Consider the following 72,089-nt stretch of genomic DNA (forward strand, 5'->3'; position numbering starts at 1 on the left):
CTCTCTGGTACAAAAGTGGTTAAAAGACATCCTCATACTTAAGAATGAGGTATGCCTCCTAAGTAGTGGTTTACCCTGCTGCACCACAATGCTCATCCTTGGCATTTTATCTGATGTTTCCCTGGCATTTGGACTTGTTTACCTAAGTTCATTTGTTGGAGCCAGTGTTGTGATGCATTAGGATAATCTGTTGCCACTGATGCTGGCATCCCATATGGCCACTGTTTGTGTCTCAACTGCTGTACTTCCCATCCAGCTCTCTGCCAATGCATCTGAGAAAGCAGCAGACAACCCAAGTTCTTGAGTCCCTGCCACCCATGAGGGAGACTTGGGTGGAGTTCCAGATCCTGGCTTTGATCTGACCCAGTCCCAGCCATTGTGAGTATTTGGTGGGTTGACCTGCAGATGGAAGCTCTCTCTCTCCCCCTCCCTGTCTCTCCTTCTTTATAACTCCATCTTCCAGATAAATAAATCCTTTTCACATATTTATTTTTCAACATTTTTTCTCCTTACTTGCTAGTATAGCATTCTCCCTTGGTGCTGCTGCTCTCTGTGGACTTGTCCTCCTCAGCCTCTGACTAGAGCACAGCCACCTCTCCAATGCTGACATCCTCTGACACATGTTTCACTCTTCTGTTCTCTCTAAACTGCAGACTCTTGGGCAACCTAAGTAACTCTCATGCATAAACTTACATAGACACACACACTTGAGGACTACTTAGTCTTGGATTTCAGGTTGTAATTAACTTTAATTTTCAGAGGACTGGTGAAAAAACAAGTCTGGAAGCCAGGGTGCAGCCTTATGGTTCAGATGTCTGTGTCCCACATTGGACTTTTTGGGTTTGATTCCCGGTTCCAGCCCCTGACTCCAACTTTCAGATAATGTAGACCCTGGTAGCTAGCAAGTGATGGTTCAGATGATTAGGTTCCCTGCTCCTGGGCCAGCCCTGACCGCTGTGGACATTTCAGCAGTTAACTAGAGGGTGAATACCACTTCTCTGTCTACTTGTTCATTTCTTTGCATCTCAAAGTAAAAAACAAAACAAGCATGTTTGCATCATCCATTAAAATAACTTCCTCAATGGAAAAAGTAGTGTCATTGTTATTTTTGGGGAAAAATAATGCTTCTTGGTTGTAAATGATATTTGAATAATGCATAAGTGTACATCAAACTTCCATTGTGGACGAGGAAGAGAAAGATGGAAGCAATAATTTTTACTTCTGGCTTTGGTACTTGTCATGTAACCTTGAAAAATTCATTTAAACTCATGGGACCTGAGCATCCTTAAAATTACAGGCTCGTCTAGTTGAGGCAGGTGGTGTAAGGGGAGGTGGCAGGAAGCTGAGAGCTTTCCTTGTTTCTGTGCCAACAGAGCTAAGTGACATTAGCAAGTCATTTGACCCCTCTGGATCTTCCTCCCTTGTGAGATAAGATTGTCTTTGTAGTTAAAGGATTTATTCTACACAGTCCTATCTTATGGTAAGGTTCACATGACTGTGAAGTGTTTTATAAACTGGCAGTGTAATAATCAAGTTGGCACTGAAGATGAAATGTTAAACAGCATAGAACTTCTAAGGCTTGTAGTTCTATTAGGAGCTACACAGAAACATTGAAGTTCATGGGCATTTTTAAATTTAAAAACAGAAACATTGAATCACTGTTCAGAATCAGTATAGTTGCTAAAATTCTTATTTATAATCACTGAGATTGGTAGTGTAATTACTGATAGCATACTCCTAGTGTTGTATATTTTAGTTTATACAATACTTAGACTATATAAAATATAGGTAGCATGGGAAGTGCGATACACAGCAGTCTCGTAGAATGGCAGATGTCCTAAACAGCACTCTGGCCTCAGAATCAGCCCTTAAGGCACTCAGATCTGGCTGAAGAGCCCATGAGAGTATTTTAGGTATGGAAAGCTGTGGGGAGCAACTCGGACTATACTGTTACTGGAATTAAGACTTATTCTATGCATCTGCTCTCCCACAATGTGGCGCTGGGAGAGGAGCGTACAGCTTCTACCCAGCTGCCCCTTACCAACTTGATAAGCTGCAAGAGCCGCTCCTGATTGGAGGAGAGCGGCAGGCTCAGCATGTGAGTAGCAGAGCATGGATTGGTGGAGAGGACTATATAGGAGGAGAGAGATGGCATGGTGGTGTGGGTTGGTTGGAGAGTGTGTTGGAGAGTTCGCGGGGAAGTTCGTTACTTCATTCTTTCTCACTTTTCTCTACTCATTCTTGCTTTGGGAGTTTGCTGTTTACTTATTCTTACTTTACTATAGAAAGGACTTGTAAAAAAAGGGAACAACAAGCGTCCGGTCTGGTGCGGCTCCTCCGCGTGCAGAGGAGCAGCAAATGGTGCCGTGACTCAGATAGGAAACCTAGGAGGGAAAAAATGGGAAGAAGTGGGAAATTACTGGAGAGAGAGACTAGCAAAGAGCCTAGGGGAAGGCCAGATGGAAAGAGTGCCGGTGAAAAGCTAGTTAGAACCCAGGAAAAAAGCCGTGGGGGAAGAAAATTAGAAGCTAGGAAAGAGGTATTAACTGGGAACGTCTGGGAGATTCAGTCTTCCATTACGCCCACCGCTCCAACATGTCACAGACGGTACAGACAATGGAGTTCTTTGGCTACTCTTTGCCCACTGGCTACCTCTTCCTCCTGCTAGGCACCATTCTCTATTTCTCCCTAAAGATCATCCATTGTGGGCTGAATGTGGTTTCTCTCTCTTCCTACTCCCCACCTCCTCGCAGCTTTTCTTCTAAGCGAGGGAAACGAGGGGGGAGGAAAATTCATGCATTCGTAAGAGCAGTTGTGGAGATGTCCCCCTGGTTTCTACAGCAGTGGAGGCAGGTGGGATGGAAATTACGCGAGGCTGGGGAATCGATAGAAGTGCTGAAGCTGTGGCAACTCGTTGATCAGGTGCTTCAGGACCCCACGGAAGGGATCGAGTTGTTGCTTAATGAGGGGAGTGAATTGCAGGAAGAATTATGGCAGGGCAGCCAGGCGAGCAGCTATTGTAACGAACAGGTGAGAAGAAAATCAAAGAAGGATTTAGAGAGCCAGGAAGCTTACGTGGGGGAGAAGGAAGCTGAAGAGGGAACCTCGCCCCCGAGAGAGATGCCAAGAATATATCCTGGCCCTACAAGGCTGGCAAATTCAACCATAAAGGATGAATCACCACCCCGGTATCGCCCATTAGTACTACCAAAGTTTCCTCCTGTAAAGAAAAGCCCCTTTTTTCCACATGAGATTGAAGAAGAGTGGGAGGAGGAAAAAGGAGTGATGGAGGGAGTAGGTATGCAGGAGGAGATAGAAAGGCCGAGAACCGAAAGCAAGCAAAGGGGAGCTGTTTATAGAAAACCTGCTTGGGAGCAGTACCAGGAACCAGGCCAGGTGTTTCCTGTAATTCAGGATCAACAGGGAAACAGGGGTTGGACGCCTCTTGACCATAAATTACTTAAAGAGTTGCAACAATCAGTACAATTGTATGGGCCCCATGCAAGTTACACTCAGGCAATCCTTGATAACATTGGGCAGCAAGGCCTAATACCCGAGGATTGGAGAAACTTAGTAAAGGCGGTGTTGGGCGGGGGTGACTTCCTCTTATGGTTAGCTGCTTATAAAGAATTCACGCGAGAATATTCAAAGCAGAACTATCAAGCAGGGAATCAAGCATGGGATGAGGAAATGTTAAATGGAGAAGGGCGATTTGCCAATCCCGATGAGCAGGCCCGATTACCAACAGCTGTCCTCTTACACATGAGAGAGATAGCAAGAAGAGCCTGGAAGGTGATACCCAGAAAAGGAGAAATAAGACACAGCCTAACTAAGATAGTACAGGGCCCTACTGAACCTTACACTGACTTCGTGAACAGATTAATGGAAGCAGCAGGAAACATTTTTGAAACTGTGGAAGAAGCAATGCCCTTAGTCAGAAGATTGGCATATGAACAGGCCAATAAAACATGTCGTGAAGCTCTTAGACCATGGCAGCATAAAGACATCCCTACCTTTTTGAAAATCTGTAGGGATGTCATGGATGATGTAGCTTCTGGATCACATGCTGCAGTAGCTGTAACCCGACAATTTAGACAGAACATGAGGGGACGAATATGCTTTAGATGTGGTCGAGAAGGGCATCTAATGAGGGAATGTAGGGCGAAATTTCCAGCCCGAGATCGGCAGGGCATAGAGAACTCGAGAAGACCAGGCCTTTGCCCACGCTGTAGAAGAGGGAATCATTGGGTCAGTGAATGTTACTTTAAAATGAATAGCGCAGGCAATCCCCTGAGGATGCCAAATGAGCCGGGCCCCATAAGAAGATCAGGTGTATATGGACAACAGCAAAAAAACGGAATGTGGGCCCCTGCACCCTGGGGCCAAAACAATCGGTGGGTGCCACGGTCCCAACAATACAAAAACCAAATATTTACTGCGCAGAGTTACGAGCCACCGAATATTCGGTACTAACACCTCAAATGGGGCCACAAGCCATAGAGGTGAGGGCAGAAACAATTTCAGCGGAGCATAAGGGACTTGGAATAATCATAGGAAAAGAAACAAATGCTTTAAGAGGCCTAATGGTCATTACCAGAGTCATTCAATTACCTTTTGATAAGTTAAAAGTGCTAATACAATCTACAAAGGGTATTATTCAAATCAAGCCAGAAGAACCTGTGGCTCAAATGCTGATCATGATTGGAGCGCAGGATGTTCATGGACCCCAAGGGGAGAAATTTGCAGCCTTGTCCCTATCTTTAGCAGATCGACCTCTGTGGACCTTAACCATTAGAGGAAAGTCGATTCAGGGCCTGCTAGATACAGGTGCAGATGTAAGTATAATTTCAGAAAATGATTGGCCGAAGTCATGGCCCCTTCAGCCAGGAGATAATACTTTAGTAGGCCTAGGTGCGGCCATGACACCATCAAGAAGTGCTCAGGTGCTTCATTGGCAGGATCAAGAAGGGAACAAGGGAAATGTGCAACCTTATGTTAGTGCACTCCCCATCACATTATGGGGAAGAGACATTTTAGAACAATTGGGACTGACATTAACAAATGAGGACCAATTGGAGAGTTCTACAGGACGGCGTATTATGTATAAAAAGGGATATCAGGAGAGAGGATTAGGCTCCAGAGAAGGCAGAAGGGACCTAGCCCAGCCCAAAGGCAATTTTAAAAGACAGGACACGGGTTTTTCGTGGGGGCCACTGAGATGCAGCCGCTACCATTGTCATGGCTGGACAACAAGCCAAAGTGGATACCACAGTGGCCCCTTACCCAGGAAAAGTTGGCTGCGGTAAATGATATAGTGTTACAACAATTAGAGGCAGGCCATTTGCAACCATCAACCTCCCCATGGAATACGCCAATATTCGTGATAAAGAAAAAATCGGGGAAATACCGGTTGTTGCATGATTTACGGGCTGTTAATCAGCAGATGCAACCCATGGGGGCATTACAACCCGGACTCCCGGTTCCTACTATGATCCCAAAGCATTGGCCATTAATAGTACTCGATCTGAAGGACTGCTTTTTTAGCATACCTCTACATGAACAAGACATTCAGAGGTTTGCTTTCACCGTACCTTCCATTAATCATCAAGGTCCCGACAAAAGATATGAATGGAAGGTGCTTCCCCAAGGAATGACTAACAGTCCTGCCATATGCCAGCTATATGTTGACCAGGCAGTAGAGCTGGTTCGACAACAGTGCCCAAAAGTACAAATTTTACACTACATGGATGACTTGTTAATAACGGCTGAAAGTGAAAGTCACCTTATGGAAGCATATAAGCTGCTGCTATTATATTTGGAAAAAGTTGGGTTACAAGTAGCGCCAGAGAAGATACAAAAAGGGGAAGTAGTACAGTACTTAGGGCTTAAAGTAACTTCTGAAAAGGTGACCCCATTAGAATTTGAAATTGCAATAGATGGGTTGCAGACCCTTAATGACTTCCAAAAATTATGTGGCAATTTAAATTGGTTGAGGCCCTATTGTAAATTAACCACCGAAGATATGATGCCATTATTCAATATTTTAGAAGGAGATGCCCAGCTTGATTCCCCTCGTAGATTGACAAAAGAAGCCCGCTTGGCATTACAGAAAATCAAAAAACAAATTAAAGCAATGTAGATGGAAAGATGTGATCCACAACAAGCTCTAGGAATATTAATTTTTATGGAACAGCTGTATCCCTTCGCAGTCATTTGGCAAGGAGGACCCTTGTTGTTTGTATACCCACATTCACATGCACCGCGTGTACTATACACCCAAGGCATAGCGGTGGCTGATTTGATATTAACAGCAATAAAAAAGGCGACAGAAATGGCGGGGAAGACTCCAAAGTGATGTGTAGTTCCCTTTGCTCAAGAGGCAGTAGAAGCCTTTACAAGGGAATGCTGGCAATGGGCATACATAGTTCTCATTCTACAAATAGAGATTGACAATCACTACCCTCACCATCCATTTGTTAACTTCTGCACACAGGTTTCAATAAAACGGGTGCAGAAGGTGCGAAGGGATCCAATTCAAGGGGCAGTTACCATATTTACGGATGGAGCTAAAGGCGGAACAGGAGCAGCTATATTTAACAATCAACGATATTTTGTCTTAACAGCATCCCCTTCTCCACAACATGCAGAATTAGCTATTATCGCAACAGTATTACGCAGAGAGAGAGCGCACCCATGAATATTTTGTCTGATAGTGCATATGTGGTGAATGCAGTTCAGATGCTTGCTACACAGTGCCTTATTCTTAAATCCTCCTCAGTCTATTCTTATTTAAGTGAAATTCAGGGGTTATTAAATCAAAGAGAGCATGCTATTTACATAGGCCACATAAGAGCTCATTCTAATTTACCTGGCCCACTTACTCGAGGAAACATGATGGCAGATCATTATTCAAGATTCTTGCTTGCATGCACCGCTTTGGAACAAGCTAAAGAATATCACTCTAAATGGCATGTTAACACCCACACTTTAAGTTTTAAATTTAATATTCCCCGCAAGCAAGCAGAAGATATTATTAGATCCTGTGAAAAGTGCATTGTTACCATAGTTCCAAAGATTCCTGCGGGAGCCAATCCCCGTGGCCTTAAACCAGGACATATCTGGCAGATGGACGTTACACATATCCCCTCTTTTGGGCGACAAAGCTGTGTTCACGTCACTGTAGATACATATTCAGGTGTAGTTATGGCCACAGCCATGAATAAAGAAGGAGTACAACAAGTAATCCAACACTGCTTGCAGGCTTTTGCAGCCTGGGGAGTTCCTCATGTGATCAAAATGGATAACAGCCCAGCGTATACATCAACTCGTTTTGCTGCATTTTTGAAAGAATTCGGAATCTCCCATATTACCAGTATTCCATACAATCCACAAGGGCAAGCTGTGGTAGAACGCACTCACTTATATTTAAAAAATTTAATAATTAAACAAAAAGGGGGAATAGGGGAAATGGCCACATCCAACAAGGATGCCTTGGCCCTAGCTCTTTATACAATTAATTTTTTGAACAAGAAAAAGAATGGTAAAACACCTGCAGAAATGCATGCTCAATCAGCTGATAAGGAATCAATACAGTGGGTAATGTGGAAGGATTTACAGGACAACCAATGGGAAGGCCCGTTCCCCTTACTCAGAAGAATACGAGGCGCCGTTTGTTTTTTTCCACAGGGTGCGGCACAACCAATATGGACCCCTGAGAGAAGAATTCGGTTGGTAAACCTACCAGCAGAAGAGCTAGAAGAAAAAAACTCTATTTGAGGAAGAAAAACAATGAATAACCAATCCCTGGGATCTTGAATATGGGACATTTTTCAACGAACTCTGAAGTAGCACGACAAACAAGACAGTCAATAGCATGAAGATCACGCTGAACTTTACACAGGCGCGTATCAACGCCAAAATATTTAAAAAGAAAGGGGGATCTGTGGGGAGCAACTCGGACTATACTGTTACTGGAATTAAGACTTATTCTATGCATCTGCTCTCCCACAATGTGGCGCTGGGAGAGGAGCGTACAGCTTCTACCCAGCTGCCCCTTACCAACTTGATAAGCTGCAAGAGCCGCTCCTGATTGGAGGAGAGCGGCGCGCTCGGCGTGTGGGTAGCAGAGCACGGATTGGTGGAGAGGACTATATAGGAGGAGAGAGATGGCATGGTGGTGTGGGTTGGTTGGAGAGTGCGTTGGAGAGTTCGCGGGGAAGTTCGTTACTTCATTCTTTCTCACTTCTCTCTACTCATTCTTGCTTTGGGAGTTTGCTGTTTACTTATTCTTACTTTACTATAGAAAGGACTTGTAAAAAAAGGGAACAACAAGCGTCCGGTCCGGTGTGGCTCCTCCGCGTGCGGAGGAGCAGCAGAAAGCCACTCTGGCAAAAAAGAAAAAAAAAAGGACCTAAAAAAAAGATCTCTGTGAGTGAGATCCCAGTGGAAAGAACAGGCCATCAAAGAAGGAGGTACCTTTCTCTGAAGGGAGGAGAGAACTTCCACTTTGACTATGACCTTGTCTAAGTAAGATCGAACTCAGTGAACTCAAGAGGCTTCCATAGCCTTGGCAACTCATGACTAGAGCCCAGGGAGATTTCTGATGCCATAAACAAGAGGGTCAGATTGTTAAGTCAACAACAGGAATAACTGTGTGCTTACTCCTTATGTGGGATCTCTGTCCTTAATGTGTTGTCCAATGTGAAGTAATGCTATAACTAGTACTCAAACAGTATTTTACACTTTATGTTCTGTGTTCTGCAAACTGATGAAATCTTAACTGAATATAAACTAAATCGATCTTCTGTGTATAAAGATAATTGAAAATTAATCTTGATTTGAATGGAATGGGAGAGGGAGTGGGAGATGGGAGGGGTGCTGTTGGGAGGGAAGTTATGGGGGAGAAGCCTTTGTAATCCATAAACTGTACTTTGGAAAATTATATTTACTAAATAAAAGTTTAAAAAATTAAAAAAATAAAAAATAAATAAAAATATAGGTAGCAATATTTAATGCTTCTCTTACTGTTCCTGGATTGGATTATAGTATATGTTAATAAACCCTTTTTAAAGATTTATTTATTAATTTGAAAGACAGAATTATAGAGAGAGACACAGAAATAGACAGAGATGTTCTGTCTGCTGTTTTACTCCCCACGTGGCTGCAAGCAGCTGGAGCTGGGCTAATCCAAAGCCAGGTGCTTCTTCCAGGTCTCCCACATGGATTCAGGGGCCCAAGTATTTGGGCCATCTCCTGCTGCTTTCCCAGGCACATTAGCAGGGAGCTAGATTAGAAGCAGAGCAGCTGGGATATGAACCAGTGCCCATAGGGGATGCCAGCACTGCAGGTGGTGGCTTCACCTTATATGCCACAGCACCAGCTACAGCCTATTCATTTTAAATTAATAACTAAAGATTATCTGCTGTTCAGCCTCCAGGCTTTGGCTTGGCCCAGCCTCTGCTGTTGTGGACATTTGCGGAGTGAACCAGAGGTTGAAAGATCTCTTTTCTTATGTCTCTCCCTCTCTAACCTTGCCTTTCAAATAAATAAATGAGTCTTTGAAATAAAAATACATACACACACACAAACACACACAGTACCAACACAGTGGGTAAAGCCATGGCCTGCTGTGCCAGCATCCCATATGGGTGCTGATTCAAGTCCCAGCTGCTCCACTTACAATCTAGCTCCCTGCTAATGTGCCTGGGAAAGCATCAGAAGGTGGCCCAAGTGCTTGAACTACTGCATTCATGTGGGAGGCCTGGAAGAAGCACCTGGCTTTAGATTGGCTCAGCTGAGGTCAATTTGGGAAGTGAACCAGCAGATGGAAGATCTGTCTCTACCCCTTCTCTGTAACTCTGCCTTTCAAATAAATAATAGATTTTAACAATGGGGGAAAAGGGCAGTTGTGTTGCCTTCCCTTTCCTTAGAGTAACATAATCAAAATCTGTTAGGCAAATGAATAAGGGAAATTCTGAGATCATGTATTGACCACAGAAGAGAATGGATTCCTTGTGCATTTTCTGGAAGCCCATGCTAGTTAGAACCAAGGGAAGCATAACAAAAAAGGGGAGGCCTATATCCCTCTTATTTGTCTTCTTTGTTCATTGGAGCAGTGGAGAGTTGAGTAATGTAATATTGGTGTTTGTCTCCATACAGTTCACTTCTATTTAGCTGGTTCTTTTTTATTTTTGCATTTCTTTTTTATTTATTTTAAGAGATTTATTTGAAAGGCATAGAGACAGGGGTCTTCCATCTGCTGGTTTGATCCCCCAATGTTTGGGTGAGGCTGAAGGCCGATGAGCCCCCTTCCAGTTCTCCCATGTGGTGTGGGGTCCAAGCACCTGTCCATCACCACTGCACCTGTTGGCTGGAGTGGGACAGGAATTTGGGCAGCAGGGACTTGAATCAGCAACTGTGATGCAGGCCCTGCAGTTCTGGTTGCACCCCCAAACCATGGTGCCAGCCTTGATAAACTTTTCTTTAAAGTGGAATTAGGGGTAAAAACGATCTGAGGTGCATGTGCGGTTCCATTGTGAGAGGGGCTGAGGCCCCACGGGTGACCAGGGGCCAATAGGAACACCTGCAGCCTTGGCCCTCAGGTCCCAGGCATCTCCCCTCTCCTTCTGCCCCACCCACAGCAGCCCGGCCCAGGCCCAGTCGTGCCTTAGGGATTTCCACCCCAAACTGGTCAATTCAGGTCACTTTGTGATCCCTGAACAGATTCAGTAATGCATGCTTCTTCTCTACTACAAAGATCTTATGTTGGTCATATTTCCAGTTACCAAAATCAAATCAACTCACACCTGGACTCTGAGTATTCAATGACATTAGTTATCAAAATAAATGTATTCAAATATTCAAAGACCACTTCAAAGCTTAACTGCCTTCAAGAGTTTTTGGCACTGGAACAGCCACTGTGGTTTTCTACACATGAGCACTCACTATTTTATATACCATTTAACAATTCAAACATCACTTCAGCTTCAGCAATACACAACAATAGAATGGATGATTCTACATAATAAACATGTTACATTAGTTTGGACTTAAAACCTAGAACTAAAACCATGTGGTGACATGGATGGATTTAAGGAAAGATGTAGAGCTAGGTAGCTAAGGCCACAGAATCCCAGACCTATTGATTTTAAGTGAGTCTAGAACAACAGCATTCCATTGCATTATCTTCCATCTCAGAGTCCTGCTTTTCCAGTGAGACCCACCCCACTCAGACCACGTATTTCCTGCCTGTGTCTTCACGGTGGTGGAAGCTGTTCTCATACAGGCATCTCCTGGATAGTCACCAGCTTCCTGATTTACTACCTGAACTGGAATCAACAGTTGTGAGGGATGTTTCCCAAACACCCAGGCTGAATTGAATGTTCGTCTCTGGCAGTCAAAAACTTCTGCCTTAGGAAACAGAACATGTCCTCTACTCTGCGGCTCCTTTTTCTTCTCATGGGGTTCTGTGGTGATCTGTGGTTTTGAACACAAATCCTGGTAGCATTCTGACTCAAAAGAAAGACCAGGGATAAGAGTTACTACTGGGGGCTGCTGTTGTGGCATAGCAAGTTACACTGCTGCCTGCAGCACTAACATCCCACGTGGATGCCAGTTTGACTCCCAGCTGCTCTTCTTCTTCCACAACAACTTGCTGGGTAAAGCAGCAGAGAATGGCCCAAGCACTTGGTCCTCTGCCCCCACATGGGAGACCTGGAGGAAGCTGCTGGCTTCAGCCTGGCCCAGCCCTGGCCATTGTGGCCATTTAGGGAGTGAGTCAGCAGATGGACCTCTGTCTTTCCCTCTCTTTTTCTCTCTGTAACTATGCCTTGCAAATAAATACAACTTCAAAAAGTTATTCTCCATCAAGTAATACACCCTTTTCCAGGCAGTTGTAAAGCTGGGAGTCATAGCTTCTTTTATATTTTGGATAATAAGAGTTTTGGTTTGAAAGCATGTTCATCTGAAACAAAGATCACTCATTATCCTTTGTTAGAGAAGGGGGCTCTGCTCTTTGAAAGTGAAAATTAGAAGCGGTAATGTGTGATGAGCTCCACCTGCCAGGTCTGGGGAGACTTATTTGAAATACAGGACACCAGGAGAGGAAGCTTTTCTGATTCCCTGGCCCTTGCTTTAGTCTTATGTCTTTACTTCTTTTGTTGCATCTTGATGTCAATAGTGTACTCTTTATGCTGAAATGAGGAATTGTGTCTTACCTCTTTTGGGCCTTTTTCTAAGAAGAGTGTATATATTTTTCTTGCATATAAGGATGGCTTCTGGGGTGGGTGGATCTTTCTTGGAAGTTTTCACAAGCCAGCCAGTAGCCTATATTTTCTTCACAGAATTCAGTTTTTAGAAAAGCCTCCAATACAGCCAGACCATCTATATGTAGGGAAGAGCAGGTAGAAAAATAAAAAGAAACATGAGGAATATGAGGAAGCTAATGATCAAATAATCCCTTGTACTTTTCTAGTACTAGGATTAGCTATTCTCGTTTTTACTCAATCCTGTAATCCTGCGGATTTAGCTCTTTAAAGACAAAGATGCCTGTAGGCAAAATACTTCATTGGTTCCATACTACTAAAACAGAAATACTTCAGTTTGTTTTAGTGCCAAAAATGTATTTACAGGAGAGGCATAAATCCTCAGGGAACTAAGTCTCTTGCAAACACTGCATGCAATGAAAAGCATCCTCAGCCTCAACCAAGAGCACTGCCATTGCAGAGCTGAAGGCTGATTTATCTTCCCCACCTGGTGTGAATATGCTGTGAAATAAACGGAGATAAACAGACCTTCTACTAGGTTAAGTCGAATTCTCCTTGGTGAGCTGCTCATTTGAGGACACAGCCTTTCTGCACTCTTGTGATGCTTGCAATGGATTCAATTCAAGCCTAATTCACAATTGCTGGCCAGCAGCTCCTGGAATGCTTCTGACCACAACAGTGCTTCCTTCGGGGAAGGTCTGCAAGAGCAGTTCTCTAATGAGTTGTGCTCAGAGCAGTTCCCCTCCCAGCTCAGCAGTGAGCTCTTCAGATTGCAAACACAGGAATCTCAACTTACTTGATGAAAGCTTGCTACCTGCTTTTCTTGCCAATTGTGGCCTTCCCAGGAATGGTGGAGTTTTGCCATAGGTAGCTCAACCCAGTCTTCAATACTCTTATTCTTAAAAAAAAGACAATTCACTAAGTGGTCATCCTTGAATACACTACTGAGCCTGAATGCATTTTTACCAAATAAAGTCACCCAATAGCTATAAACCAAAAGCCAACAACAGGCTTACCCACCTAATATTACACTCAGCCCCGAAGTACTGAGCAGTTTCATCAGTTCCTCAGAATGTAACTACGCTGTGAGGACTAAAGATAGGACTGCCCAAATTTTAATTATCAATACACTGCACAGCTAATAAAGCAGATGCTGTCTCTGGCCCACAAAAGGAGACAATTTCCCTGCAAGGTTAACCACAATCGGGAGACATTTTGCACCTGATGGAACCCACAGCAGAACTGCCTTGAGCCAGCTCCTCTCCTTTCCTTTCCACCTTCGGTCCTGGATGGGCCAAAGACCATGCACAGGAGGTGCCATTGGTCACCCGTGGCCCCCTGTCTACCTGCAATGCTCCTGGTAGGAAGATGCTGCAGAACAGTGATTTGTCCCATCATTGTCACTGTGTGAGATCATCCCATCATGAGAAAATGACCATGGATTCAAATGAGATATCAACCGCAGAAGCACTTCCCCCAGCATCAGTGCAGGAGGGTGGATGATGGAAGGCACAGCATGGCCAGGACTCTAGGGACCCTGCAGGACTCTGCTGCCCTGGATGCCTATAGCAGGCAGCTGCATGCGGCCCAGTGTGCCAACAGCGCCCTCCTATGAAACCCTTCCCCCTGTCTGCCCATGCAGACCACACAGATGCTGTGTCAGTGAGTAAATCAGCACCGCGCACTTGGTTTTCCTGATGAGACTTGGCCTTCATTACTTCCCCAAGCGCAGCACGTGCTGCAAGCCTCAGCCAGCAGGGCCAGCGGGAGAGGTGGCAACTACCAGCTGCCCAACAATGACCACTGCCTTTATAGCCAGTCTACATGGGGCGGGTCTGGCAGCACTGGTCCTGCCCCAGGGCAGGAAGGATTGGCCCGAGGTTCCCCGCTGGGTGGAGCCTGAGCTGTCCTGCAGCAGATTCTGGAAGCAAGAGAGCTGCTGATGGCTGAGGCCCTGGCTCAGAGCACACTTAGTGAGACCCCATGCCCGGCAAGGGCGCTGGGGCCCTGGACTTTCCCAGGCTGCAGTCCTAGGGTGGAGGCTTACTCGGCCCTCCTTCCCCAGCCCTGCCCACAGGTGGAGCGGGGTTCCCACGGGGGCATCTTCCTTCATGGGAGCATGGGTGAACCCCAAATGCCGCGACTCCCAGTTCTGAGTGCTGGCCCGCAGCCTTCCGGGAGTGAGTAGGATACAGAGACTTTGTGGGGAGGTGACACTTGAGCTGGGCCTGTATTTTGGGTTTGCTCTGGATGCACAACCCAGTGTGCCTGGACCTGCGGGTCTGCTGCAGGCCTCCTGGAGGCTCTGGGAGCTGGGCGTCCTGGTGGCAAGGGCAGGAGGGCGGGAGGTCGAGGCGCTGAGCTCCCGCTGGGTGCACCAGGCACTTTGGAGCTGTTCAGAGTAAGGAGTTGAGGTCACCTCCTGAACCACTGCTGGTCCCAAACTCCTGGTTTGGGATTTGCCAGAACCCTGAAGTAGGGGTGTGGTGGGGATGGTAGTGGTTGGCTTCAATGCACTGTATTTGTGAATTCTTCAAACACAGCTTCTCCCTACTCCTGCAGGCTTTCAGGTGATTGACGAGGACAGAGTCCCTCCACTGCAAAGTGACTGAAGTTTGGAAACTACGTCCAGAACATCACAGTGTGTATTCAGCTGATCATCCTTCAGGCCCGCAGGTGGACAGCAAGAGCAACAGTAAGATATTAACTACTGTAGATACTCTCCTTTCTTTCCGGTAGACCCACCAAAAGAGAATGGGAGATGAGTACTTGAACATTGGAACCAGTCAGCATGCTAGGGTGAGCTGCCAGTACTTGGAGCTCAGGAGTGGACATGGAGAGCAAAACATGCATTGTAACTAAAGAGGACAGTTAGGCATTTTACTGTGAAAAGGGAAATCATTTAAAAGTGAGCAAGACACCTTAAGTAAATGTCTGTATATTTATTTTTGTTTATTTGCAAGGCAGAGAGAGCCCTTCCATTTATTGCTCATTCCTCAAATGTCTGCACCAACCAGAGCTGGGTCAGGCTGAAGCCAGGAACTCAGTGTGGGTCTCCCACACAGGTGGCAGGGACTCAAGTACTTGAGCCATCAGCTGCTGCCTCCCAGGGTTCTGTTAGCAGGAAGCCAGAAGCAGAAGCAGGGCTAGGGCTTGAGCCCTGAGCATTCTGACTGCGATGTGGAAGGCTTTACCACTATGCCAAACACATGCTCCAGTAAGCTGTTTCAACACATTTGCAAAATGTAAGAATGTGGTTTTAAATATATGCTCTTCATCTTAAAAATTTGCATAATCTTATATTCAGTTTCATGATTCAATACTTATTATTAAATACAAGTAACATTTAGATACATGCTTTCCTCACCAATACAAACCTCAGTAATTTTTTCACTTAGAACCTTGAATATTAGCATTCATTCAGACTGAAGTTCACTCATAAGCTGGGAATTCTGACAAAGAGACAGTAGGGAAAAAATCTAGATGTGTATCTGATACATAATAAGGTTCTGAATCTGATTGACAGAATCTGAGTAACTGTTCAGAGAGTGACTTCATACCTCTCCCCTCTGTAATGAGAAGACTGTGTCCTTTGGCCACTTTCACATGATGTTATGTAAATTTTACCTGAAAAGCCTTTTATAAATTCTGAAGTACCATACAGAAGCATATTATGCATTTCCATATGTGTGAAAAAAGGCAATGTCAAAGGCATAGCTATTCCAGAGAGAAGTTAGGAGGATTAGCTCAGTTTTTAAGTGTGTAAGTACCATTAAATATCAACATATTTGAAATAGATTTATATATAGAGTGTGGAGTTCATGATAGATATTGAATAAATGCACTCTGGATAATAAGCAAATATCAGAAATAATGCCACACCCATCAGTGTTTAAACTCTTCAGACAGCTCCGTGCCAGGGAAGTGCAGTGATCCCTGTAAATTAACAAAAATCAATCTGTGTATACCCATGGAAGCCACTGGTTTATATGCAGCCTATACTAGAGGTTTTTGTGTTTAGTTAAATTACTTGATTTTTTTTTTATTTTTATTTTTATTTTTTTTTAAACTTTTATTTAATGCATATAAATTTCCAAAGTACGACTTATGGATTACAATGGCTTTCCCCCCGTACCATCCCTCCCACCCACAACCCTCCCCTTTCCCACTCCCTCTCCCCTTCCATTCACATCAAGATTCATTTTCGATTATCTTAATATACAGAAGATCAGCTTAGTATACATTAAGTATGGATTTCAACAGTTTGCTCCCACACAGAAACATAAAGTGAAAAATAATAGATGATTTTTTTAAATGATGATGAAATCAGAGCAGACCTATTGTCATGTTTAATCCCAGTGAGAGTCAAGTTGGGAATTGATAATTTCTTTTTTTTTTTTTTTTTTTACAGAGGATCAGTTTAGTATGCATTAAGTAAAGCTTTCAACAGTTTGCACCCCCATAGAAACACAAAGTGAAATATATTGTTTGAGTACTCGTTATAGCATTAAATCTCAATGTACAGCACATTAAGGATAGAGATCCTACATGAGGAGTAAGTGCACAGTGACTCCTGTTGTTGACTTTACCAATTGACACTCCTGTCTATGGCATCAGTAATCTCCCTATGCTCCAGTCATGAGTTTCCAAGGCTATGGAAGCCCTCTGAGTTCTCTGATTCTTATCTTGTTTAGACAAGCTCATAGTCAAAGTGGAGGTTCTCTCCTCCCTTCAGAGAAAGGTACCTCCTTCTTTGATGGCCTGTTCTTTCCACTGGGATCTCACTCGCAGAGATCTTTTGCCAGAGTGTCTTGGCTTTCCATGCCTGAAATACTCTCATGAGCTTTTCAGCCAGCTCCGAATGCCTTTAGGGCTGATTCTGAGGCCAGAGTGCTATTTAGGACATCTGCCATTCTATGAGTCTGCTGAGTATCTCACTTCCCATGTTGGATCACTCTCCCCTTTATTTACTCCATCAGTTAGCGTTAGCAGGTACTAGACTTGTCTATGTGCTCCCTTTGACTCCCAGTCCCTTCACCATGACCAACTGTGAACTGAAACTGATCACCTGGAACAGTGAGATGGCATTGGTACATGCCACCTCGATGGGATTGAATTGGAATCCCCTGGTATGCTTCCAACTCCACCACTTGGGGCAAGTCAGCCTGAGCATGTCCCAAATTATACATCTCTTCCCTCTCCCATTCCCACCACCATGTTCAACAGGGATCACATTTCAGTTAATTTTCAACACTTAAGAATAACTGTGCATCAATTACAGATCTAAACCAGTCATATTATCTGTTCTACTTAATAAAATTACTTGATTTTTTAATGAATGCTTTCAGACTGATACCTGATGCTGAGTGGCAGACAATTTTTTCTGAAAAGTATGTGGTTGAGAAATATAAATATAAATCAGTTTATAATTTTTGTGTCTGATATTTTTATGCATTGAGACAGTACCTGCAATAATCAGAAACTTTTCCACAAAAAGTTGCTACATTGATGCATCTTCATTTATGTATGTAATGTATGTTTAGGTAAAAGGAAGGAGAGAGAGAGAGAGAGAGATCTATCTTTCATCTGCTGGCTCACTTCCAGATGGCCACAATAGCTGGGGTGAGCCAGGCCGAAGCCAGGACCCTGGAAGTCTGCCCCAGTCCCCCATGGGGGTGCAGGAACCCAAACTCTTGGGCAATCTTTGCTGCTTTCCCAAGCAAAGAGCTGGACGAGAAGTGAAGGAGGTGAGTCTCAAAGCAGTGCCATAAGGCATGCTGCTGTTGCAGTTGGCAACTTACTCCTTTGTGCCACAATGCTGGCCCTGGATTGATGACATATTGAAGTGCTGCCACTGGCTTTTGGCTAAATAGGATGACTTAACATGTTTTCCACTCTGTGGAAGAGGAACAAATAAGGCAGTTGGTTGTAAAAGTTGCCCATGGAAACCACAGCCTGAGAAAGATGAATCAACTCACCTTGCATTTTCCACATTGCATCTACACCACCCTTTTCTGGACAAACATCTGATTGTATGCCCTTGTGATGGAGGTTCTCAGGGTGCTGGAACTTTTTCTAATTTTTTTAAAAATATAGATTAAGAAGAAGGCAAATAAACAAAAAATTACAAACTGCTGCCAATACCAAGAAGAGATTATTGAGCGTAAAAGGTCACCTGTTGGAGCCAGCACTGTGGCACATCAGGTTAAAGCCCTGGCCTGAAATACAGGCATCCCATATGAGTGCTGGTAGAGTCCCAGCTGCTCCACTTCCAGTCCAGCCTCCTGCTAATGCACCTGGGAAAACAGTAGAGGATGGCCCAAGTCGTTGGGCCCTTTTGCTCATGTGGAGACCCAGAAAAAGCTCCTGGCTCCTGGCTTCTGATCAGCTCACTCTCTACCTCTCCATATAACTTTTTCAAATGAATAAAATATTTTTTTTAAAAAAGGTATCCTGCCATACTTCTTTCTTCCCTGTTAATTCCTAGGAATTAAAAATTGTTACGGGGCCAGCACTGTGGCAAAATGGGTTATAGCAACACCTGCAGCACTAGCATCCTCAATGGGCACCAATTGCATGTTCTACTTCTGATCCAGCTCCCTGCTAACATACCTGGGAAAGCAGCAGAATATGGTACAAATCCTTGGGTCCTGCACCCAAGCGAGGGACCTGGATGAAATTTCCCTGACCCCTGGCTTTTTTTTTTTTTAAAGATTTGTTTATTTATTTGAAAGAGTTACAAACACCCACACACACAGAGAGAGAGAGAGAGAGAGAGAGAGAGAGGTCTTCCATCTGATGGTTTACTCCCTAGCTGGTTGCAATGGCTGGAGCTGCGCTGATCTGAAGCCAGGAGCTAAGAGCTTCAAGTTCTCCCATGCATGTGCATGGGCCCAAGCACTTGGGACATTTTCTACTGCTTTCCCAGGACATAGCCAGGAGCTAGATCAGAAGTGGAGCAGCAAGGACTCAAACCAGTGCCCATATGGGATGCCCATAATGTTTTCTTTAATTGGAGAAATGTTCCTTTGATAGAATGAGTGTATGACCCCACAATATTCTCTACTTACTCATAATAGGGTCTGAGATGTAAAAGTCATGATTAATTTCTTAGAAGAAAATTTACATACCCAGAAGCAAAGAGTGAAAATTAACCTTTTGTTTTTCTCATGAATGAATCAGAGTTTCAAAACTAATACTTAACTTGTATTTTAGAGGAGTTAATGACTTAACCATCTCTTCTATTAGAAATACTACGTTGTGGCCAGTGCTGTGGCACAGCAGGTTAAAGCACTGGCCTGAAGTGCCAGCATCCCATATGGGCTCCGGTTCTAGTCCTAGCTGCTCCTCTTCTGATCCAGCTCTCTGCTATGGCCTGGGAAAGCTGTAGAAGATGGCCCAAGTCTTTGGGCTGTTCTGAGGCTCTTAACGTAGTGAAGATATCTTAGATTCTCATTAGTGAAATCTTTAGAAATGTCAGAAAGCATGTAACTTTCTTTAATGATCTGAAACAGAGATGAGATCCATAAGGGCAGAACTGCTCAGCAGCCACACTGCAGGAATATGTATCTTTCTGATGATATCTTCATCTGCTTCTTGCAGTTGCAGCTAGTCTATGAGCTCTTGGTCTGTTTTCTGCCCTTGGGAGGGCCTAGGGTGCTGTATATTGTCTGTAAGGATTCAAAATTTGTTGTATATTAGTGTCTAATTATAAAATTTCCAAAGTGACAAGCTGGATGTAATAAACTATTCCAGACTGAAAAAAAAAAAAACAAGAAAATACAAACATGGTGTACTGTCTATAAAGTACAGTGGTAAATCTCTATTATAGAGATACACATCTCTACACAATTCTCTGTTTCTTTCCCTCTGAAAGTCTACATTCAGCTCTCGATGGTGTGATTACTTAGGAATAGATTTCATATACTTACTTTCATAGTCAGTGAACTCGGAATTATTATTGTAGTATTGAGGATTGTACTGACTAAAACACTATGTTTATTCCATGTTAAATAATATCATCGTATCTTTGGATTCCATTTATCCTGCTACTGATGTATTCACAGGAGAGGGGAGGTGGGAGGAAAACCCAAGATCCATCAGGGTGGAGGAGGAATGTCAGAGGCTGTGGTTCTATTGTACTGCAGCTTGGGTTCTGGAAGAACACATTAATGGACCCAGATGGTTTGAAGCTAACTGAAGGGCTATGTTCTGTACAATTGTCTGTGGTGCTGCATTTTCATTTATGTAAAATTTATTTCCTTCAAGTAATATATTAATTTGGATGGAAATGAAGATGTTAAGGAATTTTCAGAATGGGTCTGTTTAACCCTCATTGGCTTTGTTTTTAGGCACTTAACTCAGAAAAGAAAAGATAGAAAAATACATTTTGGGTTCTCTTCATCTGTACCACGGCACTCTTTGGTTAAGATTTGTCATTTTGTCATATTTGATTCTCTAGACTCCCTGAAAAATCCCCTACTTCATTAGATGGAGTCCGTGTCTCACCATGGCAGTGAAATATTCCAGCTTTGCATTTAGCTAGGCCGTGGACACATGCCATGGCACTTGCCAGCCAATTGTGTCAGGGGCATCATCTGAATCAGAATTACTTGCATGAAAACAAGGAGTTGCAGATTCTTCCAGTGAAAGTGGAGAGGAGCAAGAGATGCAGAACATTGCCAGGGTTGAATGTGCCATGGGATGCCATGTGGTGGCTGGTGTCTGGGGTGCTGGTTCTGCAGAAGATAGGGCTTATGGGGGCTGGTGCTGTGGTATAGCAGGTAAGGCTGCCTCCTGCAGTGCCAGCATCCCATATGGTCGCCGGTTGGAGTCCAGCCTGCTCCACTTCCAATCCAGGTGTGCTGTGGCCTGAGAAAGCAGTAGAAAATGCCCCATGTCCTTGGACCCCTGAACCCACATGGGAGACCTGGAAGAAGCTCCTAGCTCCTGGCTTTGGATCAGCTCAGCTCTGGCCATTGCATCCAATTGGGGAGTAAACCAGCAGATGGACGATTCTCTCTCTCTCTCTCTCTGCCTCTCCTCTCTCTGTAATTCTGACTTTCAAATAAATAAATCTTTTTTTTTAAAAAAAGCTTATGCTTAAGGTTAGTGTTCATGGAAAATGTGTGGGACATTTTTCAGCAAGATTTTAGATGAATTTTCCAACCCCTGAACCTCCTAGAAATTAGAATAGACTTCTAACGCACAACTTCCACTTATGCTTAATTAGGTTTTTGTTTTGAATTGTTTTTGATGAAACAGCAAGGAATTCTGAGTTATAGACTTCCTATTTCAGAGACAGAAGAACACTGATGCCTGCATTATAATTAAATAATGCCTATCACCCTTTCTTAAGCAACAAATGATCACAGATTCTCTCTTTGCTGCTAAGTAATGAGCATGGTGATTCTTCCCACCGTAACCACCTTCCCACCTACACTCCCTCCCCTCTTCCTCCTTCCTCTCCTGTTGACATGGAATGCCTTACATAGCTAGGCTGAACTTTTAATCCACTTGGCCCTAGGTGTTCATACACTTCAACTCTGTGTGGTTATTCATATGCCCTTTTTATGACAAGGCTTATGTCAGAATGACAAATTATATATTCACCTAATACTGAGAGTCATCAAATTGATTTCTATTTTCTTCTCTCTTAGGCAGTTCTTGAGGGGCAGAAATATTTATTTTGTATATCATGTATTTATTCAACTAAAAGACTGACTGTCAAGGTGCTGAGTTTTAGTGTCAAAGCAAATATGTTTCTAGACCCCATGAAGTTTACAGTCTGACAAGAAAGAGCCATCTACCCAAAGAATATTGTTTAACATAGTAAATGCTGGTGTGAAGTCAGTGGATAAAGATTGAAGCATTCTTAATCTAGCACTAACTCTAATCCCATGATCTCTAATTGAGAGAAGTAATCAGAAACACAGAACTCCATGTTACCCAGTTATCTCTTTGAATTTCTGATTAAAAAATAAAACATATCAAACAACACACAAATACCTAGGAGTGCATAATATTTATATACTATCTTGATATTAAAAATAAGAACAAATAACCATGAAAAATAGCAACTTTGAATCTCCTTTGTTTTCTAGACAAGTTATAATCCTATGTGGTTGTTTACAGTAAATTATTACAGTAAATTACAGTACATCATTACAGTAAATTATTACAGTAAATAATTACAGTAAATTATTTTTGTAGGTACTCTTCATCTCTCACATTTTTCCATTTGATAAATCAGATTTTAAAAACTGAGACACAAGACAAAAGAAATATCTTTAAGCTAGTATTATATATTGATTGACATTCTAAAAAACAGTTATTTATTTATTTGAAAGTCACAGTTACACAGAGAGGAAGGGGAGAGAGAGAGAGAGAGAGAGAAGCATCTTCCATCTTTTGGTTCACTCACCAATTGGTCACAATGGCTGGAGCTGTACAGCTCCAATGCCAGCAGCCAGGAGCTTCTTCTGGGTCTCCCACACAGATGCAGCTGCCCAAGGACTTGGGCCATCTTCCACCGCTTTCCCTGGCCATAGCAGAGAGTTGGATCAAATGAAGAGTAGCCGGGTTCAACCTCCACCCATATGGAAAGTCAATGCTTTACATGCTATGCCACAGTGCTGGCCCCTTGATTGGCCTTTAATTTAGACTTTTTTATGATATTAAAAAACACCATGCTTTTCTAAGCTCTTTCCATTCAGTTTCTATTTTGTAAACTCCAGATAATACTGTCCCCAGAATTAATCTAAGGTATAAATGCTATGATATAAGGCATTTAAACCCTTAACCTGTCTCTTTGAATACACAGCTATGTTAGCTCTGTGTCCATTCTTCTGTCTCTGTACTAGATGAATAAAAAGACAGTTTAAAATGATTTGAAAAGAACTATAAGGGGTCGGTGCTGTGCTGCTGCTGCCAATTGGGGAGTGAACCAGCAGATGGTAAACCTCTCTCTCTCTCTCTGTCTCTGCCTCTCCTTCTCTGTAACTCTGACTTCCAAATAAATCAATAAATCTTAAAAGAACTATAAACATCAATAAAACACAAATGAAAATTGTATTCTCAAAACTGGATATTAAACCATGCCTTCTACACCTCTGTTAAAAGCTAAATTCTATCATAGTCATTTATGATTTCTAGGGCCAAAGTAGTAAATAAGATTTTTCTGGAAGAGACAGAGGTTATGAGGGAGCCAGGATTTGGGGTCAGTTAGCAGCAGTGAGTGTCATTCTTTCAGATTTGATTCAGGAAAGGAAGAAAGCAACTGATCCCTGAGATTTTGGTGGGGGGAAGGAAAGGAAGGAGGGACTGAATAAAAGCAAAGGCCCTCTGGTTGTGGGCACCCACCCCTGACTACAGCCTTTGGGAGGGTCAGCTGGTGTCTCTAGGGATGCTGCGGCCTGTACTCCATTTCCGAGTTCCCAGGAGCTGGGATGTATTATGCCTTCTGAATGCCTGTGCACATGCGCATGCTGCTGCCATTCCCTGGGGCCTGAACAGAGGGAGTTCATTCCCTGATCAGGGTCAGCCCTGGGGGCTGTGCTTCTCCTTCTCTGTCATTTACTGCATCTCCTGCTCTGCACGTGCGATCCCAGGGAGTTTCCAAGTGCTCACCCCAAGCCTGCCTCCTGCTGCATCTTCCCTCTTCATCCTCCACCTGTGGGTCCCACTTACCAGGGAGTCTCTTCCCGCCACTCCCCGAATCACTCCCTGTGTGTCCAGAAGAAAGGGTACCTGCTCCAGGGACTTTCTGCTGCAGGTTTGGCATGCAGGAAGGGGCGGGGACACGTGTGGGAGAAGGGTGGGTGCCAGGGAGCCATAGATCATGGCAGCTTCCCCCGAGGTCAGGACTGGGACCCGGGCTGTTCTGTCTCCCACCTCCACTTCCCAGGCTCCCAGTGCCTGGAATCTCTCCTGCAGGACCTCACCCAAACTGTCCCTAATGTGCTTTATTTAGTGGTTACAGGAGAGAGGGGGCAGCATTCTGGGAACATGCACATGCAGGGAAGGAAGGCAGAAAGACTCCAGCTCTCCACAGTTAAATAAGCTGGGTTCCCACTGTGGGTGGTCTCAGAATGCAGTCTGGCCAGGCCTCTTGATGTTTCCTGGGCTGGTTCCTGCAGGGTGGGGCTGGGTGGCCTTCAGCAGGGAGCCTGGGGCAGCAGAGGGGTGGGCAGGAGGATCTGACTAGGATCTGCCCCACTGCTCTCATCCTGCACCTCATCTTCCTGGTGGGGAGCAGTGTGAAGTGTGCATTGATCCCTCTCATATTAATTATCAGATTTTTCCAATGTGGAATTTGAAGCTGTTCCAGAAACCTGGGGTGGGAAAACTCCCTTCTTTCAAACAGGCACAGAGACAGTGGAGGATCCAAGGAGTTTCTATTAATGGCCCTAGGCTCAGCTGGAATGATTTCCTGAGAATTGTGCATCAAATTCAAGTTTCTTAGCTGTTACAGCATTGGTGGGTTTAAATGGCAGCCTTCATGACTTAGGTCCACATTTCCAATGGTCAGTGGGTCCAGTATGTTTGTAAAAGAGATGCCGGGGACAGATTTATTAGGATAGATTTATGACTGGAGTTTACAGAAGCAGAACATAGGACATCTTCCCTCCCTAGATAAGATTTCAGTGGGCAGCTGTTTCACTCGTTAATTGTGAGCATCCACTTTTAAAGGTTTGTGTTGGATGGGGTCCACTTCTCTTTCTTTGATGATGTATTTGGCTGCTTTTCATTTTCTGTCTTCAGCTATTTCTTCTCCTGTTAGCAAGGCTATCAACTGTTTTGACCTGCCACTGATCCCTTTGCAAAATAAGAAGGGAACTAAAATTAATGCAAGTCTACTGTGTTTTCAATAACTGGAGCTACTTTTTAAAAGATTTATTTATTCATTTGAAAGAGTTACACAGAGAGAGGAGAGAGAGAGAAAGAAAGAGAGACGTCTTCTGTCCGATGGTTCACTCCCCAATTGGCAGCAACAGCTGGAGCTGTGCCAGTCTGAAGCCAGGAGCTTCTTCTGGGATGAAGCTGTTTTTTTAAATAATTATTTATTTATTTGAAAGGCAGAGTTACAGAGTGGTAGAAACAGAAATCAATGGCTGGAGCTGTTTGGATCCAAAACCAGAAGACAGGAGCTTTGTCCAGGTCTCATAGGTGGGTGCAGGAGATGAGGGATTTGGGCCATCTTCTACTGTTTTCCCAGGCCACAGCAGAGAGCTGGATGGGAAGTGCAGCAGCCAGGATCCCAACCGGCACCCATATAGGATGCTGACACTGCAGGCAGTAGCTTTACCCACTATGCAACAGTGTTGCCCACTAACTGGAGCCCTTTTAATCTGAGTTTGCATAAAGTGGAGAATTACAACATCATAAATACAGATAAGTAACATCTTTTTCTCTGCCCAGTACTTTACAGTTACCCAGTGATCCACTGAGAATCTTACTTTCCACACTGTGTAATTAAGAAGGCCAGTTATTTGTCTTATTTTGGGTTCTGTGGTTAAACCCATGACATTTTTGAAATGGGAGGATATTAGTTCTACAATTTCATAAAGACTGCTCTGTGGAAGCATCGATAGAAGTTATAACTGTGAGAGTGGTAAGAAAGAAGAGGGGAAGAAATAAGTGCCCCTTACTCCACACAGAGATGTCCACAAATGGAGTAGAAGATGTGCCCTTGAAAACTATGGCTGACTTTCTGGGACAAACTGTGTTTGAGTGCTTCACATGTTCTGATAGAAAGGTGTTGCCACCAGGTTATTAGTATATTTATTTAGTTAGTTTTTAAAAATTTATTTATTTATTTGAAAATCAGAGCTACACAGAGAGAGAAGGAGAGACAGAGAGAGAGAGAGAGAGAGAGAGAGAGAGAGAGATGTCTTCCATCAGGTTCATTTCCCCAGATAATACTACATAATTGTGAACTTTGCTCAGTTCCTGACCTATACCTTTCCTTTAACCTAGTACTTTGCCATGTAGTAGCCCATGAAAACTGCAGACTGCATAAATGAATGAATATTTGGAGGGTTGTGATTTCTTAGAGGAACATCATGAGACAGAAGGAATAAAACAAAACAAAAGTATCCTCCGTATATAGAAGATATACTGTTTTTGCAAGCTATAGAGAAGAGGAAGAAGAAGGAAAGTAGTGAGACTGGAAAGGTTGTGGCAAAGGTAATAGGCACTAGTCAAGAATTCAAGAAGCCCATTAGGAAATATTAAGGTTTCCTTACTTCCATGTAGACTCTGCCCTCTAATGGTGAACAGGGTCCTCTAAACCCACTTGTTGCACAAATGAAAACCCAAGCATTGTCTTCTCCCACAGATGGAGTCTGCTATTGGTTTTGATTTACATTTCCCTAATGGCTAGTGATATTGGGCATGTTCATCTATGTCTTGACAATTGAGATTTCTTCTTCTGAGAAACATCTATTCTGATCATTGCCCATTTCTTACGTGTACATTTTGCTTCTTGTTTGGAGTTTTTCCAGTTCTATATATGTATGTTCTGGCTATCAATCTTTTGTCATAGTCAGAGTTTTCAATGTTTCCTGCCATTCCGTCCATTGTATCTTCACTCTGTTGATTACTTTGTTGTGAAGATGTATCTTAATTTGATATGCTCAAATTTGTATATTTTATTTTTGTTACTTGTGCTTTTGGAATCTTACGCAAACTGTTGTCTCTGCTAATGTTTTACAGTTTCTCATATGTTTACTTAGGTTTTGGTTTTTTTTTAACATACATAATTTTATTACAAAATTTTTTTAAAAAAACAACACAGAATGCAACATCCTAACAAAAAATCCAAATTTACAAATGATACTAATTCCTACAACTTTGCTGTGCTACCATACACAAGTCAAGAAATTAAAGAAACCATTAAATATTTAGGAACATTCAACATCAGAAGCTTTAAAATCTAACTGTATGTAGTAGCCCCTCAAAAAGCTACAACCTGCATTTTTTTAAAAAAGTATTTTCTCTACAAAGAATCTTATCAGCTATACAAAAATCTGTACAGTTTTTTTATACTGAAGCTAATATTGAGCTGCACTTGAATTCACATTCTTAGCAAAACAACTGCCTGAGCACACACGCACACTCCACACTCATCATTACAGGATAGCCATTTATTCTTCATCTTCATCCTCTTCCTCATCATCTTCTTCTTCTTCTTCTTCCTCTTCTTCCTCCACATCTTCAGGTTCATTCTTCTTCTTTGAGCCTGTGGGCCTACCAGGGCCCTTCTTTCCCGCTTCACTTTTGCCCTTGGCACGGTATGCAGCAATATCCTTTTCATATTTCTCCTTTAGCTTAGCTGCTTTCTGTTCATATGGTTGTTTATCTTTGGCTGAGTGTTCAGACCACATCTCACCCAATTTTTTTGCAGTGTCCCCAATGGACAGGCCAGGGTGTTCACTTTTGATCTTTGGGCGATGTTCAGAGCAAAAGAGAAAGAAGGCAGATGGTGGTCTTTTAGGAGCATTGGGATCCTTTTTCTTTCCCTTCTTATCACCCTTGGGAGGAACGTAATTTTTCATCTCCCTGTCATAACGAGCTTTATCACTTTTTGCCATATCTTCAAACTTGGACTTTTCCTTTGCAGACATGGTCTTCCATCTCTCCGAGCATTTCTTAGAGAATTCTGCGAAATTGACCGAAGAGTCAGGGTGTTTCTTCTTGTGCTCTTCCCGGCACGTCTGCACGAAGAAGGCATAGGAGGACATTTTGCCCCTCGGCTTGTTGGGGTCTCCTTTACCCATGACGACAGAACGGCGGCCACCTGGTGTGAGTTGTTCCTCAGACTCCCGCAGAGCAGCCAGATCCGACGGCATTGCTTCCTTTCCTCAGCTCCGGCGTGAACTCAGGATGTGAGGGCGATCTGGCTGCGACATCTGTCACCCCATTGATCGCCAGGGTTGCTTCGGCTGATCTGGCTGGCTAGGCGGGTGTCCCCTTCCTCCCTCACCACTCCATGTGCGTCCCTCCCGAAGCTGCGTGCTGGGTCGAAGAGGACGACCTTCCCCGCTAGAGGAGGACCGGTCTTCGGTCAAGGGTATACGAGTAGCTGCACTCCCCTGCTAGAACCTCAAAACAAGCTCTCAAGGTTTTGGTTTTATATTTAGACTTTTAATTAACCTTGAGTTGCTTTTACATAGTGTATGAGGTGTTGGGGTATCTTTTCAGGCTTCTACATATGGATAATCACTTTCCTTTAAACCATTTGCTAAGGGGATTCTTCTTTCTCCTGTTTGTTTTCTTTCCTTTATTAAATAGGGGTTGGCTGTAGAAAAGTCAGTTTATTTCAGCTGCCTATTTTTTCCATTGAACTATGTGTCTGTTTTTCCAACAGTGCTAACACTGCTTCTATTTTTTTTAAGATTTCTTTATTTGAAAGGCCAGATGCTTCTTCCAAGTCTCTCATGTGGGTGCCAGCACCCAAGAACATGGTCCATCTTCCACCAATTTCCCAGGTGCATTAGTAGGGAGCTGGATTGGAAGTGGAGAACCTGGTCTTCTAGCAACAACATATGGGATGCATGCACAGCAGGACAAGGCATTAACCTACTACACCACAGCATCAAACCCTTCCTTATTTACTTCTGCTGTGATCTTTCATTATTCACTTTTTTCTACTGCCCCACAACTTGACTCATTCCTGTTTTTTTTTTTTTTTCTGGGTCCTGGAGGATGGTAGTGGGTTGCTTCTGGGATATCTTTTTTATGTTAGTAGATACTTGGTAATCTAAAATCATAGTTTTTACTTTCTATATTTCTCTGCTAATCACGAGGACCTTCTAGATGACAGCAGAAAATGCTAGCAGAAATGAGGATATATTAATTCGCTAAGAAAATACCACAGAGAATATGATTTAAATCAGGGAATTTTACTTCTCAGAGTTGTAGAGCTTGAAAATATTAGATCAAGGTGCTAATAGGCTCGATTTTTCCAGAAGCCCTTCTCTGATGTGACAGACACATCTATCATTTGATCTGCTTAAAAGCACTTTCTTCAGGTAGAGTTATGTTGGTGGTTAGCACTTCAGTGTTTGAGTTTTAGGGAGGCACATTTCAGTCCACAACAGCAAAGGGGCCCTGTGGTCTACTTCAATGACAGCCATCTCTGCGGAGGATAGAAAGTTTGAAATCAGCATTAGGATTTCTCACATTATTACTGTCAGTGCTATCTCCATCAAATGTGCATTCATGTACACACAAACAAAACTACCTGTACACATAAACAAATTCAACAGTGGAAATGCCTGATGGTTGTGTACAGGTAACATCAATATAATAATCCATAAGATGGCCTATTAGCAGACATTAAAAGAGAATTAGAAAGAATGACAACAAAATCTGCAGTTACCTATATTTATGTCTATATGTATGATATTCAGTATTTATAGTTGCTAAAAGATGAAAACTGATGTGTGGAAATAAAAGCTAAACCTTACCTTGCAATATTGCAGCCTAGTCTACATGAAAGATGTCTTCCTAAAACCTTTCCCTGGGCCCACCCTGTGGCATAGTAGATTAAGCATCCACCTGCAGCACCAGCATCCCACATGGGCACCAGTTTGAGTCCCTGCTCCTGCATTTCCAATTCAGCTCTTTGCTAATGGCCTAGGAAAGCTGTGGAATATGCCCTGAGTGCTTGGGCCCCTGCACCCATGTGAGAGACCTGGAGGAAGCTGCTGACTCCTGGCTTCTGGCACCTGGCTTCAGATTGGCCCAGCTCCAGCCATTCTGGCCATTTAGGGGTGAACCAGTGGATAGCAGACCTCTCTTTCTCTTCCTCTCTATATCTGTCACTCTGCCTCACAATAAATAAATACATTTTTTAAAAACCTTTCCCTTTTTAAATTTCTTAATTGTTTTAAAGATTTATTTATTTATTTATTTACAAGTCGAGTTACAGACAGAGAGGAGAGCCAGAGAGAAAGAGAGAGGTCTTCCATCTGATGTTCACTCCCTAATTGATTGCAACTGTCAGAGCTGTGCTGATCCGAAGCCAGGAGCCAGGAGCTAGTTCCAGGTCTCCCAGATCGGTACAGGGGCCCAAGGACTTGGGCCATCTTCTACTACTTTGCCAGGCCATAGCAGAGAGCAGGATCAGAAGTGGAGCAGCTGAGTATTGAACCGGCCCCCATATGGGATGCTGGAGCTTCAGGCCAGGGTGTTAACCTGCTCCACCACAGCACCAGTCCAACATTTTAAATTTCTGATACTCTAAAGTAGCAAAGGACTGCATTACATCTAGGAAAGATGTATTTAAAAATTATAAATCTAGTGCATTTTAGCAGAAGTCCTAACAAATACTTCTGATTTTCTCAACATTATGTATAAATAAATGATAGAATGAGTCATTGTCAGATTAATAGAAGGAGTTTGAGAGGATTGTCTCTCTTTCAATTGTGTTGAATAGTTTGAGAAGCATTAGTTCTTTAAAAGACTTGTAGAATTCAATAGTGAGGCTGTCTGATCCTGGATTTTCTTTCTTGGGAGGGTCTTTATTACTCATCCAGTCTCTGTCTTGGTTTTTGATTTGTTTAGCTTTTCTATGTGTCTTCATGACTTAATTTTGGTATATTGTGTATGTCCAGGAATCTGTTGATTTTTCCTCTAGGTTTTCCAATTTGTTAACCATCACAACAGATGCCCGCATCATATATTGCAGTGCTAATCTGAGTTTTGGGTACTCCACTTCCAAATCAGTTTCATGTTAATATCCCTGGGAAGAAATGGATAATAGCTCAAATTCTTTCCTTCTTGTCATCTAATTTGGAGAACTGTAACCTCAATGGGGACTTGAAACCTGGTCTTGCACAGTTGTAGCCATATAGAAAGTGAACCAGCAGATGGGATATCTCTCTGCTTCTCTTTCCTTCTCTCTTTGTCTCTGTGTCTCTCTGCCTTTTTTATCATATTAAAATATTTAATTACTTATTTGAAAGAGTTACAGAGAGAGGGAGAGACAGAAATCTTCCACCACCTAATTCATTTTTGAGATGACTTTAATAGCCAGAGTGTGGCCAGGTTGAAGCCAGGAGCTTTTCCTCCGATGTGCGTGGCAGCATCCCAGCACTTGGGCCAACTTTCCCTGCTTTTTCAGTCCATTGGTAAGGACCTGGATCAGAAATGGAATAGCTGGTACTTGAACTGGTGCACATACAGGATGCCAATGTAACAGATTGCGGATTTGTCCACTGCACCACAACCACCAGCTCCTCTTTCTGCCTTTCCAATAAATAAATCTTTTGAAAAAGAATTTAAGGTAGTAAAAGTCATCATGAGTGAGCAATGACAAATTTATTGAAGTGATCGACTTTCTTAAAGGTCTATTTATGAATTTGAAAGGCAGCACTAGAAAGAGAGAGTGGGAGAGATGGATCTTCCTCCTGGTTTGTTCACTCCTCAAATGGCTGCAGTGACTGTGGCTAGGCCAGACTGATATCAGGAGCCAGGGGCTTCTTCCAGGTCTCTCACATGGGTGCAGGAGCCCCAATATTTGAGTCACCCTGTGCTGCTTTTCCAGACACATTAGCAGGGAACTGGATCCGTTTGGAGCTTTAATGTCTATGATACTCTCCTTGCAGTTGAAGGATTTAGAATCCATTTCAATTATGGGTGGGCCAAGTACAACAGCTCCCAATTGTCCAAGGTTTGGATTAGATGGGTTCTGAGAAATTTTGTTAAAATAGTTATTAATCATAACTCTCAGTTTAAGCTTTTCTTACCAAATTTTCATGTTTGCTGATGTTTATATCTATGGGAAAATTGGGTCTCTGGATTGCAACCAATGAAAGCATCCAAACTAACAGTAATAAGGTCAACAGTCAGCAGAATGATGTCCAGCTGAACTGAAATAGCTTTTCTTATTTGGTAGAGGGGTTACCTCCTGCATTATACTGACATACTGACATAGACAGTAGATATTGGAGCCTGTCTCTTCTGCCAAATGGAGAATGCCGCATTTTGATCCATCATATATATATTTATATATTATAATATATATTATATATTTCTATACATAATATAGAATTACATATAATTATCATAAATATATAATATATAATTATATATACATATTATATATGAATTTATTTATATATAAATATATAATTATTTCTGATCCAGCTCCATACCAATGGATTGAAAAAGCAGTGAAAGATGGTCCAAGTGCCTGGGTTGCTGCCACACACATTGGAGGAGGAGCTCCTGGCTTCAACCTGGCCACACTCTGGCTATTGAAGTCATTTCAATAATATATATATATGTATAATATATATAATAGTTATAATAAATTATATAATATTATCTGTTTATAATTATTATATAATATATTATATGATAAAGCATAATATATTTTATATATGAATATATTTATATACATAAATATATATAAATAAATGTAAATATATATATAGAATTTATTTACATATTTGACAGGTGTACTTACAGACAGTGAGAGGAAGAGACAGAGAGAAAGGTCTTCCATATGCTCATTTACTCCCCTAATGACTGCAATGTCTGCAGCTGGGCCAATCTGAGCTAGGAGCTTCCAGGTCTCCCACATTTTGGCAGGGACCAAAGCACTTGGAACAGCTTCTACTGCTTTCCCAGGCTATTGCAGAGAGCTGGATGGGAAAAGGAGAAATGGGGACTAGAACTGGTGCTCATATGGGGTGCCAGCACTGCAGGTAAAGGATTACACCACTGCACCACAGTGCTGGCCCCAGTCTATCCTTTATTAAGGAGATCTCAGTAATCATGTTCAGGTATTGCTATCCTATATTCATGGCCAAAGTCCTAGCAGGCAACATGGTTTGGAGAATCGTAAGCACAAGGTGTGTAGGAGACTTCATTTCTCATACAGCACAGTTAATAACAAGGTTCCAAGAGGGGAAATTACTTGCATCATAGTCTTTGAGAACTAATGGACATCACAGGTGATCTAAAGAATTTAGAAGGTTTGTGAGCCCCTAGAGTGAAAAAGTCACTGGGAGCACAAGGACAGTGCCTAGAGTTTATTTTGATGGATTTTAGCCCCTTTCATTGGAGGGAGGCCCAAAGAAGCTGGACTGATTAGTAAACCTCAGAAGTGTCTTTTCAATGTGAAGGCAAACTGAGAATGAGGGGTTTTTGGAAAAACGTTGAACAAAAGACATTTCCCACACTTGGTTAAGACACATCATTTATCTACTGATTTTCATCAGATCTGTTAACATTAGGTATAAGGTACAGTGGACATGGTGGATGGCATATAGCAATATGATTTTAGTAATATATCATGAGATGCTTTTTTTAAATGGATTTAGCAGGTAAAATTGGGCTACCTAATGGGATGTAGCTGGAATAATCACCTTTTTGTTAAATAAATCTGAGGTAATAAATGTTAGTGTATGAAGACATTGAGTTTTCTTTTATTGGGCCTTCTTGGTTATTTTAATCTGGGATCTGCGAATTCTCATTTTCTTTATTTTATTCCTCATCATGTCGGACCAACTCTGCTGCTTTGGGGATTTTTTTAGTACATCTGACATTTGGAAATTTAGACAATAGTATAGTTAAAATGAGATGTACCAAGTAAAGTATTTATTTTTATTCTGATACATATTTTGGAATTCTTCTAAAATTCCTATTGAGTATCCTTGTTAAATTTAGTTGCATCCCAGGTTAAGACTTATTGGAGACAGGTGCCATGGCTCAATAGGCTAATCCTCCACCAGCGGTGCAGGCACACCGAGTTCTAGTCCTGCTGGGAGAGCCAGATTCTGTCCCAGTTGCTCCTCTTCCAGTCCAGCTCTCTGCTATGGCCCAGGTGTGCAATGGAGGATGGCCAAAGTGCTTGGGCCCCGTACCTGCATGGGAGACCAGGAGGAAGCACTTGGCTCCTGGCTTTGGATCAGCACCATGTGCCAGCCGCAGCACACTGGTGGCAGCGGTCACTAGGGGGTAAACCAACAGAAAAAGGAAGACCTTTCTCTCTGTCTCTCTCACTGTCCACTCTGCCTGTCAAAATAAAAAATAATTTTTATAAAAAGACTTATTGGAGCCACTTTAGTGATTATACCCATGAAACTTTGTTAATAAATGCAAATAGAACCTGGGAAAATTGATGTATATCTTATGCTGTAGAGACTTAAGATTGAACATCTTTTTTAAATCTTTTTTAATTATATAATTTAAAAACAAATTTTAGATTTTTTTTTACTTTACTAAGTCACAGCTCTGGCCCCATTAATATGACTTAACAATGTTTTTTCCTCTCAGACTTATCTCTATTGTTTCAGTTAACTGCATGCCTTTTCTTTACATTCAGATTCCCTCAGCTGTCAAAGCTTATTCATCTTAATTCTGTTGTTCCTATTTCCCTCCCTTTTATTCTGTCCCTAGGCTAATTGAGATCATGATTCTCCATTCCTTCTGTGTGGTGTCACAGTAGGCTTGAAGTGTTCTTTTTCTCTTCTGATTTCTAAAGAAAGAAATTATGTATTCCCCCAGTTTAGATATTTTAATAATGCACTCTAAAACAAAGGTTAAATGTTCTTAATTTGACAAGAATTTTCGGGGCCAGTGGTGTGGCATAGTGGGTAGAGCCACCACTTGCAGTGCTGGCAGCTCATATGGATCCAGATCTCTGCTATAGCCTGGGAAAGCAGTAGAAGATGGCCCAAGTCCTGGGCCCCTGCACCCATGTGGGAGACCTGGAAGAAGCTCCTTGCTCCTGGCTTTGGATTGGCACAACTCTGGCCATTGCAGCCAACTGGGGAGTGAACCAGTGGATGGAAGACCCCTCTCTCTTCTCTGCCTCTCTCTGTGTAATTCTGACTTTAAAATAAATAAATAAATCTTTTAAAAAAAGAATTTTTTCTAATTTTAGATTTGTTCTACTTCATTGCCACTTCAGGGTGTGTGTAAGGAGTGCATATCCAGTTTTTCTATTTTGGAATTTTGGGATTTTGTATTAGCTCTGCTGTGTATTCATTTTTCTTGAGCATTGGTGATATCTTCTCCTTAGTTGTATTAAGAGAGAGAGCAATAGCCCTCATGTCTTTTTAGGTAAGTAAGACATATGAAAAACAGAGCATTCAGTATACATTCATAGTATTTTGACTTGTTCAATTGATTTTCCTGACCTCCCTTGGATATTCTTGGTCTTTGCTGTACAACTTTCTATACTCATTAATTCTTTGATATTCCCAAATCCAGAAAATGAATGACTCAACAGCTGTGTTCCTGTATTTGCTGGGACTCAGGGTAAGAAGCAAAGTGGAGGTGTTCAGGAATCTAAAGGTACATGCTACATAGCAAAGCACATCATTTCCTATACAAAGTGACTGGGAAATCCAGAATCTTTTGCACACATATTGGATCCTGAACTATTACTGGACTATTCAGTAAGATTTTAATGTATTTATTTTCTGTGTGTGTGTTTGTATTTCTAAATAAACTCTGCTGGGCTACTTAACATTAACATGTATTGCAGAATTCTTTCATCAGTTTTTACTTTTAAAAAATTTCTCTTTCAGTTTTATGGGAGAGGGTAGAAGCTTTCTGCTATGTAACTGAAAATTCATTCATTCATTAAAGTTAAAAATATTTGTTGCAAATTGGTAGAATACTATTAATTCTCATGTGATTTACATGAAACTAAATACATTCTCTATTTCGTTTTGCTTAAAATTTCTGCATGTGTGGACTTCTTTTTTCCTTCTTGCCCCAAATCCCTTTGTGTATTGGGATGGCAAATGGGTTTTACACTGGAGAAAACATGTTATTTTGGCAAAGAAGTACTTAGCCTTCCTGCTTCAAGTATTCAAATATTGCATTGGAAATCAGTATATTTGTTTACTGTACAAATGTCCTTCATACAATTTTGTAATCTTCTCGGATGGGAGAGGAAGCAGGAAATAGGAGGATTATGGGTGGGAGGGATGTTTTGGGGGAGGGGAAGCCACTGTAATCCAAAAGCTGTACTTTGGAAATTTATATTTATTAAAAAAATTAAACAATTTTGTAATCTTCATCTTCCTTTTTATTTCATCCTTTTAAAAAAAAGATTCATTTATTTTACTTGAAAATCAGAGTTACACAGAGAAGGAGAGAGAGAGAGAGAGAGCAGTCTTCCAACCGCTGGTTCACTCCCCATTTGGCCACAATGGCTGGAGCTCTGCCAATCCAAAGCCAGGAGCCAGCAGCTTCTTTTGGGTCTCCTATGCAGGTGCAGGAACCCAAGGGCCTGGGCCATCCTCTACTGCTGGATAGTAAGTCTTACTTGCCTAAAAAGATGGATAGTAATTTGAGTAGCCAGGACTTGAACTGGCACCCAATTGGAATGTCAGCACTGCAAGCCACAGCTCTACTTGCTACTCCACATCATCGGCCCCCTAAATTCTTATGAGTATTGCTACACGATTGGAATTTATAATTGATAATGCTGAACAATTGAAACTGTCTTATTTACAATTGTAGGACTGGATATGGCAGTTTTACTTGAAGTAAAGTATGTAGCCTGCTTATTGTATGATTTTCGGAAAAGCATGTATTTATATATAACAGCAGATCTGTTAATCATTTAAAAGTGAATTGTCATGATTACCCAGATGTAAGGAATGCAATATGTGCTAATGAGTTAGCAGTCACAGAGATTTAGAATTAGAGGGATTTTAGAACTTTTTCAATACTGCAGTTTTTATGAAAAACTAATATTTTTTTTTATTTGACAGGTAGAGTTATATACAGTGAGAAATCAGAAAGGTCTTCCTTCCATTGGTTCAGTCCCCAAATGGCTGCCACAGTTGGAGCTGTGCCCATCCAAAGCCAGGAGTCAGGTGCTTTCTCCTGGTCTCCCATCCGGGTGCAGGGCCCAAGCACTTGGGCCATCCTCCACTGCCTTCCCGGGCCATAGCAGAAAGCTGGACTGAAAGAGGAGCAACCAGGACTAGAACACTTTGCCCATAAAGGATACCAGCACCACAGGTGGAGAATTAACCAAGTGAGCCACGGCGCTGGCCCCCGATAAATTTACTCTTAACAAAATATCAAAATATCTTATTCAGTATAAAGTTAGTAGTGAAAAGAGACTACCTTGTTGAACACAGAAATTTGAGATTATATTTCTTGGTATTAATTTGCATCTTAAGGCTTATTGCCTAGTTTATTTCAATATTTCAATCTAATATTACTAATAATATCTTGTACTTAGTGGTTCACTGTGTGCCAGACAATATTCTTTTGATTTTTTAAAAGATTTATTTATTTATTTATTTGGAAGTCAGAGTTACACAGATATTGAACAAGAGGAAGAGAGAGAGAGAGAGAGGTCCTCCATCTGCTGGTTCACTCCCCAGATGGCCTAAAAGGTCAGAGATATGCCAATCTGAAACCAGGAGCCAGGACCTCTTCAGGGTCTCCCATGCAGATTCAGGGGCCCAAGGACTTGGGCCAACTTCCTACTGCTCTCCCAGGCTATAGCAGACAGCTGAATGGAAAGTGGAGCAGCCTGGACTTGAACCGGCCTCCATATGGGATGCCCACACTGCATGCAGTGGCTTTACTAGCTACACCACAGCACTGGCCTCAAGACAATGCTCTAAAATGATGCATTAATTATTCCCAAATATTGAAAAGTGGCAGGGTACACATTTGAATGTGTTGTTTTGTACTAGTTGTAGAAACAGTTTAAAATATATTTATATTTAAAAATGTAAGCTTTGATCTAAAGGTTTACTTTCCCTTAAGGTGCCTGTTTGGAAACTGAGAGATCATTGAAGTCTCAAGATAGAGTACAACTGATCTTATCCAAGCCTCCTTTATCACATGAGGATGCTAAATGCCAAGCCCAGAGAAGTAAAGTGAATTCTTCAAGGCCACATGGGTAAGTTGTAGCAGGGATAATTCTATATTAGCATTAGGTATCCTGATACATAGGCCACTGTTCTGTCAATTTTGTACTCCTTCTGGAGTTAAAGATTCTAAGTTGTGGAAAATTGAATTTGGAAATTTAGTGGTTGCTATGTTGTTATGGTGAGAAATTTCTGTGTATAGCTATGAGTTGCTTAAATTTTATTCAATATATTTTTCTAGTATGTTTGCTATTTATTTGAAATGTATAACAAGTAGCTTCATCTATTTGCCAAAAGAATTTTTTAAAGATTTATTTATATTATTTGAAAGTCAGAATTACACAGAGAGAGAAGGACAGGCAGAGAGAGTGGTCTTCCATTCACTGGTTCACTCCACAGTTGGCCTCCATGGCTGGAGCTGTGCTGACTGGAAGGCAGGAGCCAGGAGCCTCTTCCTGGTCTCCTATGCAGGTGCAGGGGCCCAAGGACTTGCACCATTTTATAATGCTTTCCCAGGCCCTAGCAGAGAGCTGGATAGGAAGTGGAGCAGCCAGGTCTTGAACTGATGCCCCTATGGAATACCAGCACTGCAGGTGGCAGCCTCACCCACTATGCCACAGTGCCAGCCCTTGCCAAAAGAATTTATAGAAGCTATTCCATATATACACTTAACAATTATTTAGTTACTTGACACGAACTATCCCTGCATATTTGAAAATTTTGAATGGTATCACTTGGGTTTTAAGAATGTTATATTTTAGGTCTCTTAATATTTTTAGTGATGATGTTTTAAAGGCCCTTTCTGCTTTATGAAAAATGATAAGGATTTTGTTTTACAATGGCCATAGTATTACTACTTAAAGCAATAGATTAAATAACACTTTTAAACAAAGTCATTTAATACTGAATTCTAACACACTGGTATATTTTAAAGTGAGAAACCGGATTTCTTTCAGATATTCTAAAGAAGAATGATAATCAAAATTGAAGACATCTACAGTTTTTAATCACTTGTTTTAAATATTGGTCATAATGGTCCAATTTTGAGTTTAATTTTAATTAGCTTTTAAATGATTCAATATGTTTTATAGAAAAAATTCGGAGAACATAATTATATACTCAACCTCCCTCCCTTCTTTTTCCTTCTTTGTCATTTTTTTTAGCTTATGAAATGACATTTTCAGTTTACATTACATTAAAAAGGGTTGTTGAATCAAGGGACAAGTTTAACAGGCAAAAAGCAAAAAGATCCTAATTTAGAGGGAATACAGACAATGGCTCTAAACAATATTTGAATATCACATCTAAACAATATTTGAATAAATTGATAAATATTTTAATTTTTCCTACTAAAATGCTCAAAGTCTTTAATTATTTATCAAATATTAGTGCAAAATTATGGATTTAAATGATCCCAAAAAGTGATGAATTTTTGTGTAATAAAGTCCAATTTTTGTCAAGGCTTTTTGACAGTCTCACAGAAAACTTATGTTTGTGAATGGGAAGAATAATACCAAAATATCCATACTACCAAAAGCAATTTGCAAATTCAATGCAATTCCAATCAACATACCAACGATGTTCTTCTCAGAGCTAGAAAAAATGATGCTAAAATTCACATAGAAACATGAGAGATGCTTAACATCTAAAGCAATATTATAAAGCAAAAAAAAGCTGGAGACATCACACCATATTTTAAGACATATTACAGGGGTCAGCACTATGACAAAGCAGGTAAAGTCACCGTCTGCAGTGCCGGCATCTCATATGGGTGCCAGTATGTTTCCCAGCTGCTCCACTTCTTATACCCCTCTCTGGTATAGCCTGAGAAAAAAGTAGAAAATGGCCAAAGTGTTTGGGCCCCTGCACCTGCATAGAGACCTGGAAGAAGCTCCTGACACTTGGATTCAGATCAACAGAGCTCCGGCCATTGTGGCCATTTGGGGAGTAAACCAGTGGATGGAAGACCTCTCTCTCTCTCTGCCTCTACCTCTCTGTAACTCTGCCTTTCAAATAAATATACTGCAAAAAAAAAAGAAGAAGTGTTAGCACTGATATAATAACAGACACATAGTTCAATGGAAAAGACTTGGTAGCATAGAAATAAACCCAAATTTCTACCAGCAACTCATATTTACCAAAGGAACTAAAATGAACTGGAGAAAGAAGAATCTCTTTCACAAGTGGTGCAGAGGAACTTGATTAGCCATATGTAGAAGCCTGAAAAGAGACTCCAACATCTCTTACACTATGTGAAAGTGAACTCACAGTGAATTAAAATGTAATCATAAGACCCAAACCCAAGTAAACATAGGGAAACTCTAAATATTGTCAACACACAATAGCTTTTGGGTAAGATTCCAATAGCAATAGTCACAAAAATAAAAACAGAGACATTTGAGTATATCCAACTAAGATACTTCTTCACAACAAAGTAAACATCAGAGTGTAGATACAATGAACAGATGGCAGGAAAAATTAAAACTCTGAATGTTTACAGATTTCCAGAACATTTACATGAATTGGAAAAACTCCAAAAAATACAGTGAAGAAACAGGCAAGGATCTGAATAGACATTTCTCAGAAGATATGTAAATGGTCAAAACATGTGAATATGCCTGATGTCACTAGCCATTATGTAAATATAAATCAGAACACCATATCAGTCTCCAACACCTGTGGGAGAATACAACACTCAGGTGTTTGTGTGTGCAGCAAGTGGGTTTAGAGGACCCTGTTCACCTCTGGAGAGCAGAGTCTACAGGGAGGTAAAGAAACCTTACTGTGCAGGGGCATGCTAATCTTCTCTGTATCGTTCCAATTTTAGTATATGTGCTGCCGAAGCGAGCACATGTGCTGCCGAAGTGAGAAAGAGATGAAAAGAATTTATCTCAGCTAGCCACTAATATTCAAGAAACAAGGTCTTCAGGAAAGCCAACTCAACTGACATTTTCATGTCATTGTTAAATAAAGGAAAAATTATCTAGGTTCAGCAATACGTAGTTTATAAGAGAAAGACTACAGAGTAATTTCCTTGGCATAGAAATAACTTCGTCTTTTTTTTTTATCTATGAGGGCTTGCTATCACCACCACACACCCACATCCCATATACAAATGCCTGGCTTGAGTGGTAGCTTCTCTGCTTTGAGGCAAGTTTCTGCTAGTGTGCACCCTGGGAGGAGACGGAGGATGGCAGAAGTGCTTGGGTCCCTGCACCCAAATGGGACATCCAGAATGAATTCCCAGTTCCTGGTTTTGGCTTGGTCAAGCTTTGGCTAGTGCAAGTGTCTGGGAAGTGAAACAGTGGTTCCCTCTTCCTGTCACTCTGCCTTTCAAATCAATAACTGTTGTTGGTAATGACTAATAATGATATTCACTGATTGTCAAATTTTGAATCTATTAATTATAGACAATTTCTCTTTGTATTTTTAAACTTTCATAATGTTCTGTAGCCAATTTCATCACTAGAAATAAAAACTTTTCCTCAAAAAAAAAAAGAAACCTTACTGCTTTCCTAATGTGCTTATTAAGTTCTTGACCAGCGCCTGTTAGTCTTGCCACAAACTTTCTAGTCTTACTACTTTCCTTCTTCTTCCTCTTCTCTGTGACTTGTAAAATAGTATACATTCTATATACTGTGGATACTTTTGATTTATTTTATTCCTTCGGTCTCCTATGAAGTTCCTCCACAAAAGCACAGCCCTCAAAATATTCATTCATTTATGCAGTCTGCAGATTTCATGAGCTACTAAATTCCAAGTAGTATGTTAAAGGCAAGATCTGGGCCTAAGAGAAAAGTGGTCTAAATTCTGTGCCTAGAAGAGGATTTGGGACATAGTAGAACCTCAGTGAAGTGCTATGTGAATGACATGCACTCATTAAATGAGTAATCTAAAGCATACACTTCATTTAAGCAACACAGCAGCCCTACTCACCTCAGGTAGAGCAATTGAGAGGAATAATGTGAACAAAAATAAGACATCAATAAGTTGAATAATAACAGAGAAAAAACAAAATGAGATAGATGCCAACATTACTGAGCTATTTTTGAGGAATTAAATTGATAGAGGGGCTGGCATTGTGGCCAAGTGGGGAAAGCTGCAATCTGTGAGGCCAGCATAACATCTGAGTTCCACTTTGAGTTTAGGAATCTCCACTTACAATTTAGCTCACTGCTAAACACCTGGGAAACCAGCAGAAGATGGACGAAGGACTCAGGTCCTTGCCACTCATGTGGGAGACTTGGATGAAGCTCCTGACTCCAGCATGCCCCAGGCTCAACTGTTGAAACTCTCTGGGGTGTGAGCCAGCAGATGAAAGCTATCTATGTCTTTCCCTCTCTCTCTAAATCCACCTTTCAAATAATAAAGATTTAATAAACCAATTAACTGATTTCAAAATACACAAAAACATGAACAATACTATATCATTTTTATGCCAAACTGATAAAAAATAACAAATGCTAGAGAGCACATGGGAAAAGAAAACCATCATATATGGTGGGTGAAAACACAAGTTAGTACAGATGTTATGCAGAACAGTATGGTCATTCCTTAAAAAGGATAAAAATTGGGGCTGGCGCTGTTGTACAGTGAGTTAAAGCCCTGGCCTGAAGGGCCAGCATCCCATTTGGGTGCCAGTTCTAGTTCCAGCTGCTCTTCTTCCAATACAGCTCTCTGCTATCTCCTGGGATAGCAGTAGAAGATGGCCCAAGTCCTTGGGCCCATGCACCCATGTGGGAGACCCAGAGGAAGCTCCTGTCTCCAGGTTTCAGAATGGCATAACTCTGGCCTTTGTAGTCATCTGTAGAGTGAACCAGCTAATGGAGGACCTCTCTGTGTCTCTACCTCTATTGTAACTCTTTCAAATAAATAACAAAAATTAAACTAAGATAAAAATTGACCTACCATGTGAGAGTTATCTTGCTCTTGGCTATATAGAATAAGGAAATTTTATTAGAAGGAAAGGAGAAGAGCATATCAAAGATACAGCAATTTTCCCATAACACAGCCACTATAACACAGTTCACTGCAGTCAGGATTTGAAACCAATCTAGCTGTCCATCAGTGAAAAACAATGGAAAGGGCAACCTCTTTTAGATTCAAAAAAAGAACAAAATATTATTAAATTAATTGAAATAAGCCAGAAGCAGGAACACAAATGTCACCTGGTCCTTGTCACATGTGGAAGTGAAAGAAAATAATGGATCTGAACACAGAACTGTGATTACTAGAGGCTGAGAAGGGAAGCAGCTAGGGATAGAGGGGGATTGGATAATAGGTATCAAAAATCAAAGAGGCAGAAAGAACTTCTGGTGTTCCATAATATAATGAGATGACTACATTCAACCATATTAGGTTCTGTGTAAAGAACTGAAGGAGAGGAGCTGGTAGTCTCAAATCATGGAGAAGAATTAGAAACTGTAGTTGCTTGGGGGCCAGCATTGTGGCACAGTGGGCTAACACCCTGGCCTGAAGCACCAGCATCCCATGTGGGTACCAGTTCTAGTCCTGGCTGCTCCTCTTCTGATACAACTCTCTGCTATGGCCTGGGAAAGCAGTAGAAGATGGCCCAAGTCCTTGGGTCCCTGCACCCAAGTGGGAGATCTGGAAGAAGCTCCTGGTTCCTGGAATCAGATTGGCAGAGCTCCGGCCATTGTGGCCATCTGGGGAGTGAACCTGCAGAGGAAGACCTCTCTCTCTCTCTGCTGCTACTTCTCTCTGTAACTCTGTCTTTCAAATAAATAACTCTTTAAAAACTTAATAAAACTGTAGTTGCTTAGCTTGATCACTTTTTACTGCATAAATGTGTGCAAATATTGCACTACACCCTGTAATAATGCATGACTAGGACACATTAATCACAAATTATTTCAATGAAATTTTAAAAATTAGAAGCATTTCTTTATATTAACAATGAACTATTTGAAAATGAAATTAGAGAAACATTTCCATGCATAGCAGCATAAGAACCAGGAACCAATGTCTTCAATGTTATCAGTGATGAATCAGATTCACAGCCCCCAGCACTCAGTTTTTGCCATAGACCTTACCATGGCAATTGTGGGCATATAGTAGTAAATCAATGGACAGGAATCCTTTGTCTCTAAATCTGCTAAATAAATAAACAAGGGATTCATCAAAGAAAAAGAGATATCAATTTGGATGCCAGGCACAAAAACACATGCACTTGAGCTATCCTCCAGTTTGTGATGCCAACAAATCTTTCAGACATGTTACATTTTCAGAGACTTTTCTGTAATCTTGCTAAGCTTTCTGGAAATCTGCCTTATAGCAAAGGGTTTCCCAATTCCATTACACTCATGATTTTTCTTTTGTGTGAGTTATTAGTTTACCATCTAGAGATAATTTATGGTACAAAACTTTTCTATGCATGCATGTTTTCTCATTTGTGAGTCTATTCATGGGAATTAAAGACTGATTTATAGCAGAAATACATTTTCCAAATTCATTGCATAGACTTTTGTTCCTTATGAATTCTCTGAAGTCTGTTGATGTCTAATTTCTGGCTAAAGGTTTTATTGTATTTACAGCATGCAAAGACTATCACCTTTTGTGAATTCTGTATCTATACAAGCCTGAAATAAAGAAAATGTTTTTGCACAATCAGTATATGCCTAAGAAACCACCTGTGTCAATTCTCTGATGTACCATTGACTTCTGACTCCAATAATATTTATAAGCTTTCTCCTTTACATGAGTCTCTGTTGGATAGGATGTGATTTCCAGCAAAAGGTTTTGTCACAATACTTACATGAATTTTGGAGAAAAGCTCTTCCACATTCATTATATTGTTAAGGTCTCTCCCTTCTTCAAATTCCATGATGGATTATGAGGCATTACCTATGTGAAATGACTTTCTCACATTTATTTCATTCATTAGATATATATGTTGTGCATTCTGATATAAGGAGAGATTTGGGCAGAGCTTTCCAACACTCATTACACCCATAAGGTTTCTCTCCCACGTGAATTCCCTGTTGTCTTATGAGGTATGGCTTCTAATTAAAGGAATTTTACTTTCAAAGGAGTTTTTCCCTATATGAATTTGATGATGTACAATGAGGGCTGAATTATGGTAAAAGGCTCTGAGTCATTACATTCATAAAATTGCTCCCCATGAGAATTCTTTTATGTTTGATGAGGTCTGATTTGCACCACAAAGGCTATTCACATGTATTACATTCATGCATTTCTCCCCTTGGTGAATTCTCTAATATTTCATGAGATATAACTTGCACAAAAAGGTCAAGTAGAAAATTCCCTGTGTGGATACTCTGATATCTTATGAGTTATGAAGTACAGCAAAGAGGCTTTCCACCATCCTTCCATCCATAAAACCTACCTAAATTGAGCAACAAAGATATAGAAAACGTAAACACACACATAACCAGATGGAAATGATACCAGTAATAAAGACCCTCACTACCAAGAAAACCCCAAAACTGGAAGGCTTCACTGCTGAATTCTAACAGACATTTAAAGCACTAACTGCAATTCTTCTCAAGTTATTCAAAACAATTGAGAGAGAGGTGATTCTCCCAAATTCTTTCTATGAAGCCAACATCACCTTCATTCCTAAACTTGAAAAAAGTGCAACAAAGAAAGTAATTATAGAACAATTTCCCTGATGAACATACATGCAAAGATCTGCAACAGAATTCTGGCCAATTGAATCCAACAATGCATCAGAAAGATCATCCACCCAGACCAAGTGGGATTTATCCTTGGTATGCAAGGATGGAACCAAAGGCTTTTCCACAGTCATTTCATTTATAAGCTTTCTCCATGGTGTGAAGGCTCTGATACTTTCTGAGGTTTGACTTCTCAGCAAAGGTTTTTCCACAGTCGTTGCAATCATAAGGTTTCCCCCAGTACAAATTGTCTGATGCTTTGTGAGCTTTGATTTCTCAGCAAAGGCTTTTCCACAATGATTGCATTCATAAGGTTTCTCCCCTCTGTGAATTCTCTGATGATTTATGAGGTTTGCCTTCTGGCCAAAGGATTTTCCATAGTCATTGCATTCATAAGGTTTCTCACCTGTGTGAATTCTCTGATGATTTATGAAGTTTGCCTTCTGGCCAAAGGATTTTCCACAGTCATTACATTCAAAAGGTTTCTCACCTGTGTGAATTCTCTGATGATTTATGAGGTGTTTCTTCTGGCCAAAGAACTTCCCAAAGAACTTACAAATCATTAGATTTGTAAGATTTCAACCCTGTGTGAATTCTCTGATGTCTAATGAGATCTGACTTCTGGTGAGTGGTTTCCACACAATCATTACACACATGAGGGTTTTCCACAATATGAGTGCTGTGATGGAAGGTATGGCAGAATTTAATACTGAATGAATTCCCACAAGGTTTACATGCATAGGATTTCTTCCCTATATTTGGTCTATGATTCAGTCTAACATGTGATTGGTAAATGACAGGTTCCACAGTCCCAATATACTTATAAATGTTCTCTCTTTTCAGGTGAATACAATCAGAATTCCACAGTCAGTCAGCTGGGAGGGGTGGATGAATCCGGAAACAGCTGGTTTCCTTGTACTAAAACAAGCGCCATATCACAAAGGACTCTTGCATTTCTTTTTCTTTTTTGCATTTTTCACATTTTCTTATTTATGGTGGTTTGTAATAAATTTTCTGATGTGGGTTGTGGTTTTGAGGCTGGCTTAAGGAGTTCAGGGAACCAGAGGAATGGTCTTTTTCAATTAGGGCACAGCTGTTGGCTCTCTCCAATTCTGGCTTTCTGTAATTGCTTTGGGTGCCTCAGCCAATTTTTCGTTTTGAGCGACTTTTTCCTAAATGTTTTGTTGGTCTGAGTTGGTTTTGCCTTTTTCCTTTTCAAATTGTGTATTCTGATGCAATACAAACAAGGGTTTAGAACGAGGATCCATTATGAAATTGAAAAACAGAACATATTGGGTTTTGATGATTAGAAATCATAGGCAACATGACCAAGATGAGTTTTTGGGTTTTGGAAAATGACATAGAACCCTTCCACTGAGGGCAGATATTAATTTCCTCCAAATCGAGAGTGAGTGCGATTTTCAGGTGAATTCAATCAGAATTCCACAGCCAGTCAGCTAGGAGGGGTGGATGAATCTGGAAACAGCTGGTTTCCGTGTGTCTAAATCCAGCCAAATATCACAAAGGACTCTTGAATTTCTTTGACTTTTTTCTCTTTTTTCTTTTTTTCATGGTTTGTAATGAATTTTCTGATGTGAGCTTTGGTTTTGAGGCTGCAATATAGAGTTCAGGGCACCGGAGGAATGGTCTTTTTGAAACATGGCACAGCTGTTGGCTTGCTCCAATTCTGGCTTTTGTCATTGTTTTGGGTGCCTCAGCTGACTTTTGGTTTCTTGAGTGGCAATTTCCTAAATGTTTACTGGGTCTGAGTCGGTTTTGCCTTGTTATTCCCAAATTTTGTATTCTGATGCAATACAAGCAAGATTTTGGACAGAGTAGCCATTATGAAAGAAAAAAAAAAAAACACAGCAAATTGCCCATTCAGGAATAGAAATCTATAGGCAACATGACCAAGATGAGTTTCTGTGTTTTGGAAAATGGCATGGAAAGCTTCTGCTGAGGGGACAGATTCTAATTCCCTCCAAATTGAGTGTGAGTGCGATTTTGAGGTGAATTCAAACAGAATTCCAAAGTCAGTCTGTGGAAGGGGGGGATGAATATGGTAACAGCCAGTTTCCTTGTGTCTAAATCCAGCCAAATATCAAAAAGGACTCTTGCATTTCTTTGGCTTTTTCACATTTCCCTTATTTATCATGGTTTGTAATGAATTTTATGATGTTAGGTTTGGTTTTGTGGCTGCAATATGCAGTTCAGGGCACTGGAGGAATGGTCTTTTTCAAACAGGGCACAGCTGTTGGCTTGCTCCAATTCTGGCTTGCTGTCATTGTTTTGGGTGCCTCAGCTGAAATTTGGTTTCTTGAGTTTCACTGCGATTGTCAGGTTAATTCAGTCAGAATTCCACAGGCAGTCAGCTGGAGGGGTGGATGAATCTGGGAACAGCCGGTTTCCTTGCAACTAAATCAAGCCCAATATCATTATGGATTCTTGCAAATCTTTGCATTTTTCTCTTTTTTCTTCTTTATCATGGTTTGTAATGAATTTTCTGATGTGAGCATTGGTTTTGAGGCTGCAATATGGAGTTCAGGGCACAAGAGGAAGGTTCTTTTTCAATCAGGGCACAGCTGTTGGCTTGCTCCAATTCTGGCTTGCTGTTATTGTTTTGGGTGCCTCAGCCGATTTGTGGTTTCTTGTGTGGCAATTTCCTAAATGTTTTCTGGGTCTGAGTTGGTTTTGCCTTCTTCCTTCCCAATTTTGTATTCTGATGCAATGCAAAGAAGAGTTTGGACAGAGTAGCCATTATGAAATAAAAAACAGAGCAAATAGTCATTTGATTCTTATAAATCTATAGGTAACATGACCAAGGTGAGTTTTTGTGTTTTGGAAAATACAGTGGAACACTTTGGCTGAGGTGACAGATATTAATTGCCTCCAAACTGAGTTTCACTGTGATTTTCAGGTTAATTCAGTCAGAATTCCACAGGCAGTCAGCTGGAGGGGTGGATGAATCTGGGAACAGCTGGTTTCCTAGCGACTAAATCAAGCCAAATATCATTATGGATTCTTGCATTTTTTTGGCTTTTTTCTCTTTTTTCTTATTTATCATCGTTTGTAATGAATTTTCTGATGTGAGCTTTGGTTTTGAGGCTGGCATATTGAGTTCAGGGCACAAGAGGAAGGTTCTTTTTCAATCAGGGCACAGCTGATGGCGTGCTCCAATTCTGGCTTGCTGTCATTGTTTTGGGTGCTTCAGCTGACTTTTGGTTTCCTGAGCAGCAATTTCCAAAATGTTTTCTGGGTCTGAGTCGGTTTTGCCTTCTTATTCCCAAATTTTGTATTCTGATGGAATACAAGCAAGAATTTGGACAGAGTAGCCATTATGAAAGAAAATAAAACACAGAAAATTGCCCTTTCACAATTAGAAATATATAGACAACAGAACCAAGATTATTTTCTGTGTTTTTAAAAACGACATGGAACGCTTCTGCTGTGGTGACAGATTCTAATTCCCTCCATATTGAGTGTGAGTGCGATTTTGAGGTGAATTCAATCAGAATTCCAAAGTCAGTCTGTGGAATGGGGGGATGAATCTGGAAACAGCCAGTTTCCTTGTGTCTAAATCCTGCCAAATATCACAAAGGACTCTTGCATTCCTTTGGCTTTTTCACATTTCCCTTATTTATCATGGTTTGTAATGAATTTTCTGATGTGAGCTTTGGTTTTGAGGCTGCAATATGGAGTACAGGGCACAAGAGGATGGTTCTTTTTCAATCAGGGCACAGCTGTTGGCTTGCTCCACTTCTGGCTTGCTGTCATTGTTTTGAGTGCCTCAGCCGATTTGTGGTTTCTTGTGTGGCAATTTCCTAAATGTTTTCAGGGTCTGAGTTGGCTTTGCCTTCTTCCTTCCCAAATTTTGTATTCTGATGCAATGCAAAGAAGAGTTTGTACAGAATAGCCATTATGAAATAAAAAGCACAACAAATAGGCATTTGAAGCTTAGAAATCTACAGGTAACATGACCAAGGTGAGTTTTTGTGTTTATGAAAATAAAATGGAACACTTTGGCTGAGGTGACAGATATTAATTGCCTCCAAACTGAGTTTCACTGTGATTTTCAGGATAATTCAGTCAGAATTCCACAGGCAGTCAGCTGGAGGGGTGGATGAATCCGGGAACAGCCGGTTTCCTAGCGACTAAATCAAGCCCTATATCATTATGGATTCTTGCATTGTTTTGGCTTTTTTCCCTTTTTTCTTATTTATCATGGTTTGTAATGAATTTTCTGATGTGAGCTTTGGTTTTGAGGCTGGCATATTGAGTTCAGGGCACAAGAGGAAGGTTCTTTTTCAATCAGGGCACAGCTGTTGGCTTGCTCCAATTCTGGCTTGCTGTCATTGTTTTGGGTGCCTCAGCTGATTTGTGGTTTCTTGTGTGGCAATTTCCTAAATGTTTTCGGGGTCTGAGTTGGTGTTGCCTTCTTCCTTCCCAAATTTTGTATTCTGATGCAATACAAGCAAGATTTTGGACAGAGTAGCCATTATGAAAGAAAAAAAAAACACAGCAAATTGCCCTTTCAGGATTAGAAATCCATAGGCAACACAACCAAGATGAGATTCTGTGTTTTGGAAAATGACATGGAACGCTTCTGCTGAGGTGACAGATTCTAATTCCCTCCAAATGGAGTGTGAGAGGGATTTTGAGGTGAATTCAATCAGAATTCCAAAGTCAGTCTGTGGAAGGGGGGGATGAATCTGGAAACAGACAGCTTCTTTGTGCCTAAATCCTGCCAAATATCACAAAGGACTCTTGCATTTCTTTGGCTTTTTCACATTTCCCTTATTTATCATGGTTTGTAATGAATTTTCTGATGTGAGCTTTGGTTTTGAGGCTGGCATATTGAGTTCAGGGCACAAGAGGAAGGTTCTTTTTCAATCAGGGCACAGCTGTTGGCTTGCTCCACTTCTGGCTTGCTGTCCTTGTTTTGAGTGCCTCAGCCGATTTGTGGTTTCTTGTGTGGCAATTTCCCAAATGGTTTCAGGGTCTGAGTTGGCTTTGCCTTCTTCCTTCCCAAATTTTGTATTCTGATGCAATGCAAAGAAGAGTTTGTACAGAATAGCCATTATGAAATAAAAAACACAACAAATAGGCATTTGAAGCTTAGAAATCTACAGGTAACATGACCAAGGTGAGTTTTTGTGTTTATGAAAATAAAATGGAACACTTTGGCTGAGGTGACAGATATTAATTGCCTCCAAACTGAGTTTCACTGCGATTTTGAGGTGAATTCAATCAGAATTCCAAAGTCAGTCTGTGGAAGGGGGGGATGAATCTGGAAACAGCCAGTTTCTTTGTGTCTAAATCCAGCCAAATATCACAAAGGACTCTTGCATTTCTTTGGCTTTTTCACATTTCCCTTATTTATCATGGTTTGTAATGAATTTTCTGATGTGAGCTTTGGTTTTGAGGCTGCAATATAGAGTTCAGGGCACCGGAGGAATGGTCTTTTTCAAACAGGGCACAGCTGTTGGTGTGCTCCAATTCTGGCTATTGTCTTTGTTTTGGGTGCCTCAGCTGAAATTTGGTTTCTTGAGTTTCACTGCAATTGTCAGGTTAATTCAGTCAGAATTCCACAGGCAGTCAGCTTTAGTGGTGGATGAATCTGGGTACAGCCGGTTTCCTTGCAACTAAATCAAACCCAATATCATTATGGATTCTTGCATTTCTTTGGCTTTTTTCTCATTTTTTTATTTATCATGGTTTGTAATGAATTTTCTGATGTGAGCTTTGGTTTTGAGGCTGCAATATGGAGTTCAGGGCGCAAGAGGATGGTTCTTTTTCAATCAGGGCACAGCTGTTGGCTTGCTCCACTTCTGGCTTGCTGTCCTTGTTTTGAGTGCCTCAGCCGATTTGTGGTTTCTTGTGTGGCAATTTCCCAAATGGTTTCAGGGTCTGAGTTGGCTTTGCCTTCTTCCTTCCCAAATTTTGTATTCTGATGCAATGCAAAGAAGAGTTTGTACAGAATAGCCATTATGAAATAAAAAACACAACAAATAGGCGTTTGAAGCTTAGAAATCTACAGGTAACATGACCAAGGTGAGTTTTTGTGTTTATGAAAATAAAATGGAACACTTTGGCTGAGGTGACAGATATTAATTGCCTCCAAACTGAGTTTCACTGCGATTTTCAGGTTAATTCAGTCAGAATTCCACAGGCAGTCAGCTTTAGTGGTGGATGAATCTGGGAACAGCCGGTTTCCTTGCAACTAAATCAAACCCAATATCATTATGGATTCTTGCCTTTCTTTGGCTTTTTTCTCTTTTTTCTTCTTTATCATGGTTTGCAATGAATTTTCTGATGTTAGCTTTGGTTTTGAGGCTGGCATATTGAGTTCAGGGCACAGGAGGAAGGTTCATTTTCAATCAGGGCACAGCTGTTGGCTTGCTCCACTTCTGGCTTGCTGTCATTGTTTTGGGTGCCTCAGCCGATTTGTTGTTTCTTGAGTGGCAATTTCCTGTTTTCGAGGTCTGAGTTGGTGTTGCCTTCTTCCTTCCCAAATTTTGTATTCTGATGCAATACAAGCAAGAATTTGGACAGAGTAGCCATTATGAAAGAAAAAAAAAACACAGCAAATTGCCCTTTCAGGATTAGAAATCCATAGGCAACACAACCAAGATGAGATTCTGTGTTTTGGAAAATGACATGGAACGCTTCTGCTGAGGTGACAGATTCTAATTCCCTCCAAATGGAGTGTGAGAGGGATTTTGAGGTGAATTCAATCAGAATTCCAAAGTCAGTCTGTGGAAGGGGGGGATGAATCTGGAAACAGCCAGTTTCTTTGTGTCTAAATCCTGCCAATTATCACAAAGGTCTCTTGCATTTCTTTGGCTTTTTCACATTTCCCTTATTTATCATGGTTTGTAATGAATTTTCTGATGTGAGCTTTGGTTTTGAGGCTGCAATATAGAGTTCAGGGCACCGGAGGAATGGTCTTTTTCAATCAGGGCACAGCTGTTGGCTTGCTCCAATTCTGGCTTGCTGTCATTGTTTTGGTTGCCTCAGCCGATTTGTGGTTTCTTGAGTGGCAATTTCCTAAATGTTTTCTGGGTCTGAGTCGGTTTTGCCTTCTTATTCCCAAATTTTGTATTCTGATGCAATACAAGCAAGATTTTGGAGAGTAGCCATTATGAAAGAAAAAAAAAAAAAACACAGCGCATTGCCCTTTCAAGATTAGAAATCTACAGGCAACGCGACCAAGATGAGTTTCTGTGTTTTGGAAAATGACATAGAACGCTTCTGCTGAGGGGACAGATTCTAATTCCCTCCAAAATGAGTGTGAGTGCGATTTTGAAGTGAATTCAATCAGAATTCCAAAGTCAGTCTGTGGAAGGGGGGGATGAATCTGGAAACAGCCAGTTTCTTTGTGTCTGAATCCAGCCAAATTTCACAAAGGACTCTTGCATTTCTTTGGCTTTTTCACATTTCCCTTATTTATCATGGTTTGTAATGAATTTTCTGATGTGAGCTTTGGTTTTGAGGCTGTAATATAGAGTTCAGGGCACCGGAGGAATGGTCTTTTTCAAACAGGGCACAGCTGTTGGTGTGCTCCAATTCTGGCTATTGTCTTTGTTTTGGGTGCCTCAGCTGAAATTTGGTTTCTTGAGTTTCACTGCAATTGTCAGGTTAATTCAGTCAGAATTCCACAGGCAGTCAGCTTTAGTGGTGGATGAATCTGGGAACAGCCGGTTTCCTTGCAACTAAATCAAACCCAATATCATTATGGATTCTTGCCTTTCTTTGGCTTTTTTCTCTTTTTTCTTCTTTATCATGGTTTGCAATGAATTTTCTGATGTTAGCATTGGTTTTGAGGCTGGCATATTGAGTTCAGGGCACAAGAGGAAGGTTCTTTTTCAATCAGGGCACAGCTGTTGGCTTGCTCCACTTCTGGCTTGCTGTCCTTGTTTTGAGTGCCTCAGCCGATTTATGGTTTCTTGTGTGGCAATTTCCCAAATGTTTTCAGGGTCTGAGTTGGCTTTGCCTTCTTCCTTCCCAAATTTTGTATTCTGATGCAATGCAAAGAAGAGTTTGTACAGAATAGCCATTATAAAATAAAAAACACAACAAATAGGCGTTTGAAGCTTAGAAATCTACAGGTAACATGACCAAGGTGAGTTTTTGTGTTTATGAAAATAAAATGGAACACTTTGGCTGAGGTGACAGATATTAATTGCCTCCAAACTGAGTTTCACTGCGATTTTGAGGTGAATTCAATCAGAATTCCAAAGTCAGTCTGTGGAAGGGGGGGATGAATCTGGAAACAGCCAGTTTCTTTGTGTCTAAATCCAGCCAAATATCACAAAGGACTCTTGCATTTCTTTGGCTTTTTCACATTTCCCTTATTTATCATGGTTTGTAATGAATTTTCTGATGTGAGCTTTGCTTTTGAGGCTGGCATATGGAGTTCAGGGCACAAGAGGATGGTTCTTTTTCAATCAGGGCACAGCTGTTGGCTTGCTCCACTTCTGGCTTGCTGTCCTTGTTTTGAGTGCCTCAGCCGATTTGTGGTTTCTTGTGTGGCAATTTCCCAAATGGTTTCAGGGTCTGAGTTGGCTTTGCCTTCTTCCTTCCCAAATTTTGTATTCTGATGCAATGCAAAGAAGAGTTTGTGCAGAATAGCCATTATGAAATGAAAAACACAACAAATAGGCATTTGAAGCTTAGAAATCTACAGGTAACATGACCAAGGTGAGTTTTTGTGTTTATGAAAATAAAATGGAACACTTTGGCTGAGGTGACAGATATTAATTGCCTCCAAACTGAGTTTCACTGCGATTTTGAGGTGAATTCAGTCAGAATTCCACAGGCAGTCAGCTGGAGGGGTGGATGAATCCGGGAACAGCCGGTTTCCTAGGGACTAAATCAAGCCCTATATCATTATGGATTCTTGCATTGTTTTGGCTTTTTTCTCTTTTTTCTTATTTATCATGGTTTGTAATGAATTTTGTGATGTGAGCTTTGGTTTTGAGGCTGGCATATTGAGTTCAGGGCACAAGAGGAAGGTTATTTTTCAATCAGGGCACAGCTGTTGGCTTGCTCCAATTCTGGCTTGCTGTCATTGTTTTGGGTGCCTCAGCCGATTTGTGGTTTCTTGAGTGGCAATTTCCTAAATGTTTTCTGGGTCTGAGTCGGTTTTGCCTTCTTATTCCCAAATTTTGTATTCTGATGCAATACAAGCAAGATTTTGGACAGAGTAGCCATTATGAAAAAAAAAAAAAAAACACAGCAAATGGCCCTTTCAGGATTAGAAATCCATAGGCAACACAACCAAGATGAGATTCTGTGTTTTGGAAAATGACATGGAACGCTTCTGCTGAGGGGACAGATTCTAATTCCCTCCAAATGGAGTGTGAGTGCGATTTTGAGGTGAATTCAATCAGAATTCCAAAGTCAGTCTGTGGAAGGGGGGGATGAATCTGGAAACAGCCAGTTTCTTTGTGTCTAAATCCTGCCAAATATCACAAAGGACTCTTGCATTTCTTTGGCTTTTTCACATTTCCCTTATTTATCATGGTTTGTAATGAATTTTCTGATGTGAGCTTTGGTTTTGAGGCTGCAATATAGAGTTCAGGGCACCGGAGGAGTGGTCTTTTTCAAACAGGGCACTGCTGTTGGCGTGCTCCAATTCTGGCTATTGTCTTTGTTTTGGGTGCCTCAGCTGAAATTTGGTTTCTTGAGTTTCACTGCAATTGTCAGGTTAATTCAGTCAGAATTCCACAGGCACTCAGCTTTAGTGGTGGATGAATCTGGGAACAGCCGGTTTCCTTGCAACTAAATCAAACCCAATATCATTATGGATTCTTGCATTTCTTTGGCTTTTTTCTCTTTTTTCTTCTTTATCATGGTTTGTAATGAATTTTCTGATGTGAGCTTTGGTTTTGAGGCTGCAATATGGAGTTCAGGGCACAAGAGGAAGGTTCTTTTTCAATCAGGGCACAGCTGTTGGCTTGCTCCACTTCTGGCTTGCTGTCCTTGTTTTGAGTGCCTCAGCCGATTTGTGGTTTCTTGTGTGGCAATTTCCCAAATGTTTTCGGGGTCTGAGTTGGCTTTGCCTTCTTCCTTCCCAAATTTTGTATTCTGGTGCAATGCAAAGAAGAGTTTGTACAGAATAGCCATTATGAAATAAAAAACACAACAAATAGGCGTTTGAAGCTTAGAAATCTACAGGTAACATGACCAAGGTGAGTTTTTGTGTTTATGAAAATAAAATGGAACACTTTGGCTGAGGTGACAGATATTAATTGCCTCCAAACTGAGTTTCACTGCGATTTTGAGGTGAATTCAATCAGAATTCCAAAGTCAGTCTGTGGAAGGGGGGGATGAATCTGGAAACAGCCAGTTTCTTTGTGTCTAAATCCAGCCAAATATCACAAAGGACTCTTGCATTTCTTTGGCTTTTTCACATTTCCCTTATTTATCATGGTTTGTAATGAATTTTCTGATGTGAGCTTTGCTTTTGAGGCTGGCATATGGAGTTCAGGGCACAAGAGGATGGTTCTTTTTCAATCAGGGCACAGCTGTTGGCTTGCTCCACTTCTGGCTTGCTGTCCTTGTTTTGAGTGCCTCAGCCGATTTGTGGTTTCTTGTGTGGCAATTTCCCAAATGTTTTCAGGGTCTGAGTTGGCTTTGCCTTCTTCCTTCCCAAATTTTGTATTCTGATGCAATGCAAAGAAGAGTTTGTACAGAATAGCCATTATGAAATAAAAAACACAACAAATAGGCGTTTGAAGCTTAGAAATCTACAGGTAACATGACCAAGGTGAGTTTTTGTGTTTATGAAAATAAAATGGAACACTTTGGCTGAGGTGACAGATATTAATTGCCTCCAAACTGAGTTTCACTGCGATTTTCAGGTTAATTCAGTCAGAATTCCAAAGTCAGTCTGTGGAAGGGGGGGATGAATCTGGAAACAGCCAGTTTCTTTGTGTCTAAATCCAGCCAAATATCACAAAGGACTCTTGCATTTCTTTGGCTTTTTCACATTTCCCTTATTTATCATGGTTTGTAATGAATTTTCTGATGTGAGCTTTGGTTTTGAGGCTGGCATATTGAGTTCAGGGCACAAGAGGAAGGTTCTTTTTCAATCAGGGCACAGCTGTTGGCTTGCTCCAATTCTGGCTTGCTGTCATTGTTTTGGGTGCCTCAGCCGATTTGTGGTTTCTTGAGTGGCAATTTCCTAAATGTTTTCTGGGTCTGAGTCGGTTTTGCCTTCTTATTCCCAAATTTTGTATTCTGATGCAATACAAGCAAGATTTTGGACAGAGTAGCCATTATGAAAGAAAAAAAAAAAACACAGCAAATTGCCCTTTCAGGATTAGAAATCCATAGGCAACACAACCAAGATGAGATTCTGTGTTTTGGAAAATGACATGGAACGCTTCTGCTGAGGGGACAGATTCTAAGTCCCTCCAAATGGAGTGTGAGAGGGATTTTGAGGTGAATTCAATCAGAATTCCAAAGTCAGTCTGTTGAATGGGGGGATGAATCTGGAAACAGCCAGATTCTTTGTGTCTAAATCCTGCCAAATATCATAAAGGACTCTTGCATTTCTTTGGCTTTTTCACATTTCCCTTATTTATCATGGTTTGTAATGAATTTTCTGAAGTGAGCTTTGGTTTTGAGGCTGCGATATAGAGTTCAGGGCACAAGAGGAAGGTTCTTTTTCAATCAGGGCACAACTGTTGGCTTGCTCCAATTCTGGCTTGCTGTCATTGTTTTGGGTGCCTCAGCCGATTTGTGGTTTCTTGAGTGGCAATTTCCTAAATGTTTTCTGGGTCTGAGTTGGCTTTGCCTTCTTCCTTCCCAAATTTTGTATTCTGATGCAATACAAGCAAGATTTTGGAGAGTAGCCATTATGAAAGAAAAAAAAAAAAAACAAAGCGCATTGCCCTTTCAGGATTAGAAATCTACAGGCAACACGACCAATATGAGTTTCTGTGTTTTGGAAAATGACATAGAACGCTTCTGCTGAGGGGACAGATTCTAATTCCTTCCAAAATGAGTGTGAGTGCGATTTTGAGGTGAATTCAATCAGAATTCCAAAGTCAGTCTGTGGAAGGGGGGGATGAATCTGGAAACAGCCAGTTTCTTTGTGTCTAAATCCAGCCAAATATCAAAAAGGACTCTTGCATTTCTTTGGCTTTTTCACATTTCCCTTATTTATCATGGTTTGTAATGAATTTTCTGATGTGAGCTTTGGTTTTGAGGCTGCGATATAGAGTTCAGGGCACCGGAGGAATGGTCTTTTTCAAACAGGGCACAGCTGTTGGTGTGCTCCAATTCTGGCTATTGTCTTTGTTTTGGGTGCCTCAGCTGACATTTGGTTTCTTGAGTTTCACTGCGAATGTCAGGTTAATTCAGTCAGAATTCCACAGGCAGTCAGCTTTAGTGGTGGATGAATCTGGGAACAGCCGGTTTCCTTGCAACTAAATCAAACCCAATATCATTATGGATACTTGCATTTCTTTGGCTTTTTTCTCATTTTTTTATTTATCATGGTTTGTAATGAATTTTCTGATGTGAGCTTTGGTTTTGAGGCTGGCATATGGAGTTCAGGGCACAAGAGGATGGTTCTTTTTCAATCAGGGCACAGCTGTTGGCTTGCTCCACTTCTGGCTTGCTGTCCTTGTTTTGAGTGCCTCAGCCGATTTGTGGTTTCTTGTGTGGCAATTTCCCAAATGGTTTCAGGGTCTGAGTTGGCTTTGCCTTCTTCCTTCCCAAATTTTGTATTCTGATGCAATGCAAAGAAGAGTTTGTACAGAATAGCCATTATGAAATAAAAAACACAACAAATAGGCGTTTGAAGCTTAGAAATCTACAGGTAACATGACCAAGGTGAGTTTTTGTGTTTATGAAAATAAAATGGAACACTTTGGCTGAGGTGACAGATATTAATTGCCTCCAAACTGAGTTTCACTGCGATTTTCAGGTTAATTCAGTCAGAATTCCACAGGCAGTCAGCTGGAGGGGTGGATGAATCCGGGAACAGCTGGTTTCCAAGCAACTAAATCAAGCCCTATATCATTATGAAATCTTGCATTGTTTTGGCTTTTTTCTCTTTTTTTCTTATTTATCATGGTTTGTAATGAATTTTCTGATGTGAGCTTTGGTTTTGAGGCTGGCATATTGAGTTCAGGGCACAAGAGGAAGGTTCTTTTTCAATCAGGGCACAGCTGTTGGCTTGCTCCAATTCTGGCTTGCTGTCATTGTTTTGGGCGCCTCAGCCGATTTGTGGTTTCTTGAGTGGCAATTTCCTAAATGTTTTCTGGGTCTGAGTTGGTTTTGCCTTCTTCCTTCCCAAATTTTGTATTCTGATGCAATACAAGCAAGATTTTGGACAGAGTAGCCATTATGAAAGAAAAAAAAAAACACAGCAAATTGCCCTTTCAGGATTAGAAATCCATAGGCAACACAACCAAGGTGAGATTCTGTGTTTTGGAAAATGACATGGAACGCTTCTGCTGAGGTGACAGATTCTAAGTCCCTCCAAATGGAGTGTGAGAGGGATTTTGAGGTGAATTCAATCAGAATTCCAAAGTCAGTCTGTGGAAGGGGGGGATGAATCTGGAAACAGCCAGTTTCTTTGTGTCTAAATCCTGCCAAATATCACAAAGGACTCTTGCATTTCTTTGGCTTTTTCACATTTCCCTTATTTATCATGGTTTGTAATGAATTTTCTGATGTGAGCTTTGGTTTTGAGGCTGCAATATAGAGTTCAGGGCACCGGAGGAATTGGTTCCACCTGGAGTCAAATCCTCCACACATTCGAGTTTTCTAGGAAGAAAGCTCCAGAAACCTGAGAAAACATGATATTTCTTTCTGTAAACATGACATTGGATGCATTTGCCGAACAGGAAGTTTGTGCTTTTCTCCAAAACCACTTTCACGGTGATTGTTGGTTAAATTTCACCCGAAATCCACAATAATTTTTTGAGATACTCCTGGATTAAAATAAGATTATCTGGTGTGTTGCGACTATCTCAATCCTTGATCTTGCTACAGCCTCTGTGTGTGTTTGTGTTTTCTGGACATTCTCTATGGACTTTACGGTTTTGAGTGCATTTTAGCATTTGTTTTCTGCTGCCAAACGCTAATTAGTTCCACCTGCAGTCAAATCCTCCACACATTCGAGTTTTCTAGGAAGAAAGCTTCAGAAACCTGAGAAAACATGATATTTCTTTCTGTAAACATGACATTGGATGCATTTGCCAAATAGCAAGATTGCACTTTTCTCCAAAACCACTTTCACGGTGATTTTTGGTTAAATTTCACCCGAAATCCACAACAATTTGTCCAGATACTCCTGGATGAAAACAAAACTATCTGGTGATTTGTAGCTATCTCAATCCCAGATCTTGCTACAGCCTCTGTGTGTGTTTGTGTTTTCTGGACATTCTCTATGGACTTTACAGTTTTGAATGCATTTTAGCAGGACCCTTTTAGTTTTCTGCTGGCAAATGCTAAGTGGTTCCACCTGGAGTCAAATCCTCCACACATTCGAGTTTTCTAGGAAGAAAGCTTCAATAACCTGAGAAAATATGATATTTCTTTCTGTTAACATGACATTGGATGCATTTGCCAAACAGGAAGATTTTGCTTTTCTCCAAAACCACTTTCACGGTGATTTTTGGTTAAATTTCACCCGAAATCTACAACAATTTGTCCAGATACTCCTGGATGAAAACAAAACTATCTGGAGATTTGTAGCTATCTCAATCCCAGATCTTGCTACAGCCTCTGTGTGTGTTTGTGTTTTCTGGACATTCTCTATGGACCTTACTGTTTTGAATGCGTTTTAGCATGTAAGTTTTTGTTTTCAGCTGGAAAATGCTAATTGCATCCTCCTGGAGTCAAATCCTCCAGACATTCGAGTTTTCTAAGAAGAAAGCTCCAGAAACCCGAGAAAACATGATATTTGTATTTGTAAACATGACATTGGATTCATTTGCTGAACAGAAAGATTGTGCTTTTCCCAAATCCACTTTCACGGTGATTTTTGGTTAAATTTCACCTGAAATCCACAACAATTTGTCCAGATACTCCTGGATGAAAACAAAACTATCTGGTGATTTGTAGCTATCTCAATCCCAGATCTTGCTACAGCCTCTGTGTGTGTTTGTGTTTTCTGGACACTCTCTATGGACTTTACTGTTTTGAATGCATTTTAGCAGGACCCTTTTTGTTTTCCGCTGGCAAACGCTAATTGGTCCCTCCTGGAATCAAATCCTCCACACATTCGAGTTTTCTAGGAAGAAAGCTTCAGAAACCTGAGAAAACATGATATTTCTTTCTGTAAACATGACATTGGATGCATTTGCCGAACAGGAAGATTATGCTTTTCTCCAAAACCACCTTCACGGTGATTTTTGGTTAAATTTCACCTGAAATCCACAACAATTTGTCCAGATACTCCTGGATGAAAACAAAACTATCTGGTGATTTGTAGCTATCTCAATCCCAGATCTTGCTACAGCCTCTGTGGTTGTTTGTGTTTCCTGGACATTCTCTATGGACTTTACTGTTTTGAATGCATTTTAGCAGGACCCTTTTTGTTTTCTGCTGGCAAACGCTAATTGGTTCCACCTGGAATCAAATCCTCCACACATTCGAGTTTTCTAGGAAGAAAGCTTCAGAAACCTGAGAAAACATGATATTTCTTTCTGTAAACATGACCTTGGATGCATTTGCCGAACAGAAAGATTGTGCTTTTCTCCAAAACCACTTTCACGGTGATTTTTGGTTAAATTTCACCTGAAATCCACAACAATTTGTCCAGATACTCCTGGATGAAAACAAAACTATCTGGTGATTTTTAGCTATCTCAATCCCAGATCTTTCTACAGCCTCTGTGTGTGTTTGTGTTTTCTGGACATTCTCTATGGACTTTACGGTTTTGAATGCATTTTAGCAAGACCCTTTTTGTTTTCTGCTGGCAAACGCTAATTGGTTCCACCTGGAATCAAATCCTCCACACATTCGAGTTTTCTAGGAAGAAAGCTTCAGAAACCTGAGAAAACATGATATTTCTTTCTGTAAACATGACATTGGATGCATTTGCCAAACAGGAAGATTGTGCATTTCTCCAAAACCACTTTCACGGTGATTTTTGGTGAAGTTTCACCTGAAATCCACAACAATTTGTCCAGATACTCCTGGATGAAAACAAAACTATCTGGTGATTTGTAGCTATCTCAATCCCAGATCTTGCTACAGCCTCTGTGGTTGTTTGTGTTTTCTGGACATTCTCTATGGACTTTACAGTTTTGAATGCATTTTAGCATGTAAGTTTTTGTTTTCAGCTGCCAAACACTAATTGGTTCCACCTGGAGTCAAATCCTCCACACATTAGAGTTTTCTAAGAAGAAAGCTCCAGAAACCTGAGAAACATGATTTTTGTATTTGTAAACATGACATTGGATTCATTTGCCAAACAGGAAGATTGTGCTTTTCTCCAAAGCCACTTTCACGGTGATTTTTGGTTAAATTTCACCCGAAATCCACGACAATTTGTCCAGATACTCCTGGATGAAAACAAAACTATCTGGTGATTTGTAGCTATCTCAATCCCAGATCTTGCTACAGCCTCTGTGTGTGTTTGTGTTTTCTGGACATTCTCTATAGACTTTACTGTTTGAATGCATTTTAGCAGGACCCTTTTTGTTTTCTGCTGGCAAACGCTAATTGGTTCCACCTGGAATCAAATCCTCCACACATTCGAGTTTTCTAGAAAGAAAGCTTCAGAAACCTGAGAAAACATGATATTTCTTTCTGTAAACATGACATTGGATGCATTAGCCCAACAGGAAGATTGTGCTTTTCTCCAAAACCACTTTCACGGTGATTTTTGGTGAAATTTCATCTGAAATCCACAACAATTTGACCAGATACTCCTGGATGAAAACAAAACTATCTGGTGATTTGTAGCTATCTCAATCCCAGATCTTGCTACAGCCTCTGTGGTTGTTTGTGTTTCCTGGACATTCTCTATGGACTTTGCTGTTTTGAATGCATTTTAGCAGGACCCTTTTTGTTTTCTGCTGGCAAACGCTAATTGGTTCCACCTGGAATCAAATCCTCCACACATTCGAGTTTTCTAGGAAGAATGCTTCAGAAACCTGAGAAAACATGATATTTCTTTCTGTAAACATACATTGGATGCATTTGCCAATTAGCAAGATTGTACTTCTCTCCAAAACCACTTTCACGGTGATTTTTGGTGAAATTTCACCCGAAATCCACAACAATTTGTCCAGATACTCCTGGATGAAAACAAAACTATCTGGTGATTTGTAGCTATCTCAATCCCAGATCTTGCTACAGCCTCTGTGGTTGTTTGTGTTTTCTGGACATTCTCTATGGACCTTACTGTTTTGAATGCGTTTTAGCATGTAAGTTTTTGTTTTCAGCTGGAAAATGCTAATTGCATCCTCCTGGAGTCAAATCCTCCACACATTCGAGTTTTCTAGGAAGAAAGCTCCAGAAACCTGAGAAAACATGATATTTTTATTTGTAAACATGACATTGGATTCATTTGCTGAACAGAAAGATTGTGCTTTTCTCCAAAGCCACTTTCACGGTGATTTTTGGTTAAATTTTACCTGAAATCCACAACAATTTGTCCAGATACTCCTGGATGAAAACAAAACTATCTGGTGATTTGTAGCTATCTCAATCCCAGATCTTGCTACAGCCTCTGTGTGTGTTTGTGTTTTCTGGACATTCTCTATAGACTTTACTGTTTTGAATGCATTTTAGCAGGACCCTTTTTGTTTTCTGCTGGCAAACGCTAATTGGTTCCACCTGGAATCAAATCCTTCACACATTCGAGTTTTCTAGAAAGAAAGCTTCAGAAACCTGAGAAAACATGATATTTCTTTCTGTAAACATGACATTGGATGCATTAGCCCAACAGGAAGATTGTGCTTTTCTCCAAAACCACTTTCACGGTGATTTTTGGTGAAATTTCATCTGAAATCCACAACAATTTGACCAGATACTCCTGGATGAAAACAAAACTATCTGGTGATTTGTAGCTATCTCAATCCCAGATCTTGCTACAGCCTCTGTGGTTGTTTGTGTTTCCTGGACATTCTCTATGGACTTTACTGTTTTGAATGCATTTTAGCAGGACCCTTTTTGTTTTCTGCTGGCAAACGCTAATTGGTTCCACCTGGAATCAAATCCTCCACACATTCGAGTTTTCTAGGAAGAAAGCTTCAGAAACCTGAGAAAACATGATATTTCTTTCTGTAAACATACATTGGATGCATTTGCCAATTAGCAAGATTGTACTTCTCTCCAAAACCACTTTCACGGTGATTTTTTGGTGAAATTTCACCCGAAATCCACAACAATTTGTCCAGATACTCCTGGATGAAAACAAAACTATCTGGTGATTTGTAGCTATCTCAATCCCAGATCTTGCTACAGCCTCTGTGGTTGTTTGTGTTTTCTGGACATTCTCTATGGACCTTACTGTTTTGAATGCGTTTTAGCATGTAAGTTTTTGTTTTCAGCTGGAAAATGCTAATTGCATCCTCCTGGAGTCAAATCCTCCAGACATTCGAGTTTTCTAGGAAGAAAGCTCCAGAAACCTGAGAAAACATGATATTTGTATTTGTAAACATGACATTGGATTCATTTGCTGAACAGAAAGATTGTGCTTTTCTCCAAAGCCACTTTCACGGTGATTTTTGGTTAAATTTTACCTGAAATCCACAACAATTTGTCCAGATACTCCTAGATGAAAACAAAACTATCTGGTGATTTGTAGCTATCTCAATCCCAGATCTTGCTACAGCCTCTGTGGTTGTTTGTGTTTTCTGGACATTCTCTATAGACTTTACTGTTTTGAATGCATTTTAGCAGGACCCTTTTTGTTTTCTGCTGGCAAACGCTAATTGGTTCCACCTGGAATCAAATCCTTCACACATTCGAGTTTTCTAGAAAGAAAGCTTCAGAAACCTGAGAAAACATGATATTTCTTTCTGTAAACATGACATTGGATGCATTAGCCCAACAGGAAGATTGTGCTTTTCTCCAAAACCACTTTCACGGTGATTTTTGGTGAAATTTCATCTGAAATCCACAACAATTTGACCAGATACTCCTGGATGAAAACAAAACTATCTGGTGATTTGTAGCTATCTCAATCCCAGATCTTGCTACAGCCTCTGTGGTTGTTTGTGTTTCCTGGACATTCTCTATGGACTTTACTGTTTTGAATGCATTTTAGCAGGACCCTTTTTGTTTTCTGCTGGCAAACGCTAATTGGTTCCACCTGGAATCAAATCCTCCACACATTCGAGTTTTCTAGAAAGAAAGCTTCAGAAACCTGAGAAAACATGATATTTCTTTCTGTAAACATGACATTGGATGCATTAGCCCAACAGGAAGATTGTGCTTTTCTCCAAAACCACTTTCACGGTGATTTTTGGTGAAATTTCATCTGAAATCCACAACAATTTGACCAGATACTCCTGGATGAAAACAAAACTATCTGGTGATTTGTAGCTATCTCAATCCCAGATCTTGCTACAGCCTCTGTGGTTGTTTGTGTTTCCTGGACATTCTCTATGGACTTTACTGTTTTGAATGCATTTTAGCAGGACCCTTTTTGTTTTCTGCTGGCAAACGCTAATTGGTTCCACCTGGAATCAAATCCTCCACACATTCGAGTTTTCTAGGAAGAAAGCTTCAGAAACCTGAGAAAACATGATATTTCTTTCTGTAAACATACATTGGATGCATTTGCCAATTAGCAAGATTGTACTTCTCTCCAAAACCACTTTCACGGTGATTTTTGGTGAAATTTCACCCGAAATCCACAACAATTTGTCCAGATACTCCTGGATGAAAACAAAACTATCTGGTGATTTGTAGCTATCTGAATCCCAGATCTTGCTACAGCCTCTGTGGTTGTTTGTGTTTTCTGGACATTCTCTATGGACCTTACTGTTTTGAATGCGTTTTAGCATGTAAGTTTTTGTTTTCAGCTGGAAAATGCTAATTGCATCCTCCTGGAGTCAAATCCTCCAGACATTCGAGTTTTCTAGGAAGAAAGCTCCAGAAACCTGAGAAAACATGATATTTGTATTTGTAAACATGACATTGGATTCATTTGCTGAACAGAAAGATTGTGCTTTTCTCCAAAGCCACTTTCACGGTGATTTTTGGTTAAATTTTACCTGAAATCCACAACAATTTGTCCAGATACTCCTAGATGAAAACAAAACTATCTGGTGATTTGTAGCTATCTCAATCCCAGATCTTGCTACAGCCTCTGTGTGTGTTTGTGTTTTCTGGACATTCTCTATGGACTTTACTGTTTTGAATGCATTTTAGCAGGACCCTTTTTGTTTTCTGCTGGCAAACGCTAATTGGCCCCTCCTGGAATCAAATCCTCCACACATTCGAGTTTTCTAGGAAGAAAGCTCCAGAAACCTGAGAAAACATGATATTTCTTTCTGTAAACATGACATTGGATGCATTTCCCAAACAGGAAGATTATGCTTTTCTCCAAAACCACCTTCACGGTGATTTTTGATTAAATTTCACCTGAAATCCACAACAATTTGTCCAGATACTCCTGGATGAAAACAAAACTATCTGGTGATTTGTAGCTATCTCAATCCCAGATCTTGCTACAGCCTCTGTGTGTGTTTGTGTTTTCTGGACATTCTCTATGGACCTTACTGTTTTGAATGCGTTTTAGCATGTAAGTTTTTGTTTTCAGCTGGAAAACGCTAATTGGTTCCACCTGGAATCAAATCCTCCACACATTCGAGTTTTCTAGGAAGAAAGCTCCAGAAACCTGAGAAAACATGATATTTGTATTTGTAAACATGACATTGGATTCATTTGCTGAACAGAAAGATTGTGCTTTTCTCCAAAGCCACTTTCACGGTGATTTTTGGTTAAATTTTACCTGAAATCCACAACAATTTGTCCAGATACTCCTAGATGAAAACAAAACTATCTGGTGATTTGTAGCTATCTCAATCCCAGATCTTGCTACAGCCTCTGTGTGTGTTTGTGTTTTCTGGACATTCTCTATAGACTTTACTGTTTTGAATGCATTTTAGCAGGACCCTTTTTGTTTTCTGCTGGCAAACGCTAATTGGTTCCACCTGGAATCAAATCCTTCACACATTCGAGTTTTCTAGAAAGAAAGCTTCAGAAACCTGAGAAAACATGATATTTCTTTCTGTAAACATGACATTGGATGCATTAGCCCAACAGGAAGATTGTGCTTTTCTCCAAAACCACTTTCACGGTGATTTTTGGTGAAATTTCATCTGAAATCCACAACAATTTGACCAGATACTCCTGGATGAAAACAAAACTATCTGGTGATTTGTAGCTATCTCAATCCCAGATCTTGCTACAGCCTCTGTGGTTGTTTGTGTTTCCTGGACATTCTCTATGGACTTTACTGTTTTGAATGCATTTTAGCAGGACCCTTTTTGTTTTCTGCTGGCAAACGCTAATTGGTTCCACCTGGAATCAAATCCTCCACACATTCGAGTTTTCTAGGAAGAAAGCTTCAGAAACCTGAGAAAACATGATATTTCTTTCTGTAAACATACATTGGATGCATTTGCCAATTAGCAAGATTGTACTTCTCTCCAAAACCACTTTCACGGTGATTTTTGGTGAAATTTCACCCGAAATCCACAACAATTTGTCCAGATACTCCTGGATGAAAACAAAACTATCTGGTGATTTGTAGCTATCTCAATCCCAGATCTTGCTACAGCCTCTGTGGTTGTTTGTGTTTTCTGGACATTCTCTATGGACCTTACTGTTTTGAATGCGTTTTAGCATGTAAGTTTTTGTTTTCAGCTGGAAAATGCTAATTGCATCCTCCTGGAGTCAAATCCTCCAGACATTCGAGTTTTCTAGGAAGAAAGCTCCAGAAACCTGAGAAAACATGATATTTGTATTTGTAAACATGACATTGGATTCATTTGCTGAACAGAAAGATTGTGCTTTTCTCCAAAGCCACTTTCACGGTGATTTTTGGTTAAATTTTACCTGAAATCCACAACAATTTGTCCAGATACTCCTAGATGAAAACAAAACTATCTGGTGATTTGTAGCTATCTCAATCCCAGATCTTGCTACAGCCTCTGTGTGTGTTTGTGTTTTCTGGACATTCTCTATGGACTTTACTGTTTTGAATGCATTTTAGCAGGACCCTTTTTGTTTTCTGCTGGCAAACGCTAATTGGCCCCTCCTGGAATCAAATCCTCCACACATTCGAGTTTTCTAGGAAGAAAGCTCCAGAAACCTGAGAAAACATGATATTTCTTTCTGTAAACATGACATTGGATGCATTTCCCAAACAGGAAGATTATGCTTTTCTCCAAAACCACCTTCACGGTGATTTTTGATTAAATTTCACCTGAAATCCACAACAATTTGTCCAGATACTCCTGGATGAAAACAAAACTATCTGGTGATTTGTAGCTATCTCAATCCCAGATCTTGCTACAGCCTCTGTGTGTGTTTGTGTTTTCTGGACATTCTCTATGGACCTTACTGTTTTGAATGCGTTTTAGCATGTAAGTTTTTGTTTTCAGCTGGAAAATGCTAATTGCATCCTCCTGGAGTCAAATCCTCCAGACATTCGAGTTTTCTAAGAAGAAAGCTCCAGAAACCTGAGAAAACATGATATTTGTATTTGTAAACATGACATTGGATTCATTTGCTGAACAGAAAGATTGTGCTTTTCTCCAATGCCACTTTCACGGTGATTTTTGGTTAAATTTCACCTGAAATCCACAACAATTTGTCCAGATACTCCTAGATGAAAACAAAACTATCTGGTGATTTGTAGCTATCTCAATCCCAGATCTTGCTACAGCCTCTGTGTGTGTTTGTGTTTTCTGGACATTCTCTATGGACTTTACTGTTTTGAATGCATTTTAGCAGGACCCTTTTTGTTTTCTGCTGGCAAACGCTAAATGGTCCCTCCTGGAATCAAATCCTCCACACATTCGAGTTTTCTAGGAAGAAAGCTTCAGAAACCTGAGAAAACATGATATTTCTTTCTGTAAACATGACATTGGATGCATTTGCCAAACAGGAAGATTATGCTTTTCTCCAAAACGACCTTCACGGTGATTTTTGATTAAATTTCACCTGAAATCCACAACAGTTTGTCCAGATACTCCTGGATGAAAACAAAACTATCTGGTGATTTGTAGCTATCTCAATCCCAGATCTTGCTACAGCCTCTGTGTGTGTTTGTGTTTTCTGGACATTCTCTATGGACCTTACTGTTTTGAATGCGTTTTAGCATGTAAGTTTTTGTTTTCAGCTGGAAAATGCTAATTGCATCTCCTGGAGTCAAATCCTCCAGACATTCGAGTTTTCTAAGAAGAAAGCTCCAGAAACCTGAGAAAACATGATATTTGTATTTGTAAACATGACATTGGATTCATTTGCTGAACAGAAAGATTGTGCTTTTCTCCAATGCCACTTTCACGGTGATTTTTGGTTAAATTTCACCTGAAATCCACAACAATTTGTCCAGATACTCCTAGATGAAAACAAAACTATCTGGTGATTTGTAGCTATCTCAATCCCAGATCTTGCTACAGCCTCTGTGTGTGTTTGTGTTTTCTGGACATTCTCTATGGACTTTACTGTTTTGAATGCATTTTAGCAGGACCCTTTTTGTTTTCTGCTGGCAAACGCTAATTGGTCCCTCCTGGAATCAAATCCTCCACACATTCGAGTTTTCTAGGAAGAAAGCTTCAGAAACCTGAGAAAACATGATATTTCTTTCTGTAAACATGACATTGGATGCATTTCCCAAACAGGAAGATTATGCTTTTCTCCAAAACCACCTTCACGGTGATTTTTGATTAAATTTCACCTGAAATCCACAACAATTTGTCCAGATACTCCTGGATGATAACAAAACTATCTGGTCATTTGTAGCTATCTCAATCCCAGATCTTGCTACAGCCTCTGTGGTTGTTTGTGTTTTCTGGACATTCTCTATGGACCTTACTGTTTTGAATGCGTTTTAGCATGTAAGTTTTTGTTTTCAGCTGGAAAATGCTAATTGCATCCTCCTGGAGTCAAATCCTCCACTCATTCGAGTTTTCTAGGAAGAAAGCTTCAGAAACCTGAGAAAACATGATATTTCTTTCTGTAAACATGACATTGGATTCATTTGCTGAGCAGAAAGATTGTGCTTTTCTCCAAAGCCACTTTCACGGTGATTTTTGGTGAAGTTTCACCTGAAATCCACAACAATTTGTCCAGATACTCCTGGATGAAAACAAAACTATCTGGTGATTTGTAGCTATCTCAATCCCAGATCTTGCTACAGCCTCTGTGGTTGTTTGTGTTTTCTGGACATTCTCTATGGACTTTACAGTTTTGAATGCATTTTAGCATGTAAGTTTTTGTTTTCAGCTGCCAAACACTAATTGGTTCCACCTGGAGTCAAATCCTCCACACATTAGAGTTTTCTAAGAAGAAAGCTCCAGAAACCTGAGAAACATGATATTTGTATTTGTAAACATGACATTGGATTCATTTGACAAACAGGAAGATTGTGCTTTTCTCCAAAGCCACTTTCACGGTGATTTTTGGTGAAATTTCACCCGAAATCCACAACAATTTGTCCAGATACTCCTGGATGAAAACAAAACTATCTGGTGATTTGTAGCTATCTCAATCCCAGATCTTGCTACAGCCTCTGTGGTTGTTTGTGTTTCCTGGACATTCTCTATGGACTTTACTGTTTTGAATGCATTTTAGCAGGACCCTTTTTGTTTTCTGCTGGCAAACGCTAATTGGTTCCACCTGGAATCAAATACTCCACACATTCGAGTTTTCTAGGAAGAAAGCTTCAGAAACCTGAGAAAACATGATATTTCTTTCTGTAAACATGACATTGGATGCATTTGCCAAACAGGAAGATTTTGCTTTTCTCCAAAACCACTTTCACGGTGATTTTTGGTGAAATTTCACCCGAAATCCACAACAATTTGTCGAGATACCCCTGGATGAAAACAAAACTATCTGGTGTGTTGTGGCTATCTCAATCCCAGATCTTGCTACAGCCTCTGTGGTTGTTTGTGTTTTCTGGACATTCTCTATGGACTTTACGGTTTTGAGTGCATTTTAGCATTTGTTTTCTGCTGCCAAACGCTAATTGGTTCCACCTGAAATAAAATCATCCACACATTCGAGTTTTCTAGGAAGAAAGCTTCAGAAACCTGAGAAAACATGATATTTCTTTCTGTAAACATACATTGGATGGATTTGCCAAATAGCAAGATTGTACTTTTCTCCAAAACCACTTTCACGGTGATTTTTGGTTAAATTTCACCCGAAATCCACAACAGTTTGTCCAGATACTCCTGGATGAAAACAAAACTATCTGGTGGTTTGTAGCTATCTCAATCCCAGATCTTGCTACAGCCTCTGTGTGTGTTTGTGTTTTCTGGACATTCTCTATGGACTTTATGGTTTTGAATGCATTTTAGCAGGACCCTTTTAGTTTTCTACTGGCAAACGCTAATTGGTTCCACCTGGAGTCAAATCCTCCACACATTCGAGTTTTCTAGGAAGAAAGCTTCAATAACCTGAGAAAATACGATATTTCTTTCTGTTAACATGACATTGGATGCATTTCCTGAACAGGAAGATTGTGCTTTTCTCCAAAACCACTTTCACGGTGATTTTTGGTTAAATTACACCCGAAATCTACAACAATTATTCCAGATACTCCTGGATGAAAACAAAACTATCTGGTGATTTGTAGCTATCTCAATCCCAGATCTTGCTACAGCCTCTGTGGTTGTTTGTGTTTTCTGGACATTCTCTATGGACCTTACTGTTTTGAATGCGTTTTAGCATGTAAGTTTTTGTTTTCAGCTGGAAAATGCTAATTGCATCCTCCTGGAGTCAAATCCTCCAGACATTCGAGTTTTCTAAGAAGAAAGCTCCAGAAACCTGAGAAAACATGATATTTGTATTTGTAAACATGAGATTGGATTCATTTGCTGAACAGAAAGATTGTGCTTTTCTCCAAAGCCACTTTCACGGTGATTTTTGGTTAAATTTTACCTGAAATCCACAACAATTTGTCCAGATACTCCTAGATGAAAACAAAACTATCTGGTGATTTGTAGCTATCTCAATCCCAGATCTTGCTACAGCCTCTGTGTGTGTTTGTGTTTTCTGGACATTCTCTATAGACTTTACTGTTTTGAATGCATTTTAGCAGGACCCTTTTTGTTTTCTGCTGGCAAACGCTAATTGGTTCC

The 72,089-nt window shown here is 40.7% G+C and overlaps 1 long non-coding RNA gene and 1 pseudogene across 1 annotated transcript; one reads left to right on the forward strand and one right to left on the reverse strand.

Annotated features, from left to right (window-relative positions):
* The first annotated feature begins 14,105 nt into the window (after window positions 1–14,105).
* LOC149120025 (uncharacterized) lies at window positions 14,106–38,161 on the forward strand. Its single transcript, XR_016226737.1, has 3 exons — window positions 14,106–14,340; window positions 14,826–14,958; window positions 38,025–38,161. It is a non-coding gene; the product is annotated as an uncharacterized LOC149120025 (long non-coding RNA).
* A 2,750-nt stretch (window positions 38,162–40,911) lies between these two features.
* LOC138847352 (U6 spliceosomal RNA) lies at window positions 40,912–40,979 on the reverse strand (annotated as a pseudogene).
* Window positions 40,980–72,089: the final 31,110 nt, after the last annotated feature.

Source organism: Oryctolagus cuniculus, chromosome 20, assembly GCF_051225735.1.
Source record: "Oryctolagus cuniculus isolate XC-2025 breed Fujian yellow rabbit chromosome 20, ASM5122573v1, whole genome shotgun sequence".
In the NCBI taxonomy this organism is placed as follows: Eukaryota; Metazoa; Chordata; class Mammalia; order Lagomorpha; family Leporidae; genus Oryctolagus; species Oryctolagus cuniculus.